Here is a 56,511-nt window from a genome sequence, read left to right as displayed (position 1 = left end):
TCCAGTGTAGTGTTGTAGCAGGGTTCAGATAACTGTTGTGTTGGTGGGTTTGTCTTGTATGAGTGGTGGGCGCGGTTTATAGGGGCATGTCGTGTACTACAAATGGAGTGCGTCTGCAGCTATTCATGTCTCAATGACTATATGAAGTCTGCCATAGCAATTTTAAAGGTATGTCAAAGTTGTTTTAAGCATGCCACGCTGACCCAAGTGGCCAAAATAAATAAATAAATACATTAATTTTGGCACCTTTAACAAATATGTCCTAAAATGGGAAAAATAATTGCAGGGAAAGGTGGTGTGGGTTTTAAAAATATCTATATAAATTATATAAATTCAATACTGAACCTTGTTAAAGTGATATGTAAATGTGACATTTAACTTTGGTAGAAAATCAGTTGTGTTGGGCATTACTTAATCTTTTTTGATGATGTATTAGATGCCCAGTATCATTGGTTGACTGATTGTAAAGTCTATTACAAATGGTGAAACAAAGGTAAGAGCCAAGACATTATCCTCAATAATACATCACTCATATTACCATTATTATAAAGTATAGAAATGTACGAGATGCCTTGCCTTGTGCACACTGATGTAGAAACATAATGACGCCTTATTGTGTTTCAAGATGGTTTAGCTGCACGACAAGGACATCGTATAATAATGTGAAAAGACAAGTCTAAGGCACTCGATTGATCTCAGACCATACATACGCACCATGTTTACTCTGTATCAAGTGCTGTATCACTTTAAAGAGGAACAGGGTCATCATGGTGTCATTTAAATCCTCTGCAATAATATGATCAGAATCCTAATTCTCTGCTGACTCAGTGGACCGTCTAAATTACTAAAGCAAGAATTTAAAGCTGACAGGCCCCTCTAATGTGAAACTAAACATTGATCCGTATTGATCAGGCCCACGGCTCCCCACAGGGCTTTGCAGCATGTTAGCCGGAATCTAAAATCCGGAAGATTCTTTGTGTCCTCTGCAGCATGAATACTTCAGCTCGACATCGGGACAAGCAAAGGAAGCGAGCACCAAAGGGGCTCACACATCTATAATTTATTCGAGGACATCACACTACATGAGAAACACATCAGACAGGCAGGCATCCATCTGTAGATGAGTCACTGAGGCAATCCAAGACTCTGTTTGTGTCAAAGCACTGGCAGAGCATGACCTGTTTTGCTCCTCGCTTCGATCAGATAATCTGGTCAACAACCACAGACATCAGCTCCGTGCAAAATGCTGCGTGATGCATTTAAGTGACCATCACATGTATATTTATAGTACATTTCTTCACGCAACTCTGCTTGGACACGTTCAGGCCGGAGCACAATGTTCTGAAAAATGCTCTCATCCAACGCAAAGAGCAACCCAATGAGCTGAAGACACGCGGTTTGCAGACAACCTCGCTGCTGTCATGCTAAGCGATAAAGCATGTAGGAGTTCAAGTGTGACATTTTTTTCCTCCACTCTGCTACCACTTTGTGCTCGATATATGGCTGATACTCTAATTAAAGGCACTTTTGACCACTTTGAATCATAAAAAATAAAGGGAGTTAACTTAAGTCTGTTTTTATCCTTGTTAAAGATATCATTAGAAGTCCTGAGTTACATAGAGGTTAAGGAAAATTTGAAAGAAGAAAATAAACAATTGAGCAATTTGCTTTATAAAAGGAACTAAGAGGTCATCAGTTAAAGTTAATCTGAATGCTAAAATGTTATAGCTCCAGTCACAACAGTTTAAGCAGTGATGCTACAGCAGTATGCAGCATAGATAATAAACATGCACCAGCTGGCATAGATGAAGGAACAAAATTATATTTCAATAATGTGGCCTGCTGAGAGGGCTGGTGCTCAATATGCTCAAAAACCCATTTGTTTTCTTACCTGTGGTGCTATTTATCAGTCTAGATTGTTTTGGTGTGAGTTGCAGAGTGTTGGAGATATCGGCTGCATTGATGTCTTCCTATTAATGGAACTAGATGCCACTCAGCTTATGGTGCTAAAAGTGCCAGAAAATACATTTGAAAAACTCAGCAGCAATGTCTCTTCCCAGAAATCATGACGCAGACCTTGTTGTGAGCAGTTTCATGTAGGAACTATTTTCTTTCTACCAAACTACACCCTCCAACCGCATCACTGTGCAGAAGGAAGCGTGCTTCTATTAACTAGAGGCGACAAGAGGCTCATGACAGGATGAAATGTAAACAGTAATGATGTCCTCCTTGGCTGAGCTTTAATGTTAGCTAGCTCAGTGGTGCTGGTTGAGCTAGCAGTAGATGCATGGTGATACAAATAATATCTATTATACTAACTTATGTATTATGATAAACAGTGTTGATTTATCTAATAATAAATGATGTAATGCTACAAAGCAAACTTGTACAAAAAAATGATTGCTTTCTAATAGCCAAGAGTGATGCAAGGCAGGGGCAACCGAGGAACAGTCCTGGACTTTGAAGCCAATTTAACATAGCAGCAAGATGTGGAATTACGACATCCGGGTCCGACTTTTCCCCATAGACTGACACAGATGCATTTTTTTCAGTGTCACCACCCTTGCGTTATAACTTGTTTCACTATCAGGATTTAGTCCAGTAGGTTCAATAACAATTGGAAGGTCTAGAAGAGCTGCAAGGTTGAATCATTTTATCCCCATTCAAGTTAACTGAGCACTAAACCGGAAGTAGTCGGCTTGGCTAGCGAAAAATGTCTAGTGCTCCTGCCCTATGAGCTGCTGAGTACCAAAGCAGTGCTGATCATCTGGGTAATTTTGTACATGGCAGTTAAACCATTTTGGCTTCATGTGCCACCAAGCAAATTTCATATAAATGAACAGGGCCCGGTCTCCAAAGCTGTATCCAGTTCTTTTTATACTTATATTATTCTTAAAGACAGAGATAATGTTATTAAGAAAGAAGTATGGCATCTATGAACTTCTAGGTAGTGTAGCAAGCTCACTTTGTTAGCGTCAGCATTGATGGCTGATGTACTTGACAGACATATAAGTTTATGAAGCGATATAGGGTACATACACTGTGAAGGGCCAAAGCTCAGCCAGTGCAGGTGTGAAAGATTAACTTTACTTGCACTGGCTGGTGACGCTTGATGCATGGACGAATTAAATAAAATGGGAATTGAATAGATAAATGATTGTAAAATAAATAAACAGATAAATAAATTAAATTAAATTAAAAAAAAACAGAGAGAGAGAAAATTTTACTCTTCATATCTATGTTTAGACACAAGTTCAGTAGTATTTATGAATTTTAAGGTACATTTTGTCAGTTTGGGGGCTTCATACATTTTGACATGAAAGCACCAGAATAATTTTATATTGGCATTTCCTCTGAATTTGAATATATGTTTCTATTTCTCTTATTCACCCTTAAAGCTTGTTTATTGTCAGTTAAGATTAACTGCTTGTAAAGCATGATTTGTGTCTGAATTGTGCTAAATATATTTTCTTTTGTTCAAACCAAACCTACAGCCTGACAGTGATGACTGTAGCAGGTAATGAGAAACTGTTTTGGTATGAGGCGGTTTGAACACACATATAAACACACACACACACGCACTCTTGTAGCCTTGTAGAGGACTGTGTGGGTGGTGTGTATGTGGGCGGCAGCTCAATGTGTGAACTCATGAGTGTGTCCGTGTGTGTGTGTCTCTCTGTGTGGGTTAGTGTGTTTGTGTAGTTTAGTTTTAAAGCCTGCAATGATCTTTGTGTGCAAGACTACCTGTGCTTATTTTTTGTGCGTCAGTCTGACGGAGCTGGAGAGTCTTTAAAGGACTCTTGTGTTGCTCCTCCAGCAAACAAGCGCATTTATTATATAATGGCTGCAGAGCAGATTGGTCTTGCTTTATTGATGTGTGAGTGGTGGAGGAGTGGGCTGCAGGAGAGGCAGAGGAGGGCTTCATAACCTCATTTAATAATAGGCCAGCACGCCGTCAGGGCCATCCAATAAGTGGTGAGTTTACAAACTGGCTGTGGCAGCCAGGCTGAGGCTGGGAGGGAAATCATTAGGTGCTCTGTTCAACACTATTATTTTTTCACTTATTTTCAGCGGTTTGAATGTGGCAGGGCCTCGTCTCCTCCTCTTTGGCATTTTAGAGAGAGACAGTGTGGTTTATGACTGCAGGATATCTCAACTTTTGCTTATTCACTTCAGTGAGTAAAAACAGCCCTTTGAAAACAGATCAATCCAGGCTGAGCTCCAGGGAGACACTGTGAATCAAAATCCTGGATCCAACCACATCAACTAGCCTCAGTTTCTCCAACAGTACACTAATTTTCTACTCTAGAGCGGCTGTTATATAAAAGACACTAAAAATGCTTGTTTCCTTTAAAAATGTTGTTGCATTGCCTTTAGGGGTGCTGTATTCATCTACTTTCTGTCTTATTTTGTAATTTATTTTGAGAGTTGGCATGATGACGCAACACATTCTCACTCCGACCTCGTCACATATTGATGTTTTGGTCATGGGCCACGTCGACCTGTGACATGAAAGGTACCCTGGGTGCGTTTGTTGCTGACGTTCTGGGATGCAGTGTCAAGTTCTGCCTGTTACATACATTGTCTTCTTTCAAAATACACATCTGTTTTCACAGTAAATTTACCGTTTACACACATTCTCTTTCAAAATAAAAGCACTACGTCGGTACAACACCGCAAATTGAGTTTTTTTTTCCTTCAACAACAAACACACATGGTTGGGTTTAGGCAACAAAAACGTGGTTAGGTGTTGGAAAGAAGAACAGGGTTTGGCTTTAGAATCTTACGGGACGTGAAAAAGGCTCTCTCGGGTGAAAGTCTGTGTTGGTTGGACCCATCCACCACCACTCTCACCAGCCTCAGTCGGACTTTTGCCGCCATAACTTTCGTCCTTGTCCCGCTGCGTTTCCCCCTGATGCCAGCAACCGGTCGCTTAGCATGCCAACAAAAGGACAGATTTTTTTGTTGGTTTCTGACCCCGCAAGTCACTGTCCAAGCGCCAGATCTCGATGACTTTGCAGTGAGCCCGAGCTCAATGACAATGACAATATCATCTTGTCTTTTATGTTTTATCACTTTCTTCGTTCATGAAAGACTGACATTTTGGAGATAGGCAACATGCAGCTCCTGAGTCACATGTGACTGTTTAGCTCCTTTCCAGTGGCTCCCTGTGGGTTTGACAAAAGATTTTATGGAAAGGATGCAGTAAGTTTTTAACATTTTAACTTCCATGTGACATTGTTGTAGGTCTAAAATGATTCTTACCTTCTCCAGCTGTGAAAAAGGTGTAGCTAAACACAGAATAAAAAAGAAAGTTTAACATTTCATCAACTAAAATGTGCATCCTACGACCATAGCTTGGCGCCCTTTCCTCTAACTTTTGGCAAACCTCAACAGCAGTGGCATGTCTTGCATCTCCCTTTCTATTGATTCCAAATCCAAAAACTGAAAACTCTTGAAGGACAAAAGAGGATTTAAAAGTGTGCGGACAGATTTGTTTGCACTCCGTGCCAGTGGCTGCAAAGTTAAGTACCAAATAACCATAGACAGCCCACTGCAGAGTAGCCACTAACATAATGAATGCTCATTTAGGCCTATTAGTAATGTTGATAAGCTACTTTAGACTTAATAGGCTGTGTTAGCTTCATTATAAGGCTCAGTGTGTTTTGGGGCTATAGACAGATTGCTTTTGCTTGAAAACCCAGAACCAAAAATCTTCTGTACTTCAGGTTTAATCCTTTTTTTTTTGTCATTCATTCAAACCTTTATTTAACACTCTGGAAATCAATTTAGAGAGACTCTCATTTTCAGTGATGTCAAGCATGAACAAAGACATAAAAAACAGTCACTAAGGAAACATGCTACAGTGTAGATGTATAGTTAAAAGCATTTACGCTCAGTTTAAACAAGATCAGAAATAAGGCATTTAAGCAGGCATAAAGGTGGCAGAGAGTTTAACGTCTTAAGCAGATTATTCCATGTATAAGGTGAACTGTAAGAGAATGACTCTCTTCCTAGTTCAGTAATTAAAGGAGTGTGAAGCAGCAACCTATTCTGTGAACAAGCACCAAGATTATGTGAGGCCAGCGTTAAAAGGGATGAAACATAGGATGGAAGCATCTGTATCAAAGCTTTATAAATGAACGAATACCAACGCGGTTCCCACCTCACACCCAAACGTGGCCAGCCAACCTTTCGGTGAAGGTGGCAGTGATGGGTGCTGTAAGAATCATTTGTTATGAACCTTAGGGCTGAGTGGTAGACAGCATCTAGTGATTTTAGTGTAGAGGCAGCTTTTTCCATGAACGAAAGGAAAACAGTATACAAAAAAATCTTTCTAGTGAACTGAATTGAACTGAAGATATGAATAATGTGTGCAGACATGTTGAAATGAGTTCACCGTGCTGCCTTGTGTGGACAGAAATGTAGAAATACAAGCATGTACCAGAGCCCTGCTGTGAACCCCTTCATTTATTTAGCATCAGGTTTGGTGTTCTTATCACACAGTTGGTATCAGAACAGGTTCTCTGTTTTACATGACTTATACATGACTCAGTTTGAGTGTTAAAAGTGAGGTGAGGAATGAGGTGAGATACCCATAAACCCATAGTTTAACAGGAAAATTTGTCCTTGTTTTAAGTTTGGAAGAGACAAAAACACCCCATCACCAAATCAAATCTGAGACGTGCTCATTATGGAAGCACACAGCCAGCAGCTGATGAATGTTGATTTCTTCAGCCTTGTGATTAATTTATCAGCTCGCTGCAACACAGAGAGACACCACAGTGTTGTGTGATTTATAATTCAGAACACTACTCGATCATTTCATACTGGCCTCATTTCCAAAACACCTTTTTTAAAATCGCATTTGAATTGCTTATATTCGGAATAAACCCACATCACAAATCCCCTCGGGGCGAAATATTCAAATAATTGACCATTAATAATCAAAATGATAAACGGCTGTTTGAGCAGAGTTCATACAACGAGTCTCTCCGACTAAATGTCTTTTTATGTGTTGTGTTTTTTGTGTGCGTGTTCGTTTTGTTAGAGTCATTTATTTGGACATTTCCTGCTGTGATGAATAAACTCACTGTGGGCTTGTCAGAGAATATTTCCTCTGTGTACAGATCCTCTCCGTGCGCGCGCTCGCGTGTGCGTGTGTTTTGTAAAAAAATCTTGTTTCCTAGGTAACCAGGAGGTTGATTCTGCTCATGTATTATCTTGCTGCAGGGATGCTCCTAACAGTTACTGAGACACCCCAAAGCGCGGGGTCAGAGACCTACAACAACATACACAGCACTGGTTTTGCCCTGCGTCCATGCACTGTCTGCACACACACACACACACACACACACACACACACACACACACACACACACACACACACACATGCATGATTACAGACGCAAGACACGCGGGTCCGCTCGAGTTGAAGTGTGACGGCTGAAGGACGGATGGCCCTGACATGCTGCGTTATTTATGAGCTGTCCAAGCAGGGGCCGTCCACTTTACGCATGCGATAAATCAGACTTTCCTTCCAGTTTGCATGAAAATAAGTCTCATCAAAGCCCATGACCATGTGTCAACTCTGACCTGAAACACACTTGATCGCTCTTGTGCAATCCGGTTATTTATGAGGAAAATCTCACAGCTGTGTGGTTGTTATCACAAATCGCCAGCATTAACAAAACCCACATAATCGGAATTAATTTAGCCGCCTATCCTATCCACGCCCTGCAGGTATGTAACTTGAACACTTCATGTGCGCAACCCTCACTGATCCTCCCTTTCATGTCCTATTAAGACTAGCACGGTGGTCGAGTGGATTTTAAACATTGCTGGGTACATTTATTTTTCATACCATCAGCTTCCACTCCCGCATCAGCAGCAGCAGCGGCGGCGGCAGCAGCACGCCAACGCGCAAAACCCAGAGTGGGGAGCCGATACGGCGGGAGCGCGCAGGACCAAAGCGGCGCGCATGCACAACTGTCAGCACCAAGGACAGCAGCCGCTCAGCCCGGAGCGACCAGCCAGCGACGCATCGGGGTGATCAGTCCGCACATAGCGCGCGGAGCAGCGGCTGGAGGGAGCGATACACATCCCGGAGAGGAAGCAGCCCGGAAGCTTGGACAATGGTTTGAGTGTATTTTCCAAACCGCGGGGAGGTTTGTGCCATTCTGCAGAGGAGAGCAAGAAAAGAAGTGGACAATGCGGTGTGGACGTCCCTGGTTGACAGCCTGCCCCTAATATGCACATTCCTCCGCATTGCACATAAAATCCACCTTTCTTTTCTCAGTCCTCCTTCATCCTTTTTTGGCCTGCCTCCCTCCTTCGCTCTCACCACCCACCTGGATCGTGTCTGCAGTCGTGCATTCATATAGCTGAGCCGTGCCGCTGTCCAGAAGCTGGTCGAGCCGACCCGCCACCGGGGAGAAAAGCGACCGGGCTGTACTGTGCTGTTTGGTGGTCCACACGATGCGTCTGTTTCTGCTGGCGGTGCTCTTCTCGTGCTCCTGCGCGCGGGCCGGCTGTGAGCCGAAAATCGTGAACATCGGGGCCGTCCTGAGCCAGAAGAGATACGAGCAGGTCTTCAAAGATGCCGTGACCCAGGCCAACCAGGTCTACGGCAGGGATAAATTCAAGCTGACCGCCATCTCCGTAACGCACAAGCCCAACGCCATCCAGATGGCTCTCTCCGTCTGCGAGGACCTCATCTCCAGTCAGGTAGTTTACTGCCACCTCTGCATGGGCGCTGAACCAAGCAACCCATCTCTATAATCTGTGAATCATAACTCAGGCTGCATATGATCCATGCACACCTCCACCTAACTGTATGACTGGTTTGCTGTTGGATGCATCTGTGTTTTCAGAGAATCTTGCAATAGAAAGTTGTTTATTTTAAGGAAATGTGTCATAATCAGATGTGTTTTCTCACTCAAGGGCCACTGAAGTGGGTTGTCATGACCATGAACTCTGCATCCAGACTTTACAGTCCTCCAGAGCTTCACATTATCAGACTAATTCAGCATGAGCATATTAACACCACAAGACATCAGCCCATACATTATAACAGGCCTGTCATTTGTCCAATTTGGCATCCGCTCTGTGCTTGTACACATGACCCACGACTTTGTATAGTCCCTAATACAGTGAACTCCCCACAGACCCATCTGTTTCACAGACATCCAGAAATAGGCTTTGGTTTGGGGCATATCTCGGATGAGAGGGCAACTGTATGTTTCAGGACACACAGCTGCAGATCTACTGAACTGCAAAGGAACCAGTGAGGAGTGAAAATGTGCAATACGTCATTTAAAAACGAACAACTTGGCTCAGGCTGTGTGTGTGTGTGTGTGTGTGTGTGTGTGTGTGTGTGCTGCATGATAACATTTTTGGCAAGCGAAGGCTGACGGCTGCTGGACAGTTTCTGCACTATATGTTGATCACTGACTTGGCTGCAGTCTGTATCATATGATGCAGTGGTGACCTGAACAACTGCTTTTAGTAGTGTGAGATTCATGTTATGAAAAGTACACACAACGAAGGAGCAAAGATTAATAGCCTATGTGTTGCGGAAACAAAACATACTTCATAATGTATGATGAGTGTGTTCAAGCCTTTTGAGAGTTGATAAAAACATTGAAGCACGCTGAAATGCACCAACCGTCCTCTCCTGTGATGCTCAATGTGGCTTTTAAAAAGCGCCAACGGTATGTCACAGCATGTTGGGGGTGTGAAGTCCCTTTCACTCTCGCTCCTGTTTCTCCCACACACATAATGAGGCTTCATGCGAACAAAAAAAAAAAAAAAAAAAAAAAACCCCACACCCACAGCTCCAGTGCTGCTTTCATGTCCTTGGGCCTCTGCTTAGTGTAATGACTCTAATTGATACAGGCTTGTAGAATAATACTGTCGCACCCAGTCTCTCGTCACATGTTCATCCAAAGCATGAGCTCGCAATCCACCCATTAGGCTGCACAGATTACACCAATGGTTCAGTTCTCCACACACCTCTCTTGTAAATAAGACATCGCACCTAATTTAGAGACGAGGTCCATGGGAGGTTTAATCGGATGAGATTGGCTTGTAGGGGACAACAGTTACTGAGAGGGGAAGTCTGTGGCAGATGGAGGAGTAGATGCCTGGGAGCAGTCCTTGGAAGATAGACCTCATTTTTGACCCAACCATACGGACTGCTCATATCCAGTAATCCATGCATGCACGGCCATGCCAACTTTACTTCCTCACTTCCTTCACATCTCTGGGGCATTTTTCAAGGCTTAGCGCATAGAAAATCTATGTCTTACTACGAGAGTATTGACCAGCTTTAGTTTGCTTAATGCGCGGCTCAGACTAAACCAAACTACCACAAATGAATATTAGTCTGCCAGCCCACACAGTGAAGACATTTTGGAACAAAGGGAGAGATTTCTTTGCTCTTCTGCTTCTTTGTCATAGATGAGTTTCTCCCTGACTACAATTTATGTAGATATCCACGTTCAGAAATGTTATTTTTAACCTGTTATACAACATTTTAGAGCAGCAGTTGCACCCACTAGAAGATGACAATGTTGTGTTTAATTGAATTTGTGGTAGAAAAACAGCTGTTTCAGCCAAGGTTGGATTACAGATCAGGCAAAGCGGACAGATGTTCAGGGGCCTCATATGCCCTACATTTAGTGTGGGAATCACTTTATGATCACTGGATTGATTGTAAATAATTAAAGTGACTCCTGCAAGTGTACCTAATATTGAAGCTCTTGCTTAAAAGGCCATGTTTTACGCAGTCTTTATTTATTTATTAAATTTGGATGTACTTACATTTCCTTATTTGCACTTATAACCAAGATGGGGAACACACGGGCACATCGGACTTTTTGCCCTGCAAAACCAACCAGCACAGCATGATGAAATCTTGATTCTTAAACATTTGTTTTTCTCAACTATGCTGATTTTCTTTAACGTAAATACCATACAGTCAGCCTTGTAAGCATAGCAGATGTTGTTTTTATATGTTACCAAACCATATGGAGTCTTATGCACAGTGTGTCCTGATGTTGATTACGCCTATAACAAAATACAGGCAGACAAAACTGGTTCATATCAACATACTTTAAGTGATTTGTTGTACTTGCTTGATGCTAGCACTTCACTTGATTTACCAAGAAGGATAATGGACTTTTTGCAGCTTCCCATATATGAGTTTTTTCATATGTTGTGTGTGAGGAACAATAAATAAATAAATTAAATATGATTGCTTGTGGTATATTGTCTGCAACAATATTTAAAGGAAAGAAAGAATGAAGTCTAAATTGGATAGCTTAAAGACTTAAAGGTACTGTATGTGACTTTTTACATGTATTAGGCTAATCTTTTTTATTATTACTATTGCCAATGAGTGGTCAGATAGTAACCTAACTTAAAAACTGAGACCTTCCTCCACTTTCTTGGCTGCCTATCCATCTTATTTTCAAACACGGGAGTAAATAGTGATCAACTTCCGTGTTTTTGTGTGTGACTTCCAGTCAGCCGCTTTCCCTCATGCTTTCCCTCATCGGAGCTAACGGTGCAGGCTAATTTTTTTCAATTTTCAATTGTTTATGTTAGTCAATCAGTTAGTTAGTTAGTCTGTGCATTTTATATAGATAACTGTGCCCACGCTTCCGTTATCTGGTAATTACCAGTAAAAATAATTCCCTCCAAATGCGAATAAATCGCACGTCAATCAAAAACTATGAACCCAAAAAGCACAATCTATCCCGAGTGAGACAAACTGCTTGATCCCCGTCTCCAGTGTACCAGCAGAGAACCTGCAGAACCGAATCAGCGAAAAACACACACCGGGCTACACAGCCTCTCTACCTGAGCAGCTGAAGCTGCGGCTCGCATCCTCGACACACAGATATTCAGTTTTGGGAAATCACAATGTCTAGAAAGCATAAGTGGCTGCAGCTGATCAGGGACAGCTAACACTAGCAGCAAAGCTAACATCAGGACGTCATCCGTTAAAAGCCTCCCACATACGACATGAAACTACTCCAGTTAGCTCAATCATGTTGTAACTAAGATATCCGCTGTAAAAAATTTTTTTTTCACGGACCGTTTATTGAGTTAATACAGACACCGCTAACGGCTAACAGCTAACAGCTAACGGTTAGCCCAGCTAATCTACGATAACCATGTTATTAATTACACACACAGAAATAATAACGTTTGTTCAATCATTGTGTTTATAGACTTTACAAACATCAGATTAGTCTAAACGGTGATATAGTGACGTGAAATATGTGAGATATACATACATATATATATATATATATATATATAGCTAAATTCAACAAGGCAATTCCCATTTATACAGTGGTCAAGAGTGCTGGACCGGAAGTGTCGCACAAAAAAACGGAAGCTGGCTGCGTTCTGTTTTGCCTCCGTGTTTCCGTGAAAAATAAGGTGAACCAGCCTATAGACTGATGTAAATGTAACAGACTCGGTAAAATCCAAATGTGATGTTTATGCACGTTCCCCAACTGCCTTGCCTCTTTTTTAGCTCTACTATAATGTTAACAGTGTGAAGGCCTACGTAACACTAGCTATTGTTAGCTTAACGTTAACGTCAACAAATAACTGACACCCACAACAACACAGAGTCAACACATGCTGTGTTTATATACATTTTGCAGCAGCCACCCAGAGACTAACCTTCATTTAGGGCTGTAGCGACTCAAATTCATAACATGATCCATGATACTAACTTGTGTGGTGGAGCTAAAATGATTTTTTTTTTATTAACTTTTATTTTCATGAATTATGGACAGATATAATGAGATGTGGGGAGAGGAAATAGAAATGTTTTAAGTCTAGAGGAGCTGCATGAAATCATTTTTATCCCCATTCAAGTTAATGGCAGGCCCCTAGAAATGCTACTCAGCCTTGCAACCAATTTTTCCCAGTTGCAACATACAGTATTGTCACGAAAAAAGCCCCTGCAGGCCAACAAGCATTTTCCCAAAAGGTCACCATTATAAAAGATACATATGTAAAACTGATGACAGGACACCTCAAAGTGCAAACAAGGTCGATTATGAATCTTTCTATTCTGAATTTTTGAACCACGATGGTTTTATATTTGTAAAACTTTCCTGGAACTGAGAAAAGCCATTTAAAAATCAGTGATGTCATCATGGGGGCCACATACTGTGGATGTACACCTGGAAACTAGAAAACTTTTTTTGATGTATGCATCAGGTGAGCAATTCCAGTGGACTGAATAGGCACCATCTTTGGGACTGGTATCTAGGTATTAGTAAAGTTTATGGTTAGGGCTAAACCAGACCCTAGCCACTCAGCCGCCATTAGTCTCTAGTGTGCTTGGTCTATGGGCTCCACAGTGTGGAGGATTTGGGTGATTCTATACAGCAGAAATCAAGCTTTTTTGGCTTCATGCTCCACTGAGCAGCTTTAAGAGGAATGAATGGGGTCCTGCCTACAACACTGTATCCATTGTGTGTTCATGTGTGTTTCCTAGTGTAGCAAAAATCATGACCCACTGTGCTCTCCCTCTGATTGGCCAGTACACATTGCCTTTGTTGGTTGGATTGGTTAGGTTGAGGCAAAAGGACTGAGTTCAGTTAGGGTTAGGGCAACAATGCAATAGAATGGATTCTCATCTTATGTCGTCACATATTACTGCTTTGTCACTGGCCATTCACATCTTCGTATTATACGCTAGGAATCCTTCTGCGTCTGCTGCTGAAGTTCCAGGATGCTGCTACCAAAGCCGGGATGTCAACAAAAGCACTTGGTTAGGTTTAGAAAAAAACATCAGGGTTTGGTTCTATGGGGAAGCAAACACCAGCCTGCCGGGTGAAAGTCCAGAGGCCGGGCTTTATTGGACCCATCCGCAACCCCTCCCACCTGCCCTGTATGAATTTTCCTGCTCCTTATATTACGTTGTTACTGCCCTGACGCCATCCAGCACACCACCATGGTAGGTGGAAGCGTATCATAACCCTGCAAAGGAGTGAGACTGGGTTGAATAGTCAGGGTAAGCCAATCAGAGGCAGAGCAAGGCAGAGAGGAGTGTGTTGTCCCTTTGCCATCCTAGGAAATGCAAATCTGCTGGGGACAGCCAACTAGCTAACCGAACCTAAGCTAAGGTTAGCCGGCTAGCTGTAAGCTACACTGAATGAATTTCCTGTTGGTTGCTTCGTAACATAAGCTAACGGCAAGCTGGTAGCCTGTCATGGAGCTGATGGTCCAAATAAAACATAGATCTTCAGAATCCATTTTTTAAAATCGTATACGGTAATTATTCCTTTGTCATTCATAGCACTTGAACTATTCTTTTACTTGTGTATTTTCAAGTGTACCTTTAAGTTGCTCGTTAATGGCCCCTTAGCCTCAAGTGAGAGTAAGAGTAACACTAGTTCCTACCTGACATTGTTCTGCGGGGGACAGGTGAGTGTAACACTGGATGTATGCTGTCTTACTGTATTTTTGTGTAAATAAAGGACGATGAAACGATAGTAATTGTACCCCTCTCATTACCCACAAGCCAGAAGGACCGGAGAACGCTATTGAACAAGAAAGTAGGGTTACTAATAGTAGGGTTACCTAATAGTTGCATTATTTTAACTATGACTGCAATTTATCATCCAGCATTCCATCAACATGATGCCGGTCAATCACGTTCAGTTTCAGGTGCTCACTCGTGCCTATAGATGCTGACTGCAGTTCTCTCAATGGCCAGCGGTGTCATTTATAACAAGGATCTTTTGAAAGTTACAAACAGAACCTCTAAGTCTTTATCAGAGTACAAGTAGCAGTGTTTGCTCTTAATGCCATTGTCAGAATGACAGAGTGTTCCTCTTCTGTGCCTCTGCAGGTCTACGCTATCCTGGTGAGTCACCCTCCCCAGTCCAATGACCACCTCACTCCAACGCCTGTCTCCTACACTGCAGGCTTCTACCGCATCCCTGTGGTGGGGCTCACCACCCGTATGTCCATCTACTCGGACAAGGTGAGTGATGGATGAGAGCGATGTAAAGTAAGATAGATAGAGAGAGAGAGAGAGAGAGAGAGGAAGAACAGGAGGAGAGTGAGCAGAGAGCGAGGGAGTGAGGAGCTCCCCTGGGGTGGCTTCAAAAGCTTCCTAGATTAAACGTCCCATCACTGTCCATTAGAGGAGCTGTGATTAAATGGGTTTCCAGCTGAAAATTGAAAGGACATCATTAATAATGCCTCTGACCTGAGTTATGTTTTTATAAAGCATGAGCCACTAAAATGAAACTTTAAAGCAATCAAATAAATAAAATGCCAAGGACTTTAATTTAAAGTCTATTTGAGTGACAAGTCTCCTAATCATGCAAGTTTAAATAAATCAGACGCTTTAAATTCAGGGATTAAATGAGTTTGAGAGGTCTGTGCGTGGATTAAGGAGTTTTTTTTACAGTGTTTTTGTCCATTAGTGATTTGGCATTTGTTTACCAGCTAAAATCTGTTGAATTAATGCACAGCGTCTCTCTTTCTGAAGCAAATTCAGCGAGTATACAGCAATAAAAGTACACTTCATAGCCACAAACACGTGGACGCCCAAATGTTTCACCAATGTGTAATTATAGAAAATGTCATTCCAAAACTGTAAGCTGCTATATCTGCCTTCACTTTTCTTTTCAGATTCCCATTCAGCCACAAGTTCATTAGTAAGGTCGGCCGCTGACGTTGGGCGATAACGCTTGGCTCACAGTCGGCGTTCTCATTCTATTAAGAAGTGTTTGACAGGGTCGGGATCAAAAGATACTCTTATTCAGGGGGAAATTGGTTCGCAGCATAATCACAAAGGCATTTCATCACGACATCACAAAGTCACCACAGACACACACATAGCAGTATCATGAAGGTCACTCATAGACATACAAGTACCATCAATAGACATACGTAGACAAAACAGATGTACTTGTTCATATACCTGTACACATACGAGGAGGGCAGCTGGATGTGTTTTGAGACCAGCAAAACGTGGCCACAGTGGATAGGGAATAAGACGCTAGAGCATCACCTGTTTAAAAACTTAATGGCATGTGGAACAAATGAAAACTTGGATCTATTTTTAGTAAACAGAGGGGAAGAATATCTTTGCCCAGATGGCACCAGTTAAAACGAGTAGGCGCAGGGGTGCCTCTGGTCACCAACAGTGTTTTTCCGCGTTTTTCATCACTCTGTCTCTGCAGATGCATTTCACACTCAGTAAAGCAATCCCTAATAGTTTACTGGCCGTCTTTTTCTGTGCCTCAGTAGCATTGCCAAACCAGCAGATGCTGCAGAAGGACAAAACACTTTGAATAAAAGCGCAGTAAAAAAGTTTAAACGTTTTGTTGTGGACATTAAAATGAAACATTTTCTTTAGAAAGTGCCTTCTTTGCTGTGTCTTGGTGCTTATGAGGTCAGTACACAGATCCCATTTAAGCCTGTGGTCAACCACAATGCCAAGGTACCTGGCACTGGGCTCCAACTCAGATGACAAACTGTTCTAGGTGCAAATATTTAAGTGTTTTCTGATCTGATGCCTCTGTTGGCTGGACAACATAATTTGTCAGCATTACAAAACCCTTACCACCCACCATTGGAAAAATAGGCTAAGTGTGCTTTATGATGTTACAACGCTTTGGTTAAGGATTGATTAGGCTTTGGCACCAAAACGACTTGGTTAGGGTTCAGAAAAGATCATGGTTTGAAGTACTTTATCAAAGGTAGGAAATAAGTTTGGGTTTAAAGTGGCTTTTGTAAGGTGGGTGGACTGATGCCATTATAGTAACAATAATAATCACTTTGTCAAGGTTAGGAAACGATCATAGTCATGGTTTTAAGACATCAACTTTGACTGTTGGAGGGGAACAGGAAAGAACTCTCATGGTGATTTCATGGCATCTGCTGGAATGACAACTGCTGTAGCTTTTCTTGGACAGTCATCTGCTTGGCTTTGTACATTTGGACATTGTAATTTTGAAACCATAAATTGTAAAAATGGGTGTAGCTACCATGATGTTACCCAGTGGTTTGTGGACTCCCATTTTAAAGCCTTGAATGTGGCATTTTGGCCATCGGCATTTTGCTTTTTTGGCGCCAGAAGTCACCATATTTGGGCAAGAGGATGGTGCTCTTGAGGAGCAAGAGGTGGATCTGACTGAGAAGGACATTCTTGGCAGACAGCCTGTCACTCAAAGCGGCCCGTCCTTAATTATTCCCAACTTTAGGCATTAATAAAATACAGTTGAGTAATATAAAAATGCAGCCCCCATACAGTTATCATGAAATTAGCAAAGCAGTAAACATGTTAATCTCTGCTGTTAAATTGGACATCTTAACATCTTAACGTCTATGGGGATTGACTCTGTTCTGAGTCAGCCTCAAGTGGCCATTAGAAGAACTGCAGCTTTTGGCACTTCTGTGTTGGCTTCATTTGTCAGCCACTTGGTAGGAACAGGAAAGAGCCTTTATAAACTGTTGCAACAAAGCTGAAAGCACACTTTTGTCTAAAATATATCTGTATGCTGTAGCACTGGAGCTTAAAGGTCCGAGCTAAAATCACAATAAACAGTTTTGGGACAGGGGTGTCTACATACTGCTGGTCATATTGTGCATCAGCAATCACCAGAAAAAATGTTAGCTTGTACGTTTCTGCAAATCATGGATATGTGATATATGTTACATTTGCATGTTTCATACGTATCATATCAATGTTTCTAAAGTGATAAAAAGTGGTGAAAACTGCCAACTGCCAAGCTGCAGACCACTGTTTGAGACCAACAAACAACACCAGTTGTGATTTAGCAAGTGATTACTGTGTTTCCAGCAGCTTTGCAGGCACCAAACACTTGGGTTGCATGCATATCACATTTATAAAAGCATTTTTTTTTTTTGCTTGGTGTAAAGACTTAGATAACTTTTCGTTCACAGTGATGAGTCATGCTTTAAAAATTAATTTGTTATATAAAACTCCACAGTGTTAATCTGTGTTTCCTGCTTGCTGCCCCTCAGAGTATCCACCTGTCCTTTCTGCGGACAGTCCCTCCCTATTCCCACCAGGCGCATGTGTGGTTCGACCTTATGCGTGAGTTCAACTGGAACCACATCATCTTGATAGTGAGCGATGACCACGAGGGGCGGGCTGCTCAAAAGAGGCTCGAGACCCTGTTGGAGGAGAGAGAAACAAAGGTGAGATGCTCCGGCTCCCAGGCCCCCTCCCCCCCAACTAACTGCAAGAGTGTGTGAGCATGAGCGCGCGAGTGCGTACGGTTTTTTAAAACCTCAAAAGGTCTTCTATGTATGTAACTGTTTTCCTTTCTGTTGTGTGGCCACATCTCTTTCTCACCATTGTGTAAACATTGGCTAACATTCCTAGAGACATCAACAGCGTCTAATGTGGTCTAATCTGACAAAAGTTTGTACGTTTATTTGCTCATCTTCACGTTGCTTTTCGCCATAGTCCAAATTATCCTGTGTCTATCCACATTGGGAGCCAAATAGAGGACTTTAACGTGGGGCTTTGCAAACCATCGCAGACTGAAGTGTTTTATTGGGGCCATGGCGGAAGTCAGGTGTTCCTCTCAGTGCGTGATGAATGGCCGGCTTCATTATTGTACACAGAGGCCTTGTGTTTATTGCACCCTGCTAGGTCATGTTCACATGATATGGGAGATGGTTTCGCCTTTTCAGATAGTGCTGATGCATCCATTTTAAGTGTAGCTCAGAGCAGTGTATGTGGGTCAGTGAAATGCTGATCTTCTTTGAGCCAAAACAGACTTGAGACTGCGTTGATGTGTGCCCTTTAGGAACACAGAGGAAGCGAGAAAGGGAAAACAACTGCCATCTATTTCATCCATTTAATAAGACGAAATTACCTTGGGATATTATTTTTTTCTTTATACTCTGTGACGCTTGTCCCTCTCGGGCTCTTTGCTGTAATTGTGTGGCAGAATGAAATGAGTCCTGATTCAGAGATTTAATTAAATCAGAGGCTGAGTATGACACATACACGAGGTAATTTACAGAAGGCGGCTACAGCTAAAGTGGAGGCTGCTTAAATGAAGTGACCGGGATCAGTATTGATTAACGGCTTTATAAGGGAAAACATGTCCAACATTTAGGTTAATCAAGTTGAATTGTGCGACAACATCCATGCAGTTAAAACAATTATACTGTCAAATCATCTTGACATGACTCGCATCCTGCACTGGAGGAGAGAATATTAAAAGCCTTTGATGGGACTCCAGGAAGTTTCTTTTATGTTTGCATAATATGAGTTTGGATCTCAAAATGAAGCCATCTGTGCATCCCATTCAAACATTATAATACTGAGGGGAAACTGCTGCAACTCGCTCGATTACGAGGCTTTAATCACCCATATATTTAGTTACGAGTGCAGGGCCAGCTCGAGCAATTTTGAGGCCCTCAGCAGGATTTATTTGAGAATCTCTCCAAATGTGGTCAGCAATAATGACACTGAAAATCCAGTTAGACTCAAAGGATAAGGCTGGTGATATTACAGATTTTTCTTACTATTAACAAATCCCATTAAAAGACCAAAACCAACAATATATTGATCCTAACCAATATTATCTTTGTATCTAAAGCCTGGTGTAACTTCTATCTCTGTGCCATAGAGCTCCAGTGTTTGTTTGACCCATCCACCCCCCCAATCTGCCTCCATACGTGAACTTTAGGTCTTTATATTACTTCCTTCTTTCATCAGTGCATTGGTCACATAATGGCAGCCTTCCCAATTACATGGGTTATACACAAATAACTGGCTCATGATTACATGGGTTATGCAGGAATTGTGGTGCATTACTTTTCGTAGGTATACTTACAAACAGTGTATGACAACAACCTGCTGCAGTAAATACTCACTAAAGCACCAAATGTGTATTAATCCACAGCTGAAAGTAGTCCCCAACAAATGCCCTATTTTCTCCAATTTTAGGGATGTTGGCTAAAGGTGGATTTAAACTTGTGCATCAGCTCTATGCAGAGGCTACGCTTTAGGTGTTTATATTTGTGTCACTCTGCAGTTACACCTCCAAAACACTAATCGGTAACAGGGTTTCTAAGTGCTGTAAAGTTTAGTTGATCCAAAACACACCCAAAACACACATTAAACACACATTAATAACGACATTTTCAATTATAAGCACACAAATCAGCTTCACTATAACTTGCAGCATTCACAGACAAACACTTGTCTTTATCTGGACACATCTTCCCCACAAATACGACATGCTAACATTATTAGCACAAGCCTATGGCATTTTACAGTGTATAAATTAGCCTAGCAACTAGCAGAGATTTCTTCTACTCATACGAAGCCAGGGACAACAGCAACATTTAATAAAGATAACATTATGAAATAAGTGTCTTATACTAAACACGTTTTCCGAAATATAACATGCTAACATTAATAGCACAAGCCTATGGCATTTTATATTGTATAAATTAGCCTAGTGACTAGCAAAGATTTCCTCTGCTCATATGAAGCCAGGATAAATCACACACAAGACTTAAAATGCTATTTTTGCGGAGGCTTTATTGTCTTCAAAATTTATTGTTTCTTATCTGTGAAATTAAAGACAAATAAGCTTTGTTTCCACTGAGGGAAATGGTTTCAGCTTACAAAAACAGGAGGACAGGAGGTCTGTGTTGCCGCGACATACATTTCTGGGGAGGTGCACGTCAGGCTACGGTGTTCATTATAATTACATCATTTATAAATAAATAAGTTACAAATAGTAAAAACCCAGCTTAAAAACAGAGTCCAGCTGTTTTGGGAAATTACTGTGCCTTTTTTAAAAAAAAAAAAAAATAAACAATATATTTTTTACTTGTTTTTAATGATTTACATCTATTATGATTTGATAAGAACTAATTCAAAATATCAAGAGAGATGAGCTAAAACATTGTTAGTTTTGGTCTTTACATTGAATTTGTTCACAATAAGAAAAATATACACCAACCTTATGATATATCTCTTTTTAGGGATGTGTGAGTACACCAAAATCTTTATCTGTGTTTAACCAATGAAATTATCTGTATCCGTTTCATACTCGTAATGGGCGGAGTTGAAACCAAAGGGGGCCGTGGCCTAAACCCAAAGTGGGTGGAGCATAACCCGAAGTTGTAATTTGATTTATCAAAAGTTTTTATATTTATTAGTTATTTAAAAATATTTACAGAATCGCTTTAGAATTGAGCTTTAGATCATTTTTATCGCAAGAGTAAGAGAAGTATTTAGCCAGCTCATTCTCAGCTTGGCTCTGACATCCCATGAAGATAACAACATCAGCAGGATGATGAAACCTGTGCCAGCTCTTTTATTGTACGTTTGTTTGGGTGACAATATCCGCTGAATGCCTAATCTGTAAATGCATTCACAGCTTCGACTGTTCTAGGTGATGCACACGGATTAAAGTTTGGATGGCAGCGTTGTCACATTATGGTCTAATTAAAAGTGAGGGGTGTTATTCTTGCTAATCACCCTGCTGTGCTGCATAAACTCATTGAATTTAAATGTTATTTTTAGCCTCATGGCAACTCGTTAGCGAGGTCGCACAGTCACGGGGGATCACTGTCACCACCAGCAGACAGAGGCTCTGGACACAGTGGATTTAGCCAGAGTGCAAACGTGACCAACACAACATGAAATATTAATGCCTGACTGAGGATACAAAAATAGAGTGCTGAGAAAATCTCTTGGGGAAAAAAAAAGACAAAGACAGTTTTTTTTGTCCACAATGCTGCTGGATGTTGCTCATGGAAAGGATTTCGACACGCTGAGGATGCATAAAATCTCTCGTTGGAAATCACACTTTAGTTAAAGTGTTATAATTTATCAAACTGTGATTAAAAATGTTTTTATAAAGGAAATGAAATAAGTGAACCAACAGTTTGTAATTGTGTTTTCATTACACAGGAAAAATTGTTGGCATCCTGCAATCCCTCATTTGTGATTATGATTCAGGATTTAACATTTAAAAAAATTACAATTACTCAAACCATCATGACTAAGTTAGTTAGTTTCCAGATGGCATTTGTTGTGAGCTGGCTCGTCAGCTTGACTAACTGTGCCGATGCACGGTCACCGTCAACTTTGCAAAGACAGGGACACAGACCCAGAGTGCACTGAGGTGTGAGCTGTGAAGCCAGCTGTGTAAGAAACCCTGTGAAGCAGAAAGATGATGTGTTTCCCCGCAAAATGGCTGCCAGTCTCAGGCAGGACTCCAGAGGGGCTCCTCTTACAGAACTGGACTGCAATCCAAAATGGTGACGAAAGAGAGTGTCTGAATTAAAGGGAAACTTAAGTATTTTTTAACCTGGACCCTAATTTCCCACGTTTTTGTATCTAAGTGTCTAATGGAGACAACTATTTTTAAAATTGGTCGGGTAGTAAGTGCAACGAGATTTAATTAAATCTCTGACATGCTCATATTGTTATTATAAGTTTCTTTACCTTTTGCCTGATTTTATCCTTTTTTTTGACAGCCAATATGGCCGTTAATATTCCAGAATTACGGTGATATCGAACAATTAACGGACATGTGTTTTAAATAGCCATGTAAAAACCTAAATTTAAACAGCAATAAACACAGAAAAACCCAAACACTGTGATTCTCTTTGCATTTCGAGCCCATCAAAGTAAATAACTTGAAGATAAGACAGACACAATTAAGAGGCAGTCTATAAACAGAGTGACTAATCAGATAAGATCAGTGGCAGAAGACAGAAAAGGACTCCGTGAAGGAGGCAGAAAGCGCCACTGTAAAGGTCTCAGTGATAACATTCAGGGTACCACCAAGCTATCTATCTGCTGTCTCGCTAGCCCTGGTGAAGGGTATTTCCCTTTCTGAGGATTAAGGCTAATTTACAACACTGCTTTCATGCTTCCATCCTATATGATGTCATAGATACAGCCAATAGATGGCACTAGAGGACGGAGTCAAAAGTTTCACACATCAAAAAACTAGGCGATGGTGGACAAGGTCGTAATATTTTACCTGTAGATAGTGGTGGTCTGTGAGGACAATAAATACCACATTAAATGTCACATTATGACATGGAGACGTAGAATTCTTTTAACTGTATTACTGATTAGTTTTGTTCCTCCATTACTTACTTGTCTCCTACGGTCACGTTGCTTGTACTACGCTACACTGCCTCCACGATCTCTGGTGGTACTGCTCAGTTTCATCTATATCAGTAAGCTGTCTGGAAACATGAGCAAATAAATGAACAAATGAAACAAATGACCAAATGAAATGAACGCAGAGTATGGACAGAAGGCTCCAACCGTGTCTGTATACACATCTAACGTTGAGTATAAATGAGCCTTTACATTGCAATCCGTTTCGCTACGACTGGCTGCAGCGCTCTTGCCCCATACGGGACCAATTTAAAAAGTTGTTTTTCCCATTAGTCACTGGGATGATAGGGACCAGGTTGAAAAATACATCAGGTTTACAGGTTTAAGTTCAGCCTGCTCAGTAACGACTGAGAGTCAGAATGATGTGCTGTGACCAAATACCATACCACATACTAACTGTGTACAGTATGCATTATATAATCTTATAGGCATTTAGTTTGATTTGGTTTTGTAAGTCACAATTCAATTTGTTAATACAATTGTAGTAAAATGATTTATCCATACAATTAACATTTGCCATAGACGTCAGGCTGGTCTCTAGCTTTTGATGTGCTGTACCAAGTGTCGGATCACACCAGTTAATAACACGAAATGTTGTGTCACTCACAGCAACAGATGTTTGGATTGATCAGCTGTTCCCTAGTTAAGGATTGAAAGTCACCATACCATAAAACTTTTAGTTAAAATTGCACCAAAAATGTGATCAGACTTTGCACTTGACGGTGTGGTGTTGAAAAGCTCTTGTTGACGGCCGTGTTTGTTTGTCAAAAGCTTCCAGCTGTGTGATGTTAGTTTTCAGCACAGTGAAGAAGAAACAAAGCAGATGGCTGAACTGCAGTTCAGCATTCTGTATCGATTATTGCTGGAGCCACAGCGCTTTGATCCAATTATTTCTTCAAGCTGATCAATGCAGCCGAATCAGCATCACTGATAATTCATGCATCGACTACAATGAATACATTTCCCAAGTATTAATGATTCCAGCGTCAATATAAAGCGGTCATCTCTGATGTTTTGCAAGCCCCACTGTTAAAGATCCCAATTTGAAGCAGAAAAGTGGAGATTTGTTGGAATGCTTTACTGCCCTCCATTCACAACTGTTTATAATATTTTTCTGTGTCTGCATATTTTCTCTGTGCACATTACTCATCAGAATAAAAAAAGGAACTATGAAAACCTCGACCAACTGTCCTATGACAACAAGCGAGGACCTAAGGTATATTTGCATGGTCAATGCACGCCGCCCACCAACTTTCCAAACGTAGCAACTAGAAACCAGCCCAAACCAGTCACCAGCCGACCCAGAAATGTCCCTCTCTTGGTAGCACGTGTTTTCTTTAATTTTTACTTTGAGACATTTCCCTATGATTTAAATGAAGAATGATTTTGTGATGAAAGATCTATAATTTTCGGTCATTACAAGAAAAAAAAAGATATCAGTGAACAGCGCCCCCGCTTTTATCATTTTCATTTTCTCCTTCAATAAAGGAATGCATGAACTCAGAACACACATACTCACACACAAAAAGAGTTTGCAAGTCCATTCCTTTGTGGAGAACCGGTAGTGTGGGACAAAACCGTTTCCCAGATGCTACTTCCTCCTGTTCTGTAGCACTTCCCTAGTTTTCAGCAGTCTTTTTGTTGGGGGAAAACGTCCCCCTCACCCCCCTCCACCCGTTTTTAGTTACTGGTTGCATTGACCTTCTTCTTCCCCCCTACCTAACACATGCACGTCCTTCTTTGGAGCCTTGATAACCCTCAGTTTGCATGCGAACAAATGCAAAAGTTTTTTTTCCCTTCAAGCTTTTTTTTTTTTTTTTTTTTTTTTAGTTCAGCCGGTTCCCCTGGATCGCTTTCCTTTTTATCTCTGTCTCCCGTTTTCAAAAAAAAAAAAAAAAAAAAAAAAAAATCGGCCAACCTCGAACCAAGCAGGTAAAGAGGCAGCATGGTGTCTGAGGTAGGGAAAAGTAGCTGGCTTGACCTTTCTTATGCCCCGATCACAGGCAGAGAAAGTCCTCCAGTTCAGCCAGGAGACTAACTTAACTGCCCTGCTGCTGGAGGCGAAAGAGCTGGAGGCCCGAGTCATCATTCTGTCCGCCAGGTGAGATTTTGTTTGTAAAGGTATCACACGTGCTTTGAAAAGCCCAACCCATGATCCGAGGAAGAAATGGGTGAAACGAGATAATTTTGGTGGTAAAGGAGGGCTGTAACTAATTATTTTCTCTTTTTTTCAGATAGAAAACAGTGAAAATGGGCAACAAATGAACCCCTCAAAATATTTAAATATTCGCATAAGACAAAGACAAAAATTAGATGTTGGAACCAAGATTTTTTTTTATGATATTTCTGCTTAAGAAAACGACTTTTGTAATTAATCAATCATAAGTTGATCGACTAATCATTTCATCTTTATCTGAAACCTAGTTCAACACAAACCATCTGCTGGACCCAGGTGTGGTTCTATCCTATATTTAGGTACAGTTGACATCTTAGGTATGTCGATTGTTTTCACACCTGACTGTTGAAAAATGTTGAATATTTTCGGAGACAAATATGCGCCAAAGTTGTATGACAGGCTGCGCAAGATCCGGGTAGATTTCCCTTTGAAGTAGCTAAACAACAAATGACAAATACTGATATTGTACATTTCTGCACGCCATGAATACGTTATATTTGTACGAATACGAATTTTATCTTTGCCATCAGGAGGTGCAGGGGATGGTTGATAGTGTGACATCTAGGCCAAGCTGCAGACCACCAAGTATTTTTTAGCTTGACATTGGCACCATTTACAGCTGTGATTGTGCCACCAAAAACCCTTTCTCTAAAGATAACCATCTGCTATGTAATAGTGTACAGATGTTAGATATCTGTGGTGTGCAGAAATGTACAATACCAACATGTATTCTGGAGATCAGGCTGCTTAGTAACATTGCAGACCCCCACCAATCAAAGCTCGCTGTCTTTAACAACTTGCATGATGTGTACAAGTGATCAAACGGGGCCGACTTTACTGTTGCACCTGGCAGCAGCACCAACATCACACAGTTGTGTGTTAAAGAGCGCTCTGTGCTCCTTTGAGGTCAATCAGTGTCTCAAAGTGTCATGAAACGTTCCAACTAGATGAGACAGGGCTAAGAATAAAATATATCTGACGTGCTTGTCTTTTTGTCGGGATGCTGCGATGCATCCCAGATGCTGCGGAGGTTGTCTTTTACTATGACACACTACACCAGATGAGACGGGTAATTTCCGCGCCCTATCACTGTGCATACATTTCCATTCCTGACTCCCCATGTCCATTTGGTCAGACTGTTATCTGGCTGATGTTATGCAGCCTGATCCTGACACGGGGTTTTTATATTTCACTCTAATGTAAGCATCATGCAGCTTTGATAAATGGAAATTAGAATAACTATCATACAAAGTGGATTTTTCTGCGACTTTAAAGCTAATTAAGGGAAATTTGAAAGGGAATTTAGTGCTTAAGAGTTTAAAAGTTGGAGCTGAATACAGAACAAAAACATAAATAAATACAAAAAGGAATGTAAAAGTCAATTTCTTTGTTTTTCGTGCATGCCTCTGGTGAACAAAAGGGATAATGTTCTTAATGAATTGAAGTAAAAGGGGTCAGTGTTCAAAAACAGCAAAACTATATCGAAACAGATGGTTCCAAAACTCTCAAATCAACACATGCAGTATAATCCAGGTCTCATTAATCCAGTGGTATGCTCGGTACTTTCCAAACAGACAGCCCTTTCCAATGGGGAACTAAACTGAAAGTGAAACTTTTAGAAAGCCAGACTCCCTTGACAAAACAGTCATTTTACATCACTTACTTCGCTGCTGGTCCATCACTGCCTCCATCAGTTTGTTTGTGTTATTGTGTGACTCTGTTGCTTTGAATTGTTTGTTCAGATTTGCCACACAAGTCACACAACAAAGAAACTAGCTGATTGAGGCAGCAGTAGACCAGCAGTTTCTGTGTTTAGCAAAATGACTGTTTTTGTCAACAGAGTGTGGCTTTGTGTTCGTTTAATATTTTCACATCAATAAAGTGGAGTTATTTGCTGTAATGCTGCACCAGTCCCAAACAACTATGAAGTCATCAGTCACTCCTGAAAATGAAGACAAAGGTTCTTTCTTCACCTTCATTCAGCGTGCTGTGATGTAAAAAAAAAAATCTTTTGTCAAACTCCAGTGAGGAGGACGCTGCTGCAGTGTACAAGGCTGCCCGCTTCCTCAACATGACCGGCTCGGGGTACGTGTGGCTGGTGGGCGAGCGGGAGATGTCGGGTAAAGCCCTGAGCGAGGCGCCAGACGGTACGTTCATCCAGCAGAGATCAGTGGGAATGCACGAGTTAACCCCGGCTTTGCTCAGAGGCCGATCATAACACATACAGGATTAGAGGGCTTAACTGTTTAACGATGGATGCATTACATGATTAACTGTATAACTGCTTGTTGTGTGTTGAGCATTTAAACGTTTAAGCATCATGCGTTTAAAGGTTTAAATGAGCTGTGTATCTACAGTACACTTTTGTTTTATGTATGTCCTGGATTATCCGAAGGTAAATTCATTGTGCTGTTCTGCCGTATTAATGTCCTGGTTTCTAATGAGTTACAAAGGGAGAGTTTTGCAACACATAACTGATAGAGTGGTAAGCTTCATCAGCCTTTTCTTGTCTCTGTTCCTGGATTTTTTCGCACAAGTCTCACAATATTTTATCACTTTGTGGTCACAAATGTCGAACGTCTTTCCCCCCCCCGGGCACCCTTACACAACCAACCCCTGCAGAGCGTTTGTTGTCCTGTCCGTGTCCAGTCTCTTCCACCTCCACTGCAGCTTCTCCTCGGAGTCTGCAAGGCTGACGGACCTGGTTGCAATCAGAAAACTTAGCTGAAGTTGGATTGTTGTTTGGTTTATATTTAGGGCTGGTGGTTTTTATTTTTGTTTATTCCTAACACATACGATGCTTTGCCTGTGCTGATTCCCTGATCCTTAGCTGGTAGGGCGAAAAAAAAAAAAGATCCAACTTCAAGGGACTCTTTACACATGCTGTGAAAAGGTCATCAGTGGCAACATCAGCGAAAAGATCCATTCATTCTGCTGCCTCATCTCATAAATGACAAGATGTGGATATTTCCTGAGATATCTTCCCTGAGATTAACAAGCAGGGATGATGGATCACATAGCTGATGTATGACCTTTATTCAGGATGTCTAAACCGGAGGCCCTATAAGTTTTTTTTACACTTTGTGCATTGCAAAAGGATCCAGAGAGGCTGTAGCATGCTGCGGTCAGTGATTATCTTCTGTTGTTGGCCTGGTCTCAGGTCTGATTGGCCTCCAGCTCATCAACGGGAAGAATGAGTCAGCCCATATCAATGATGCGGTGGCTGTGGTGGCTCAGTCCATCCAGGAGCTCTTTGAGAAGGAGAATATCACGGAACCCCCGAGAGGATGCGTGGGCAACACCAACATCTGGAAAACAGGGCCACTCTTTAAACGGTAAGCTTGAATACCGACCCAAAGCATTGCCCCAGTTTAGTATTTTCTAACTCTGAGACCAGGGGTGTATTGTGGATAATAGACTCCAAAAAATCTATAACTTAAAGGCATGTTTTGGCTCTTTTGAAGTGGATTGTATGAGCTATTTATCTATGGTTAGTATCTCACATAGAGCAGATGGTGGGCGGCACAACCCCATTTTGGAGAAGCAGATAGGAGTACCAACATGGAAGCAAAGCAATGTACTGCTGTTGAGGGGGAAAGCAGCTAAATGCATTTTATCCTTCTAAAAAAAAATCAGTAACAGTTTAAATTTATGCTACATTTATAATATTTTCACCACTTTACCTTGCTGTTAGATAGCAATTTTCAGTGGGAGATCATACCCAGTAGCAGACAGATTTACATAATAAAAGTGAGGCTTATAGGGAACCAATCTGAATGCTGATGGTATCATTATTCTACAGCCATTACATTATGTAATCATCCTCCCATAATGATGAAAAACAACGTGTCTATTTCCACTTTAAATGAGCCAGATACACCAGAACAGCTGATTTAAATTTGATTAATTAAGTTTGCTGAGATTTCACTGTGCATATTTTTAATTACCATTCAAGCTGTACTAATCAATATATTTAGATTAACAACTGTTCCCCTTAGTGAAACCTACATTTTTTCCCCATTTTCAATTTGGCTGTAAAGCTGCAAGATCAAGGTTCATCAGGTTTTCCAGATTGTTCTACAGACTCTATATTTGCAGTTTTCCTTCAGGTCCTTAATTCCTTAAATGTTGGTGAATTCGAGCGGAAAAAATCAACGCCTTTAAGGTTTTTAAAAATAGACATAAACAGACGTGTGTCATTGAATGTGCTTGAATTTGTGCAAGAACAGAAATTGATTTTGTCTGCCATCGCTGTAACACACCACGACTGAGATGTAACAAGCCTCCCTCTCTTCAGAATTATTATGCCACTGCTTCTTCTCATTATAATAATCCTCAGCGTTATAACAGTAATTAACCGTGATCAGTGTCTCAGTCTAGGCTGTGTTGGGTCCTTGAATTTGAGGGAATGGGGCTTGAAATGTCCTTGAGCTGCCATTGAGACTGATGTTTGAGAAGGCGTTGGAGCCCTGATATTTGTCACTTTCCAGTGACAAGTGACTGACCCACTTAGGGCAGTTTCTCAGCAGAATAACAAATACATGTGGTGACAAAAACAGCACATATCAGCTCAACAACTACAGCTCTGCCTTGTTCATCATATTTCCAACAACAACAACAATAAAAGTGGTGAATCAGTAGTTTTACCACACACAATGCACTGGGAGCCTTGTGCCAAACGATACATAATAAAATGCGCTGTGACAGTCCTAATCGCTGACACGCATTACCCATGCACATGGACATGTGTGCTCATTCACAGATAATTATTTCTGCTTCCCACAGGGTGCTGATGTCATCCAAATACCCAGAGGGCCTCACAGGACGCGTGGAGTTCAATGATGATGGAGACAGAAAGTACGCCCATTACAGCATACTCAACTACCAGAAGAGTCGACTCATTCAAGTCGGCATCTACAATGGAACACAGGTAAACTGACAGGCAGACGCTTCTCTGGCATACCGGACACAACTGAATTTAGGTCCATTCCCAAGTTTATACTCACTGCCCATGTATATGTTGCATCACCTCTGTGTACATAGTCATCTATTTTCTTATTTGTACTGGACATGCAGCTCCAGTTTTCTATGTATAGAACAATGCAGTTAATGTAGGGCAGCTCACTGCAGGTTAGCCAAAACTAACGTGATGCTGCAACAGTCTTTTTGCAGTAGATATGAGGGGTATGTACTTCCCTCTCTCAAACTCTGACAACAGTCCACATGGCTGGTGAGAAATTAAAGTACAGGAGGTCAGCAGCACCAACATTGTCAGGGGGTAACTTCTATAGTTTTCATCCTGGACCCTATTTTTCCATGTTTTGTGTCTGAACAACTAATTGGAACAACATTTTTTAAAACTGGTTCAGTATTGAGCAAGAGTCCTGCAGCCACAAAGGTAAAACATACTGCAGTGTAACCACAAGATGCATTTGTACACCGCCAATTTACATCACATAAAAGTGCTTATTTGTGTCTGACAACAATATAGAAAGCACTCCTACAGAGTTAGATCATTTTTGTTTCGCCATAAACAGCCCTGAAATTGCCATCATCAATTCCACCAGACTCTATTTGAATAAACAGTTATTTTAGTGTGTATTGAACCAGCATGTTTTGTATCTAACTGGGTGAATAAAGGGTTTATTTCAACTAACCCAGAGCTGGTGATTGTTGGAAGAGTAGAAGGACAATCCAAGACCGGAGTTCTTGTTTCTGTTGACTTTGAATGTAGTGTGTTTCACACTGATGAAATTACTCTTTATTTAAATGGAGTTTGGTTTTGGCGATAGCAATTACGGGGCTGGTTCTGGTAAAACAAAAAGGATCCTCTCCTTTACAAAAAAAGTCTGTCTCTGCAGGGTCTTCTCCATAATGTCTTAAAAAACTTATAATAACAATCTGAGCCTGTTAGTAGCAAAACCAAACATTTTTTTGTGGATTTAATTTCATGGTGCGAACATGCCCCGAGTAGCTACAATGCAGCATGTTCTGCTGCTGCCATCTGCTCCTGCTCTCACTTGTAATGAATGTTATTCCCATCAGTCACCCACCCTTTAAAGCATGAAAAATGACTGCAGACTTATGAAATGACCAGTTGATTTAGGATAGACCACTGTAGCATCATGTCACCTTTGACTGCATCATGCTTTGCCATGAATCATGAACTGCATTGAACTCTAGAGGGCAAGCAGGAGCTGCATCTGCATCTCATACTTCATGAGCCCTAGGTATAAAAACAACATTGCTGAGCATTTTACAAAGCACAACCTTATTTTTCAGATAGATTTCCAACCTTTCAGGCACCCGCTGGTTTCCATTTCTTTCAATATGAAAACCAAGATGCCAAATATTTGATACTTTTAGTGCCTGTGGTGAAGCAGCAATGAGTGAACACAAGAAACGACCACATTCCTATTGTTGATAGTCTTTTGGGTTTGGTTTCACAGCAAAAATATGAATTAAATTTTAACATTTATCTCATGCAAGTTTCAAACCCTTGCAGTTTGTACTGAACAGCTAGAAATCAGTCAGTAAATGTATGCTGTGAAGACAGGTGTGCATGGAATAAAATATATTTGAGCTCAGAAATAGCCGTCATTAGTCCATCTGCTCCAGCTGGGTTAGTTGACTTAGTGTTGACATTCTACTGTCAAATTATATTCATTTGTAATTAATGGTGGATATTTAACAGAAGTGGGACCATTTTATTATTTTGCAAGTCACAAGTAAGTCTCAAGTCTTTGCACTCAGGCCTCAATTCATGTCCCTAATCCTAAACTCTGAAATTTATTTAGTTCTTTTTCAACAAGGAGGTTAAAAAGAGAAGTCACGGCGTCATATCACATCATATCATTGGGATACAACTGCCGCACTGTCATATAACATCGGGGATGATTGATTCATTTTACTGAGGTGTCCGCAGTCGACCTTGGGTTTAGAATAAATTCTAGACAGAAAATAAAGATATCGGTGAGAATTACAATTCTGCATTTAATGGAAAGATCTTTCAGCTTCCATCCATTTGAGTGTTGTTTATCTTATCTAATTATTTTTTAAAAACTAGTGCTGACATTGCTGTCATAGCATAATGCATTATTACCAGAACCACAACAGAATTAATTTTGTGTGTCTCTGTCCTGTGTTGTTGTATTTAACTCATCACATATTAGAAAAATGTCTTCCAAGTTACAATTATAGTAATAAACGTTTAACTAAAAAAAAAGCCATATTTTCTGAGACTGTCATTGTACCGTAAAAGTCTCATATCAGTGCAACCCTACTGCAAACACAGCAGATAGTAAGGACTGCGAGGATCAGCACTTCAGTTCTTCTGTGATAGGTGTGATATTAATAACTTCCTGAAACCCTCAGGTATGATACACAAGTCAGAGGTTGATGAAGTAAATAAAGGAACCGCTGAGCTGCGCTTATATAAAGCTGACTCATTAGTGATGCTCACCCACAGTGCTGGAGCCTCATCATCAGCACGCCTTCTGTCAGCGCTCACCTCTGATATTATGTATGTGTGCGGCATCCCCGCAGGTGGTAATGAACAATCAGCGGAAGATCATCTGGCCCGGAGGAGAGACTGAGAAACCACAGGGCTTCCAGATGTCCACTCGATTAAAGGTAGGCTGCTTTGGCTTTGCTGCTGCAATGTGACGTTCTTGTCTACACAGATAGAGCCCGGACCTGAGCTGATATACCCGTGTTGGACAGTGCGCTGACACTTGTTTCTCACAGGGGAGTGAAGTTAATCTATGCACATAAAAGCAGCGGTGATAAATCTGCTATGACTTTTATCTCTTCAAATTTGTCACAGGCCTGCGAAGAACAACTCATCTGTAGCCCTGTCAGTTATTTTTACATTCATCTGTCTGTCTCTGTGTGTCCATGTGTATCTGGGAGTCTGTACATGGGTATTTGTGTATCTGCGGGGTTTTTCCAAGTGTTTCTTTTCTCTCTCTCGCTGGAGTCCCTCTGGGCTGACATGGACCCAGCTCTGACTACTTGATAAACAGCTTTCTGTCCCGTCTGTTATAGATAGTGACGATACACCAGGAGCCATTTGTATATGTGAAACCCACTCAGCCGGACGGAACATGCAAGGAGGAAATGACATTAAATGGAGTCTTAATTAAAAAGGTTATCTGCACTGGGCCCAATGAGACCATCCCAGGTAACCTATCAGGGACGTTTACATTATCACTGTGCTTTTACTGCACCCGCCAAACACCCACTGGAGATGCATACATATATATGCAGTAGGTATCTATATATGTATGCATGTAGCTGAGTGTGCCATTCAGAATGAGTGATGGTTGGGATGCTGGGACGTGCCTGGTCTGAACGCTGTGTTTCTGGCAAACAGTGTGACTGTGTGTGGTCGTCTGCAGTGCACCGTGTCACGCATTTCGTTCAGTCTACGTGCGCCGCCTTTGGATTAAAAAAACCAACATGTATCCTCAAGAGTGATTGTAACTTGTAACTGTTGCTGGTTTTGTTACAGGACGCCCAATTGTGCCCCAGTGTTGTTATGGATTCTGTATTGATCTCCTCATCAAGTTGGCTATGACCATGAACTTTACCTATGAGGTGCATCTGGTGGCTGATGGGAAATTCGGAACTCAGGAGCGGGTAAGTTTTAAATCCACAGTCATGTTTGTCGTAATTTTGCATGAGGCAAAGGTTGCACGCGATACCTCACAATCAATACTTCACGTAACTTGAATAATCCTCTTATTTTACTCCACTAACAGTAGTGATCTCACTAACTATTCAGAGCTGAAGCAATAAGCAGCCATAAAGTGGAGACCCACAGATATCAAATGTCCAGCAGGTGAACTTGCCCACAGTCACTGATCTAGTGTCAGGTTTTTTATTTGTATACCAAAGGACTAGGTGAGCAGCAACCCCTATGAGAGTTGCGGTCAGTGTGTGAAAGAAACATAATATCACATAAAATCAACAAAACAAACATGGTCCCCCAAAACTTGAGTTATCACATATGAACATAATTAATAGGTTGCTAAGTGAGCACCGCTGTAAATTTGAAATACGACGGCTTAAAGGAAAACTTCACCACCCCAAATAACCATTTGCATATCAATTTCTCACGGCGTGTTAAGCCTCCTACAGACTGTACGATATGTATCTAATAAACTTTTGTATGACATCAAGTTTGATGTATGCAGACTGTACGAAGACAGTGCTTACTGAATCACAGGCCACAATGTACAACGCAATAGCTTTTCTATACTAAGTACACAAGGATTTTGTATGGGTTATTACTTCTCCAACTGTGAAGCACGACATAGAGGGTCACATTAGGCTTCTGCTGTTTGTTTGGGTTTAGCGCCAGTACGCCATTTCATGATGCATTTCTATTAGTGGTGAATAGACATGGGCCGTAAGAGCAGTCACAGTGTGAGATGGTAATCTTCACTTTCTGACACTTAAAGAATTTTATCACAGGTTGTCTTTGATCGCAAGACTGTGACAGCCACCATCCTTGAGCCTGTCTCACTTTGCGACATAGGACCACTGTTTTAGAGCCATGGCCGAAGATATCGCCACGTTTCTTTCACATCTTTCATCTCAGACAGCCCAAATTTGCAAAATGTATACTGGGCTTTATGTTGAATTTGTGAAGAAAACTTTGTTTTTGTCATATGCCTCCAGTGAACGAAGAATCCAAAAACTGAGAAAATTCTTGATGAATTGAAGTCATAGGGATCTGCGTTTAACAACAGCAAAACTGTATCAAAACATCTATTAATCCAAGTCTCATTTATCCAGTAGTAAAACAGAAAGCCCTCTCCGACGGGGGAAATGAACTGAATTAAAACTTATTGAAAGTCTTTGTAAGCCACACTCCATTAACTAAAACAGTAATTTTACCTCACTGAACACAGGAGCTGCTGGTCTACCATTGCCTCAATCAGTTAGTTTTTGTTATTGCATGACTTTAATGAATTCGAACTAACTCCTTAAAATACCTAGGTCACACAATACGACAAACAAGCTAACTGATCAAGGCAGCAGTAGACCAGCTGCTCCTGTGTTTGGTGAGGTGGCTCCTGTGTTTTTGTTAATTAAGTCTGGCTTTGTAGAAAACATTGATAACTTTTACTTTCAGTTCAGTTCCCCATTGGAAATGTCTGTCTGTTTGGAAAGTACTGAACATACGACTGGATAAATGAGACTTGGAATATATTGCACGGCTTGCTGTTTTGATATAATTTTGCTGTTGTTAAGCACGGACCCTCATGACATCAGTTTATCAAGAATTCTAACCGTTTTTGGATTCTTCGTTCACTGTAGAGGCATGTGAGAAAAACAAAGTTTTCTTAACAAAGTCAACGTAACACAGGGTGAATAATTAATATACAAATGATCATTTGGGGGTGAAGTCTTCCTTTAAGATGGAGGATGGATTTAATAACAAATATTTTTAAAAAGCAGCTTCAGCTAATGTACAAATCTTTTGTTTATTCTAAAGAAATTATATCATACCCTTAACAGTTTGATAACCTACCTAAATATTTACAACACAGCAATTGCACATTTAATGATGTACTCCATATGTAGCCATTAATACTGTCGTATTAGTACCACATACAGGGCCATGCTGTGTTTTTTTTTTTATTTGAAGGCCCTGACAATTTGTACCTTGTTTTTTTTCCTCAGAAATCTTATTAACCATAACTGTTACTAAATTTCAATCCCTATATCAATACTTTTTCATTGCGTTTTGTTTGAGAATCATCATTTTAATGTGTTACCAATAAAACATAATAGTCCTGTGCTTGTATCAATTTGCGCCAAAGCTTAAATGGGCTATAATTCAAATGACAATCAAAATCAATGTGACACATGAAAGGGGTCGCTCATAATGATGAACCTGTAGAGAGTTATCACCTGAATTTGCAGCTTCCCTCGGCTTTACAGAGCTTTAATGCAAGTTTCAGCACATTTTATATCTTGGCAGATTTTTCAACATTCATGTCTAACACAGAAAAAGCCTTTCCTGAAGGCATGAGCACAATATCCCACATTTTTGGTTTACTTCAGTGCATGATCTTATCAATTCCTGCAAATAAGCAAGCTCTCTTATGTAAAACAGAGCCAGTTCCAAAGATGTGGAGCATGCCTTGTATCCCCAGTAGGCTTAACCCAGATCTTTAAAGCCTGGAAACATTCTGTGGTCTAGACGACAGCAGGTTGATAGCTGATTCTCGTGTTCACACCTTCCTTTTGGGACTCCAGGTGAACAACAGTAACAAGAAAGAGTGGAATGGCATGATGGGCGAGCTCCTCGGGGGCCTGGCTGACATGATTGTAGCCCCGCTGACTATAAACAACGAACGAGCCCAGTACATCGAGTTCTCCAAACCCTTTAAATATCAAGGCCTCACCATCCTTGTTAAAAAGGTAAGTGTCCACTTTTAGCCCATTCGGTGTTCAGTGAAGTCAAACAACCACTGGGGAGTTGGATGCATCATTCAGTTGGAGAATCCGCTGCCTTCTGAAACAATTTTTTTTGATTCATCCCTTGTACATCTACTATATCTTGATTTGTACAGCACAAACACAGGGACACCACAGGGATAAAGCTGACAAACTTACATTGTGCAATATATGGCAAATGTATCAGGCAGAAATTCAAATGTGCTCAATGGAAATTGGTAAATGGTATTTGAAAAACAAAGGGTAGCTTCTGTATTTTTCAACTTAGACCCTATTTTCCCATGTTTTTGTGTCTAAGTGACTATTGGAGACAACAATACTTTGAATTGGTCCAGTATTGAGAGACAGCGCTACAGCCAACTGCCGCGATACAGGCTGCAATGTAACGTGGGGCATGTGTGCACCGTCAATGTACGTCCACTAAAAGTGCTTGTTTTCTTTCACCTCTTACAGGCTCAAATTATTCTTCTAGGTGTCTAACAACATTATGGAAAGGATCCTACAGAGATTTTTATTCTTGTTAAAGACTAAGGTCTTTTTTGTTTGACTAGAAACAGCCCCAGAATTGTTATTGCCAAACCCACCAGACTCCATTCAAATAAACATTAATTTAAGCAGTACAGAGTCAGCATATTTTCACACTTAAATGGGGGAAACTAAGGCTTTACTTGTGAAGTGGAGTGGAGTGGAGTGGAGAGATTAGCCAAGACCAGTTTGGTGAATTTTATTATGTTTCTGTGGACTTTGAGTGAAGTGAGTTTCACAACAATAAAATTATTGTTTTTTTAAATGGAGTCTGGTTGGCTTGGCGATGGCGATTTCTGGTCAAACAAAAAGGGTATTACTCATTAACAAAAGCGTCTATCTTTGTCGGGTCCTTTCCATAATGTTGTCAGACACTTAGAATGATAATCTGGGCCTGTCTGTGGCAAAAACTAGCACTTTTAGTGGATGTAAATTGACAGCGCACAATTGCCCCATAACGTTACATTACAACCTGTTTCGCTACTGCTGTTTCAGTGCTCTCGCTCAATACAGGACTAATTTCAAAACTTGTTGTCTTTATTACTTATTTAGACACAAAACATGGGAAAATGGATCCAAGTTGAAAAATACCAACGTTACCCTTTAATGACAACATAATATTTGCATACAACCTTTCTTTAAAAGATGATACAAGTGTTTTTAGCCCTCATGTTTAAGCCCTTTTGCTACAAATCATTACATTACACCTGACTATATAATGCAATTACTGCTACTGTATTTTAGTGTACTGAATGTCTACAGTGTTATAACTATTAGTTTTCATTCATGTCATATGTAACTAAAACCGTTTGTGAAACCTGATTCACAGGTTTACATTTTGTCTACTTGCTATGTTCATCTCTCTTGGATAAAAATAAATGCCATCTTGAAGTGCACTGTGACTGACTACACAACTCAAGCAAATTTCAACAGTCAGCTGTATGATTTTTAACTGACACAGACATCAACAAACACACAAGCGTGCCTGGAACAAAACACATACAAAAATCTGGTCATCAAATATGTAAAATGTACATGTGTTGTAAAGTTGAGGAGATAAATTTATAAACAGACATCATGTTAGTGTATAATATGCAAACGTCAGGTAATCACACTTTATTATTAATAAATAACCAATTGCGGTGTGTGTTTACAGGAAATACCTCGCAGTACGCTGGACTCATTCATGCAACCGTTCCAAAGCACACTGTGGCTGCTGGTGGGTCTATCGGTGCATGTGGTGGCGGTGATGCTTTACCTACTAGACCGGTTCAGGTACAAGGGGGACCTGTGTGTGTATGTGTGTGTCCATGTGTGTGTTTCCGTATTCTCACGACTGAATCAGTGAATGTGTGTGCGTGCGTACATGTGTGTACATTCACTCCTAAGTGCTACAGATCTTCCCTCGGTGTGGACACGGACGTAGACAGAGGTGAAGATTGGCTCCAACCATCCCACTGCTCTGTTACTGTGCCGCCGTCTTTGTCTCTTTTCTTTCCGAGTGCGTCTCCCTCTTGCTTTTGCTCGCTCATGTTCAGTTCCCTTCCCTGCCTGGGGTCGCCAGGGTTTTCCTCTCTACAGGTTCTCAGCCATTTCTCACTTTGTCTCCTGCAACCCTCCCAATTTCTTCCCTCTAGCCCGTTTGGAAGATTTAAAGTAAACAGTGAAGAAGAAGAAGAAGATGCCCTCACCTTATCATCTGCTATGTGGTTCTCCTGGGGAGTGTTGCTGAACTCTGGAATTGGAGAAGGTGAGCCAGAAAAAATCATTACTGAAAATACCCAAATCATCACGTAACCGATCAATGTTGCCTTCTTCCCCGAACACTGTAACGCTGTCGAGTACTTTGGTCTTAACACAGTTGTGCAGTTGTATTAAGACCAAAATCAAGGCATTTGTGGCTCCAGGCGTTGCCTCACTGTCATGTTTTTCTTAGAGGATGACAAATTAATTCCTTTTAAATCACATTTTGTAAAGAACGACGGCGACGTTTGCACCTGTTGCCTTTGCTTGATCATTCCTCTTCCAGTTTCCCTTCTCATGTCTGGTATTTTTAGTGAGCTTTATTTTTATTTCTTTGCAAACGTTATGCAATTTTTAATATAAAAGGTGAGGGTTTTATTATGATTTTACTGGTATTAGTATTTAAAGTAGTAGCAGTCGTACCGGCGGTAACAGAAGTAGCAGTTTGAAGGCTTATTAGTGCTGAGTGGTCGAGCTGTTACTTAACAGAAAAAGAACTACTCACTACTTGACATGACTAATCCAATAAGAAAATTACTGAGCTGAAAGGTTGGATCTTGATCTCATCACACAGGTGCACCGCGCAGCTTCTCAGCGAGAATCCTGGGTATGGTGTGGGCTGGATTTGCCATGATCATTGTGGCTTCCTATACTGCTAACCTGGCTGCCTTCCTGGTGTTGGACCGGCCTGAGGAGCGCATCACCGGCATCAATGATCCACGGGTGAGTACTGAATGATACTACAACCAATGTTGCTGTGAACAGCATTTTTATCTATCTATGAAAGATCAAAAATGATCTAAGTTGTACATAAATTAGTAGTCCTCACTCGACTGTGTGTGTCTCCCCTTGTCTCTTCATGCAGCTGAGAAACCCATCGGACAAGTTCATCTACGCCACGGTGAAGCAAAGCTCCGTGGACATCTACTTCCGGCGGCAGGTGGAGCTTAGCACCATGTACCGCCACATGGAGAAGCACAACTATGAGAGTGCCGCCGAGGCTATCCAGGCCGTGCGTGACAAGTGAGTCTCGGCCAGGCCGGGCCGACCAGAGCACGTGTCGGCCGGCTGCTCGACCTATAAGACACACAGGCCAGGGTCAGTGCAGTCAGCCCAGGGGGTGGAGGGAGGGGTGGTGTGGTGGTTTTACATGGACCTCTGGACCAAGCGGAAGCAGCAGGACTTACTGCGGCGTTCCCTCTGATCCGGGCCCATCGCCCAGCTGAGGCAGACGTCAGGGACAGAAGCAAGTGTGTCAACAGCACTGGGACCAGTGTGAGGTTAAGCTAACATTGAGTCGAAGAGCACCCTTTTTCAGGTTGTACCGAGACGAACATCTTTGAGATGGGGGGAATCCAATGGGGGACGCGCCCTCACCCATCTGGCATTGGATTTCATTTGGGCCATAAGCAGCGGTAGAGATTGCTGGTAAACGCTGAATGACACACACGATCTGGTGTGCGAGAGAGAGAGGGGTGGGAGCCGTAAATGTGTATGTAAATCATTGTACTGTTGCACCGTAACCCCCTCCTTCCCCTCCTCCTCCTCCCTCCTGCTCCTCCTCCCTCCCCCTCCCCCACAGCAAGCTGCATGCTTTCATCTGGGACTCTGCGGTGCTGGAGTTTGAAGCCTCGCAGAAGTGCGACCTGGTGACCACGGGAGAGCTGTTTTTCCGTTCGGGCTTTGGCATAGGCATGCGCAAGGACAGCCCCTGGAAACAGAATGTGTCCCTGGCCATTCTCAGGTCTGTCCCAGCCGAAGCTGCATTACTCGTATGACTTCTTTCGTTTCTTATCAATATGATTTCATGGTCACGTACTGACCACTTATAGCCATCCAATACATCGCCTTATGTCGCAGCTCTCTCTGTATCTCCCCTCTCCTGCCCTCTCTGTCTGTTTGTCTCTGTCTAGTTATTGTCTGTTTGTCAGTACACCTGTCCTGCTGTCTCTATGTCATTTGTGTTGCTATCTGGGAGTGAGCGGCTCGGATATCCCGCCTTTTGCGGCGTGTATTAACTTTGTCACCTCTCTCCCCACCACCCCCAACCCCCTGCAGTTCTCATGAGAACGGCTTCATGGAAGACCTAGATAAAACCTGGGTGAGATACCAGGAGTGTGACTCAAGGAGCAATGCCCCAGCCACACTCACCTTTGAAAACATGGCAGGTATGGTCCTTAAGGCGTAGAGAAAGCCTTAAAAGTGATTGGACAAAAACTGCAGTGGTAAGGTACTGTAGCCCTTTTTTGTCCAATACCTTTAAAAAAAAAATCGTTGTTTTAGTGTCGGCGTGGGTGCTCTGTGGAAGTGTGCCGTATAGTATCTTGTGCTGTGGCGTTGTGCAGTTGTGGTTCTCGATTAATAGTGTGTGGGTTGCAGCTGCCTTCGACAGTAGGAGCTGGTTGAAAAAAAGAGGGGCGACCGCTGAGCATGACGGGCACACCATGCTTTCATGCACAGTGGGAGCGGCGGGTTTGTAGACCAGCAGCTCACAATCTCTACCTCTGCTCTGTTTCTGCTTATCTGCCCCTTCGCTAACAGGAGTGTTCATGCTGGTGGCTGGTGGTATTGCGGCAGGGATCTTCCTAATCTTCATTGAAATCGCCTATAAGCGCCATAAAGACGCCCGCAGGAAGCAGATGCAGCTGGCCTTTGCGGCGGTCAATGTTTGGAGGAAGAACCTGCAGGTAGGATTGATCCCCTCTGCTCGTTTAAACCCAAGGTGGAAAGGCTGAGACTGGGGTGCAAGAGGGCCAACAGAGGCCCCTCCTCACGGGGGTTGATTTCTGGTCTTTCAGCCTTTTTTTTTTTTAGGAGCTTTTGATTTTGTACACCGGTGGTGGTCAGACTGCCAGATCACCGTATGAGAAATCGTGATCTCTGATGCCTTCATGCACTGCAAGGCATCCTCAGCGGCCACCGTGTCGATCCTAAAACAGTTCACAGAGGCCAACGGCGCCCGTGTCTCTTGTGTGTGCCTGCAGGACAGTAAGGAGGCCTCTGGAAGCCAAGCGGTGGCCGGGACCCCCTCATTAGTATGTAACTAACTAGCAGAGCCATTTCCACCCCCATGCCACCTCTCGCTGTTAGAGTAACAGTAAGATAAATAGCCCTGTCACCCTCTAACATGATGGACATCCAAATTAAAACTCCACCTCCCATGTCCATGGCATGACTTAGTATTTTCTAAGCTACTGCTGTGGCGCTTATACAGCTCATAAGGTCAGATGATGTGGACATGGAACAAAAGGAAGCAAATGTCCAGACACATAAAGAAAAACAATAACAGTGATTACTGTGCGGTTGATGCACTTTGATCGCGTCATCATTGATTTCCATTCGTTTGGAAGGCCATACTCACAGCAGCTAGGAGCTAACAATGCAAATAGAGCATAAAGATTAAAATCAATGCCCTGGCACGATCACACCGCAGTGATGGTGCAAAACAGTAAATGCTACAGTGTACAGTATGTCTCCTTATCCACTGCAGTGTTCATTGAATATGAGTTAAACTTACCTTGCATGCCAGGGGCTTCATGCAACGCAATGCAAGCAGACGCAGGCGCCAATTTGAAGGGTCAGCTCACCCAAATTTCAAAAATAGAATGTCCTCCTTGCCCAAGTGGTATCTAGCCATGTGGATTGGTTGTATGGGCTAGGCTTCTGCCACCAAACCAATAAAATGGGGGTGAATAGAACTGTGATTTAAAGATATCTGCATGGTAAGATACTGTGAAGAGTAAATGAGATTGTTCTTTTTTGTAATTTGAGTGGACTAACCCTTTAAGCTACAATGAAGCAGTAAGGTCCTCCACTCAGCTGATGAAGAACATGATTTGCTCCCGTTTTCCAATGCAATCAAATGTGGCTGTGAGGCGTTGCGCTCCTCCTCCACCCACACCCCCCTCCCTTTCTTCACTCCTAATGGTTTCACTCCCTGATTGGATAGCTCGGAGGTGCAGGGGTCACACATTTAATGGCCAGTCACAGTGTGAGTGTGTGACACAGCCTGCCTCTGTAAAGCTTGAACCAAAGCTCAGTGTTTGGCAGGGCTGGAGGAAGGTACAGTATGACATCACAAGTGTCTGCCAGCAAATCAGTGTCCTTCTGAGAGTGTCTACCATCGACCTGACTACTGTATGTAACTGTCGTGAGTGTCCTCATATGGATGTGCGTTCTCTAGGCGCATACAGCAGGCGAATGCATGTTCTTGGTGGGGGGCGGGGGCATCACTGAGAAAGGAGAGGGACACACTAAACTGCCCGTAGACTAGCTAGTTTCCGATCCATGTCAGCGATGGTCACGTTGATTTCTCTGCACCGCTGAACAGAGACGGCTCATGCATGCTCATCTTGCTCATCGGCTGTTACTGCAAGCCCTTGAGCTAAAATAACGGACACACACAATCTTCACCGCCCTAAATATAACTGCCGTAATGGGGTCTCATGCAAGAAGCACAGAGGGAGCCCGCGAAGTCAAGTTGAGCTAATGCAATCTGTTCGGTTCTGCGTGAATATTATTCAGCGTATTATTCATACTGTTTGGGTGCACTGATTAGATTACTCACCGTGATCTGATTTTCACAAATTGAAAATGACAAGTTGGTTATGTAGGACACAAGCTCATCACGATGGAAAACCTAAGATCACAGTTTATGTGGCCTCCTCCTTCCTTAGTACAGCAAGCACTGAGATCTGGAGTCCCATTGTTGGCATCATTTTTGACTGCTTGTATGTGTGTGTATGTAATGATGTGCTTAAACTGCCTCAGGTCGGTGTATTATGCCAAGCACTGTGCAGTGCTATGCACCCACATACCTTCAAACACAGAGATGTAATCTGAGAGAATGTGCACTTCTGACTAAATCTGTTTATGTACTACATCCCTCACCCTCTACGTGTGTTAATGCTTGAAAAAACCCAAATTTAAGTTCATTATTTACCACACCACCGATCATTACCCCCTTCCCACAAGGCTTTACAAATAAATAAAGGTGCATGCATTGTAAGATATTCCATCTTCAGGAAGCTGTAGCCACAGAGATGTAGTGGGGGTAGACCTACTTAATCTCAATTAGTGCTTATTTTTCTTATGGTAAGAGAATTTAGCAGCCTTTTTTGAAGCTGATGTAAATCTTTATGATCTAAATTTATAATATACATTATACAAAGTACGTAGGTATCATATCTGCTGTGTAGCTTCACAAGTTTTACACAAGATTTTGTCTCTTTTACGTAATAATGGAGGATACTAAAGACAGCCCACAGATTTACTGTTCTGATTCACTCTCATTGCTCTATAGCATCATTTTTGTCCACAGCTGCCATTTGTTTCTATGGAAGCCCATTTCTGAAGAAAAAAAAAAGTTCTAATTATTTTGAGATGAGCAAATTTTTCAAAAGTTTCTAATTATTTTTGAAATAACAATCTCACTATTGTTTTGAGATACTAAATCATTATTTCGAAAAAGTTCCTGTTTTAGTTTAAGTCATTTTTTTCGAAAAACTTATTTTGAGAAACTCATTATTTTTAGAAATTTTCTCATTATTTTGTGATACTCATTTTTTAGAAAGTTTCTCATTATTTTGAAAAAGTTTCTCATTATTTTGAGATACTTATTATTTTAAGATTCTCATTATTTTGTGAAAGTTTCTCATTATGTTGAGATTCTCATTATTTTTGAGAAAGTTTCTCATTATTTTGAGGTTCTCATCATTTTGAGATTTTCATTATTTTTGAGAAAGTTTCTCATTATTTTAAGATTCTCATTATTTTTGAGAAAGTTTCTCATTATGTTGAGATTCTCATTATTTTTGAGAAAGTTTCTCATTATGTTGAGATTCTCATTATTTTTGAGAAAGTTTCTCATTATTTTAAGATTCTCATTTTGAGTTTTTCATTATTTTGTGAAAGTTTCTCATTATTTTAAGATTCTCATTATTTTGAGATTCTCATTATTTTAAGATTCTCATTATTTTTGAGAAAGTTTCTCATTATTTTGAGATTCTCATCATTTTGAGATTTTCATTATTTTGAGATTCTCATTATTTTGAGATTCTCATCATTTTGAGATTTTCATTATTTTGAGAAAGTTTCTAATTATTTTAAGATTCTCATTATTTTGTGAAAGTTTCTCATTATTTTAAGATTCTCATTATTTTTGAGAAAGTTTCACATTATTTTGAGGTTCTCACCTTTTTGAGATTTTCATTATTTTGAGAAAGTTTCTCATTATTTTAAGATTCTCATTATTTTGAGATTCTCATTATTTTAAGATTCTCATTATTTTGAGATTCTCATCATTTTGAGATTTTCATTATTTTGAGAAAGTTTCTAATTATTTTAAGATTCTCATTATTTTGTGAAAGTTTCTCATTATTTTAAGATTCTCATTATTTTTGAGAAAGTTTCACATTATTTTGAGGTTCTCACCTTTTTGAGATTTTCATTATTTTGAGAAAGTTTCTCATTATTTTAAGATCCTCATTATTTTGAGTTTTTCATTATTTTGAGAAAGTGTCTCATTATTTTTGAGATTCTCATCATTTTTGAGATTTACATTATTTTGAGAAAGTTTCTCATTATTTTGAGATTCTCATTATTTTGAGAAAGTTTCTCATTATTTTAAGATTCTCGTTATTTTTGAGAAAGATTCTTGTTATTTTAAGATATAAAGTCATTATCTTGAGAATGTTTCTTTATATTTGAGATAACAAATTCATTATTTTTGGGGGGAAAAAAAGCTTCTCATTATTGTGAGATACTAACTCATAATTTCAAGAAAGTTCCAAATTATTTTGAGACAAGTTTCTCATTGTACTGAGATTCTCATTATTTTAAGAAAGTTTCTCAATAATTTGAAATACTACCTCATTATCTTAGGAAAAAAAAAGCCTCTTTTATTTTGTATTTTGTCTTTTTATTTTAATTACACTGGCAGAAATGAGCTTCCATAGATTCCAGCACAGACAATGGACAGACACAGTTAGTGACTAGCTGGTAAACAAAGTGAAGCATTTAGCAGCTAAAGACACAGAATTTTTTCTCAGGAGTTGGTGAAGACCAAACCAGAGCTAAAAGAATAAAATTATATTGAAGAGCTGGATAGAAACATGACTCCAAATGAACACAAATGATGCTCAGTATCTGATGTGTAATTAAGTTTGCCTTTTTAAAATTAAAAGTGTGTGTCAGTTTTGTGTTCACAGCTTGTTTCTCCTGCTCCAAAGTAGCAAAAAAAGGTTATGGAAGGTTCATGACAACAATCTCACTGGGTTTCACAACCATTTCTGTAAAGTTTCCAACATGGCTCATGTCTGAATTGAATGCAGTTGTGTCCACTGAGACAACTGCAACTGAGACTCTGGTATGAACTTCACAGGCTTCGTATATTTTATATTTTCATGTACCTGTTTTGCAACTTGGTCTTAATGCTACTAACTATAATGTGTTCTATGAATTTACATCATACAGATTTATGTAGCTATACTGTATATGTTACTGATTTGTTTCAGCATGATCATTTGTACCGAACGTTTTGATGACCACTACATCACTGAGAGGCTACGTGACTGGCTGTTCCCTTTGAAACAGATGTTACTCAGAAGTGCACTGTCTGAACAAAAGTAAAACTGGTGTCAGCTGGGTTGAAAACAAAATGTCACAAACCCTATAGCTTGATGATGATTATGATGTTGTTGATGATGATGTTGATGATGATAATGATGATGATGATTATGGTGTATGACGATGATGCACTGCAGCGGCTCGCTCCTGTTTCCGACAAAGAAACAGGTGGCTGCTGTACACTGTGCGAGTCCCATGCCACGCTTCATCTGATGGTCCAGCATGCCGTGCATGGCCGGGGCTGTGCACACGCAGCACCTCATCAGGGCTCAGAGAGGCTAGACTGCACTCCTGCAGCCTCACACGTGTAAGAAATGGGGGAAAGTAGAGATTTAAAAGAAGAAAAAGTGACGTCACTTGGGCATTGATTTTCCCCGAAACCAAGATGCTTACAGTTAGTTACACGGGCTGACTTCCTCCATTTACTAACATGAGATGTCATCTTCCAACAGGAGAAGCATTTTATTTATTCCTGCACTAAAACGGGAGTGAGGTCGTGCACCAATCACTCCTCTGCCAGCTCTCATCTATCCTCCACGCCAGCTAACGCCTGCTCGCCACCTGATATCATGTCATTAGGGTGTTGAGAGACAAAGTGCTGGTTGGCGGGGTGATGGGTGATACAAATGTGCCCAAAAAAGTGCCTAGTCATGTGACCTGATGAAAAAGGATGTACTGCGGGGGCCAGTGCTGGCCAGGATTGATTTGTCATGCTATTTGTTTTGTGTTTACTTATTCTATGTTTTCCCCTTTTACCCCTCTCTCCATCCATAAAACGTTTTGGCATGTTGAAATTCACACCACACTGCCCCGCCCGGCTACAGGGCCTCCCTCCCTGCAACTCCTCGCTCATCCTCCACTTTTACTTTCCTAACATCCATCTTAGAGTGCTTTCTTTTTTTAGAAGTAGCATCCTTTAGCCTCCATCTGCTCAGATCTTTATGAAATCAAGTGAACAGAGTAGTAAATCTTTTCTCTTTCTTTTGCACTTTAACTTAGATGAAGAATAGAATTAGAATTTTTAATGCACTCCATCTCATACTCATCTCATTCCCTGGTGTGTGGGGTGAATTTCCATTATACCACTTTAAGGTATAATGACTTTAAATGGGCTTAAATTACTGACTTTTGTCGCTGTTGTTTTCCCTCTTTGATATGCATCTTAGTGGCATTCGACACTGTAGCTTCTTGACTTTTTATACCTGCCTGGCTTTGGATGTGGATGTTTGCTTTGCTAGTCTTTCCTTTTCTTTTCAATTATCCGCCCTCTTTGGTTTCCCTTGGCTTTTGCTTAAGGATCTTCTTTAAAGTAATAACGATCAAGTGGATGGAAATTTATTTTATTTTTCTTTTCTCCCCCTATGCAGCCCTCTTCCTCTCTAGAGACTCAGGATGTAAGAATACCTTAATATGAGTTTTTTTTTTGTTGTTGCACACAAACACCCAGTTATTGTGCTGAGAGTAGCTGTGGGGCACTCTGATGGTATGAGGGAGGGGAGGGCACCAAATTGGCACGCCATCTTATAAGGTTATGGTTAAAACTGCTTCTTTTTTTTATTTCTTTTCCGACAGGACGGCATTTCTAAATGTTTTCCAGATCTCTGCGCCTCGGTCAGAACCGAGCGCAGAGATTCTAGATATATTTTTAAGTCATATTTAGCTGATCCATAAATTTAAGAACGCTTGTGTGTCGAGACGAGGAAGTTGCAACTTGGTGTTCAGCATACAGGCAGATTATTTAGTCGTGTAACTTAGGTATCACACCCACTGACATCTTTACTAGTCATCACTCATTCCAATGCATTCCTAGGGGTCGAGTGAATGTGTCAGCACATTTCTAGAGGACTACCGCGCCATCTTGTGCAGTCCCACTGTGATAATGTCGCATAAAATGTAGACAAATGCCCTCATATCAGACTGGAAAGACTACTTCCACTCTCACATCTAACAGGCTTTATCCCTTTCTTTCTCCCTCTTTGCGCATTTTACATTTCCAAATGCTGTAGTCTTTCTCACAAGGACCCTCCCTCTATTTAGACAATATAAAATAAGGTAATGGGTGGGGGGTGGGGGGGTTGGGGAGAGAGAATGGGTGAGACTGAAACCACGGTTATCACCCCAGCCAGAGGACATGAATAATGTTTCTACATATATTCATTTTAGGATAGGAAAAGTGGTAGAGCAGAGCCCGACCCCAAAAAGAAAGCCTCTTTTAGGTCCATCAGTACCACCCTGGCCTCCAGCATCAAGAGACGTAGGTCCTCCAAAGACACGGTAAGGAGACAAAGAAGCAACATCTTCCCGTTTATTCTTCCCTCTCTTTCCTCTTCTCCTCCTCCTCCGCCTCCTCTTCCTCTTCCTGTCTCTACTTTCACCCCTCTCCTTTCTCCTCCTCTGTCCTTTCTGCCTACATGTCCATATCCGACCTCGAGAGACTCCCATGTTCCACTCACCCATTTCCACACGGCTCCGCGGCCTCTGCCACGTGTCTGTCCGTTCACCATCGATCAGCCATCACCATTTAGCATCTGTAGATCCTCTACAGGCTGGAGGGCATCAGTGCAGGAACTCAGGTCAGGCCAGGCCAGGAGCTGGGCTCTGAATTTGTCAAGGGGGGCGTCCCAAGGATTTTTTGGGGGTTTTGACGGGATTAGTGGCGTGTTCTTCTGGAGGAGGGGGGCGACAAAAGCAAGCAGTCTGCCAGTGGTGTTCTGTCTTGGGCTGCTCTTCCTCCCTGCCTCTGGTTTGGACGTGGGTTCTGGCGATTGTGTCCTGTTATGGTGGCGTTGTGGTGTGTGTGTACTGTACTTAAAGCATACAAGATATATGCGTGTTTGTGTCCTGTCATTTTAACTGCTTGATCCTTTGTATATCCATCGTTTCTTTGCACCAATCCCGCCCGCTCTTCCTCTGTTTGGGTTGTTGGTTTGCTTTTGGTTTGAAAAGCATGCGCTGGTGTTTTGTCATTTTTTTTCCAAAAAAAATCCATTTCCAAGGTAGTCGTGATGGCCGGTCCTCCTGGGAAGAAAACTAATGTGTTATCTTATTTATCAACATGTCTATTTCAGGATTACACTCATGGATTTCTATTAATCAATTTACTTTTTGCTTTGTCATATTTTCTTTGTCATAATTCTTGTTTATTTTTCAGTGTCCTTGTGGTCTGAACTGTGCATGCTTCTTTCAGGGTATATTTTCAGGTGGTGGTGCCGGTCTTCTTTTATGTTTTAATTATTGTTTTGACGAACTACAAAACTCTGTGAAGCCTTAGACTCTCACTGTGTTACAAATACAAGCTATTCTTCTTATTCTAAATCCTCCGCCTCCATGTCTTTGCTTGACTCCTTTTGTTGCAGCACAATGAGAGTGTCAGGTTTTCTCCATTCCTTCACAGTTCAGTTGAAAAAGTCCTGCTCGTTGCGGTTGGGAGATTGTGCTCCACAAGCTTGGAGTGCTCTGACAAACCAGTGACCCGCGGTCATTTGTGCCCAGCTGCTCTGCTACACACATAGCTGGTCGCTGACCAAATCTGGCATGAGACTCTAAAAAGAGAACGACAGAGAAAAAAAAAAATCTGTGGAGATAGCACAGACACCTTCACGGCAAGGCTTCTGTACCAACATTGTGTTTTGAATGTGTTTCCCAGGGGAGATGTAGCCTATGGCAGCTAAGCTAACGGGTCACAAAGGAAAGAAAAACTTTATTGTGTGTTTTTATTTGATTTCCTGTCTTTTTCTCTTTCTCTTATGTTAACTGTCTTTATTTTTTTATGGATGTTTCTGCATTGAACCAAACCACCTTTACTCTCCCCTGGAGGTTTCTCAATAGAGTTGGTCTCGTTTGAAGAGAAGAAGAGAGGGATCGCCATTGTTAATATGTCTGTGTGAGGGTTCGGATGCTGGTTTTGGGAGCCCCAGCTGTGAAAAAACAAAATGTCTGGATAAAAAGTGGAAACTAAAACAGGATGTAGTGTAATGAAAAAACAAGATGCTCCAATTGAAAGATTTCCCATCCCCAGTCTTTGACCATTATTTTGATTTTATATAAATGTTCTTCTTTTATATTAATGGATATCAATGGACTTGAGTGTCAGTGTCCCTCACCCACATGCCACACTGCTCCTCTCTCCCTCTGCAAGCATGCCAATGACTGTAACTGTCATAGCTGTAGTAACAGTAGCATAAATAATCTTCGTAGCCATATATATATATATAAAGAAGAATCACCATGTTTAAATAGCAGCTTTATAACCATTAACTGTGGTTGTGATGTCAGTGAGGTGTCTCTCTTTTGCTGGTCCACTTGACCCCAGTAGGGTGCGCTGTTAGCAGGCCCTCAAGGTACAAGACATGAGGAGACCCAAGTGGGGGCTGTAAGCCATATGATGATGCAACTTGCGGGTCAAGGAGATGAGGGACATCCACTCTGACTCCCGTTTATTCCAAAACAATGTGACATTTGGCTCTTCAGTCTGGATGTTGCCCCATCTGTCAGCATGTTAGTTGCATCATAACAGCTTCTGAAGCTCATATGCTTGAATGTATTGGCTCTATCAGCTTAAAACGAGAGGCATTTAAAAATCCTGAGATCTTGCTTAATTGAGAAAGACAAAAAAAAGTACAGGAACACTGAGGCAAGACTCTTCGGTGTTTTGGTTCTGCAATATTCACTTGTACTGCATTTTCATGCACAAACAAAAGATGTTTTCTTGCACATTGGATGTTATGAAACAGGTTTTCCCGTCATAGTGTTGTGAGTCAGGATGATGATTGGCACGTTGGAAATCACTTCAATTATAATGAACATAATGCAGATGAGTTTTTGACCCCACCCAGTCTCACTGTGTTCCAAAACATGAAGCTAATCCACAAAAGAACAGCATGTTACCGGCTCTATTTGTGACTGCAATCGCCTCTATTCACAATGTTTAACCAGTTATTGTTTCATCAGGTATTTCTGCTCATTAGCAGAAAAAAGCAGCCTCAGCATTGTCGAAAAATATGGCTTACTGCTGTCAGACCACACACACTCAAAAGACTCAGTCAAAGGCAAAATCCCTGTTGCCATAGAAACTAAGCACCTGCATGGAATCGGGATCTCGTTTCCCCTCTCAGCACTGTAGATGCCTATAATTCAATGCACTCTGCTTTAAAAGAAGCACAGTGAAGCAGGGACTGGACGTAAGAGTCCGGCACAACAGCACTTTGAAATCAGCCTAAAATCCATCCTCTCCTCCTCCCGAGCTGCTAAAATTAGAGAAGCCGCCTGTCTGCATGCGTACAAATGACTGTGGGGAGATAAATGAGCTGTCTGTTTCACCCATGGCAGCAAATTATCACCCACGTCAAAAGGATAAAAGAAAAATGATTCAAATGTGCTGTTGTCTAGACTCAGGACCTTACATCTGCTCCCAACTAGCCCATCTCAGGCACAACTGCTTTACAAAAATCCCAAACTTAAGAGATTCAACACAAACTGTGACACTGAGTTTGCCTGAGAGGGGTTAGAGAACCCTTCTGCTTCTGGATTTCTGCAGAAATGAAGCACAGGTGTTCCTCAAATCAGAGATGAATGCTTAGATAAGCAGTGTTGCAGAAGCTGCCAAATGTTGCTTTTGTCAAGAAATGACTGTCTCCCTTCCTCCTTCCCCCCCATTTCTCTTCATCTCTGCAGCAGTACCCACCCACTGACATCACGGGCCAGCTCAACTTGTCTGACCCGTCTGTCAGCACCGTGGTGTAAAGAGAGGGAGACACCGAGGTTCGCTCCCCAGGGAGAGAGGAAGCGAGACGAGGAAGAAAAAGGAGAGGAGGAAGAAGTGGAGGCGACAGGGAGGGAGAGCCCATCTCCTCGTTCCCTTTGCCGCTCGAAGCCGAAGCTTTCATTTCACCGCCTGTCGACGGAGCTTTTGAGGAAACCGCTTGCTGAAGAAGTGTCTGAAAACACTGAACTTGCACCTTTTTTTAAAAAGTCAGGATTACCTGACGTTAGATGTTCCCTGAGCATGCACATTAGACCCCATCTGACTCACATATACGATCTTTTCCTTCTGTATATTATTAGCAAACTTATTTAACCTTGTTTTTGTCCTTTTACTCACAGAAATTTACTTAATGTTTGATGTACTTTCAAATTTCCTGTATAAGTTTAGAAAGCCAGGTTGAGTTTAGGTTAGGTTTATGGATTAACCAAGTTTTGGTGCAAGTACTGTACTCAACATATCACTTCCAATTAGGGCTTAGATACCATAGTAATATCTAGTTTTCTGAACAACATATACTGCAATACAAGACGTACTGTAAGCTTCAATGGATATCAAGTATTTTTTAATAGGAACTACCTACCTGTGTTTTTATTGACACTTTAAAGGTTTTTCAAAGACGTTTCTTTAATTGAGAAGCACTAATAATGGCACTAACAATGAGGATCTTGTCTACCAGAGAAGATGATAGAAGCATGTGTGTGCTTGTATATGAATAAGAGCTTCATGTATATGAATGATGAAACTACTATTTTGAAGATCAGATTCTGTAGTTTAAAATCATATCTTTTTCCCCTTTAATTTTGCACTAATCTGCCAAATGCATGTTTTTATTTTTATTTCTAGTGAGAACTCTTAAAGATAAGCTGTGATGCTTTATACTATTTATAGCAAGATTAAGCAGGTGAACGTATGAACTCGCAGATTCATTTGCAATCTGATGAAACAGTTGAGTAAGGCTGGTGTTTTTATGTCCAAACACTCATCCGGGAGCCATGTTGCTTTTGGGGACGCCCTCTCTCTTCCTCTCTCCTGCCGCAGCAGTCTTTCTCATTTCCAGTCTCCGAGGGGTTGCATCAAAGGGCCAGGTTTTTCACCCAACCAGCACTCGGCCCTTCGTGCAAAACCTCCTCCTGGTGCAGAGCCGGAGAACTTTTGCACGAAAGAAACCCGAGTGGATTGAAAGCGTGGCTCAGCTTGCGAGCTTCTTTGCAGGTCTTGGTTAGATGCAAAAACAGGCCGTTTCCCATTTTCTGGAGCTGAGAAACCACTGCTGTTTGTTGAAAAGACTATCACTATCCTGCCCGGTCTCTGGCACTGCTTAGCACTTTATGCTGAGGCGTCTCCCAAACTGTAAAATAAAGATGTGGATTTACCATTGTAACATCAGCCAAACACATTCTCCACTCTGACATGTTTTCATTTCACAAACCTCTTTTTCTTTTTACTCTTAGAAAAACAGCTGTAAGATCAATAACGACACAATTTGGTTTCTGACCTTGAACTGAGAGTTTGCTTCTGATCACATTCTCATTCTGGCCTATGCATGCTTATGTGTTACTATCAGTGCTTGAGTTTGTTTTTGGATGCGTGCTGTTGCCGTGTACAGTCAGCTGAGCTCTGTGCGGAGCACTTAAGTTGAGTGGACTGTAAATAGAGTCTGGTTCAGTGTAGATAGGGTTGAAGAGATTGTACTGCTTGTGTTACGACTGCTGCTGAGAATGTCTAGTTACACACACACATAACAGTTGTGATACACAGGCATGCATCAACACACACACATACACACTCACACACACACACACACACACACACACACACACACACACACACAACCCCTTAAGGGAGGAATCACTTGTTTTTCTTACCTTTTCCAGTAAAGATCTTGCATTGAATCATCTTGTTTATACAACTGTAAATAAAATATACTTGCATTGCCAAGTCCAACCATCCCAGTGATTTTATTGTTTGTAGGCCTGCAACAACAGTTACGTACATTATCGGTTTATCTGTTAAAAGTCCAGTGTGTAGGATTTAGGGGCATCTATCGGCAGAAATGGTATATGATATTCACGACTATATATTCAGAAGTTTATAATCACCTGAAAATAAGAATTGTCGTGTTTCCTTACCATATAACTCATCACTTATATCTGCATACACAACCCGTTCATCAAATACTAGCGCTCGGGCAGTGACTTATTTGTCAAAAGCCATCCTTTCATGTCCGCATTTCACACAGACAGCACCCAGTGGCGTAGGGAGGTGTCAGGAGGTAACGCAGCCAAACAACAACATAGTTAAGGGGGCGAAAAATCCAATTTGGGCGGTGGGGAGTGGTGGATGTTTCCAGCAGTCGCCAACTTTCACCCAGGTGGCCGGTGTTTGCTTCCCGCATGAATGTAAAGTTAAAGTTGACTATACACTTCTGAAATGTCATGTACCTGTCAGCTGTGCGCTTGAGATCATACTTAACACGTGGCCACTTAAAAGATGGATGAGTACTTGCTGTCTTCCTACGTTTGTACTTTTTAAAACAGATGACACGTTTGTGCTATTACAGGAAATGGCACACAGTATAGCCAACAACAAGTAGGTCAGTATGAGCGATGGTCATTGCCAGAAACTTTTAGCTCTGGTTTGCTGGGTTGGGTCATTGATTACTGCTTATGTTTCACAGGTTGGGCAGGGTGGATTGGCCCTCATTACGGGCTGTGTTTCAGCACTGGTTGTTGACGTGTTGACTCCATGGCTACAGCTTTGGTTAATTTTACAGTCCCTGATGTCGGGAAATAATGAAAAATGTCACTATTTCCCAGCGCCCAAGGTGTTGTCCTCAAATAGCTTTTTTTGTCCAACCAGCAGTCCAAAAACAAAAGATAATTAATTTACAAGACATAAACAAAACAGAGCAGCAAATATTTGGGATTTTTGCAAGATAAATTACTTGAAATTGTTTATCAAATTGGTTTGAAATTAATTTTCTTCCAATTGACCAATGGACTATCTGATTTATTATTCCAACACGAATTATAGTAGTAAGTACGTAACATTTTTGTAATATAGCAGTCCAACTATGAGTCCAACTGAGTTTGAAGGGGCTTCACAGTCACAAATTAAAGAATGTGAGCACACACTGTTCAAAAAAGAATGAAAGTGGATATATCAAAGAAACTATAGAACATTTAGATACTGTGGTAACTTGACTCTTTGGTCTGCCTTAAGACTGTATGGTTGAATCCTACTGCTCTTACCAACCCTTCATATTCTGTAAAACTATAGACAGCGACTTCCTGCAAACAAGCTGAGACAAGCCGAGTGTCTGTGACCTGCCCAGCAGGAAGCAGCAGAGAGCCAAACCGAATTGCTGGTGAATCTAGTTGAGCGAGAGTCAGATATTCCCCTGAGGAGTTGTTGGACACCAAATAGAGCTTAAACGAAGTGAGTAGACAGTAACATGACCCCAGTGGGATGATTTTGTTGCTCTGTAGGAGGGAAAAAATGGATCTTTTTAGACTAGAAGAAACAAATCTAATGCATTATAAAATAAACATGCAGTTGAAGAACCAGGTTTATTCATTCATTCATTCATCTTCTATCCGCTTCATCCTCTTGAGGGTCGCGGGGGGGCTGGAGCCTATCCCAGCTACATCGGGCGAGAGGCAGGGTACACCCTGGACAGGTCGCCAGACTATCGCAGGGCTGACACATAGAGACAGACAACCATTCACGCTCACATTCACACCTACGGACAATTTAGAGTTTCCAATTAACCTAGTCCCCAATCTGCATGTCTTTGGACTGTGGGAGGAAGCCGGAGTGCCCGGAGAGAACCCACGCTGACACGGGGAGAACATGCAAACTCCGCACAGAAGGGCTCCCACGCCTGGGATCGAACCAGCAACCCTCTTGCTGTGAGGCGAGAGTGCTAACCACCACACCACCATGCCGCCCAGAACCAGGTTTATTTACAGTATAAATTAATATTATGTCATTTGCAGTGGAATCTTGTGA

At 41.4% G+C, this 56,511-nt stretch overlaps 1 protein-coding gene across 4 annotated transcripts; it reads left to right on the top strand.

Moving 5' to 3' along the window:
• The first annotated feature begins 7,905 nt into the window (after positions 1-7,905).
• Positions 7,906-53,122, top strand: grin1a (glutamate receptor, ionotropic, N-methyl D-aspartate 1a). Of its 4 annotated transcripts, XM_049604752.1 has the most exons (22): positions 7,906-8,727; positions 14,888-15,022; positions 18,040-18,216; positions 24,348-24,410; positions 25,198-25,295; positions 27,396-27,517; positions 28,531-28,705; positions 30,156-30,300; positions 32,916-33,002; positions 33,417-33,552; positions 33,883-34,010; positions 36,642-36,806; positions 38,524-38,642; positions 39,005-39,117; positions 39,685-39,833; positions 39,976-40,133; positions 40,693-40,854; positions 41,169-41,278; positions 41,652-41,797; positions 48,104-48,130; positions 48,900-49,010; positions 52,410-53,122. In XM_049604752.1, the coding sequence occupies exons 1-22, from the start codon at positions 8,479-8,481 to the stop codon at positions 52,476-52,478; spliced, it is 2,844 nt and encodes a 947-aa protein (XP_049460709.1). In that variant the 5' UTR covers positions 7,906-8,478; the 3' UTR covers positions 52,479-53,122. The 4 variants fall into 4 exon arrangements, with proteins under 4 accessions (XP_049460709.1, XP_049460710.1, XP_049460711.1 ...); XM_049604753.1 differs by lacking the exon at positions 24,348-24,410 and having other exon boundaries at positions 7,908-8,727; XM_049604754.1 differs by lacking the exons at positions 48,104-48,130; positions 48,900-49,010 and having other exon boundaries at positions 7,909-8,727.
• Positions 53,123-56,511: the final 3,389 nt, after the last annotated feature.

This window comes from Epinephelus fuscoguttatus, linkage group LG18, assembly GCF_011397635.1.
Source record: "Epinephelus fuscoguttatus linkage group LG18, E.fuscoguttatus.final_Chr_v1".
NCBI classification, from domain to species: domain Eukaryota; kingdom Metazoa; phylum Chordata; class Actinopteri; order Perciformes; family Serranidae; genus Epinephelus; species Epinephelus fuscoguttatus.
The sequence above is the reverse complement of the archived record's forward strand: the minus strand, read 5'-3'. Positions and strand labels throughout refer to the sequence as shown.

What these genes read in the sequence shown, in the direction of transcription:
- grin1a (XM_049604752.1), top strand. Translation starts at nt 8,479, where the DNA reads ATGCGTCTGTTTCTGCTGGCGGTGCTCTTCTCGTGCTCCTGCGCGCGG. An exon ending in GCCCAATGAGACCATCCCAG is followed by an intron (nt 33,553 to 33,882) that starts GTAACCTATCAG and finishes GTTTTGTTACAG; the next exon opens with GACGCCCAATTGTGCCCCAG. An exon ending in CCTCTCTAGAGACTCAGGAT is followed by an intron (nt 48,131 to 48,899) that starts GTAAGAATACCT and finishes TATTCATTTTAG; the next exon opens with GATAGGAAAAGTGGTAGAGC.